At 39.9% G+C, this 60948-nt stretch overlaps 6 protein-coding genes across 6 annotated transcripts; 5 read left to right on the top strand and 1 right to left on the bottom strand.

The window, feature by feature from the left end:
- Positions 1-295: 295 nt before the first annotated feature.
- LOC147331548 (proteasome inhibitor PI31 subunit-like) lies at positions 296-13655 on the bottom strand. The gene is made up of 7 exons (XM_086293961.1): positions 13399-13655; positions 12047-12199; positions 11045-11127; positions 10450-10647; positions 4955-5011; positions 2817-2978; positions 296-1086 (listed from the first exon to the last, which is right to left on the bottom strand). Exons 1-7 carry the CDS (start codon positions 13525-13527, stop codon positions 1035-1037), a joined length of 834 nt encoding a protein of 277 aa, XP_086150087.1. The 5' UTR covers positions 13528-13655; the 3' UTR covers positions 296-1034.
- A 1506-nt stretch (positions 13656-15161) lies between these two features.
- Positions 15162-25515, top strand: LOC147331547 (GPI-anchor transamidase component PIGU-like). The gene is made up of 12 exons (XM_086293959.1): positions 15162-15414; positions 16836-16900; positions 17770-17829; positions 18684-18746; positions 18943-19052; positions 19894-19994; positions 20203-20300; positions 20460-20614; positions 21930-22073; positions 22191-22315; positions 22698-22840; positions 23095-25515. Exons 1-12 carry the CDS (start codon positions 15285-15287, stop codon positions 23206-23208), a joined length of 1308 nt encoding a protein of 435 aa, XP_086150085.1. The 5' UTR covers positions 15162-15284; the 3' UTR covers positions 23209-25515.
- A 1495-nt stretch (positions 25516-27010) lies between these two features.
- LOC147331546 (E3 ubiquitin-protein ligase TRIM35-like) lies at positions 27011-28786 on the top strand. Its single transcript, XM_086294371.1, has one exon. The coding sequence runs from the start codon at positions 27011-27013 to the stop codon at positions 28556-28558; it is 1548 nt and encodes a 515-aa protein (XP_086150497.1). The 3' UTR covers positions 28559-28786.
- A 3133-nt stretch (positions 28787-31919) lies between these two features.
- Positions 31920-35287, top strand: LOC147331545 (zinc-binding protein A33-like). Its single transcript, XM_086294370.1, has 2 exons — positions 31920-31966; positions 33688-35287. Exon 2 carries the CDS (start codon positions 33693-33695, stop codon positions 35118-35120), a length of 1428 nt encoding a protein of 475 aa, XP_086150496.1. The 5' UTR covers positions 31920-31966; positions 33688-33692; the 3' UTR covers positions 35121-35287.
- Positions 35288-40292: 5005 nt separating this feature from the next.
- On the top strand, positions 40293-43716 carry LOC147331544 (E3 ubiquitin-protein ligase TRIM35-like). The gene has a single exon (XM_086294369.1). It carries the CDS (start codon positions 40482-40484, stop codon positions 41916-41918), a length of 1437 nt encoding a protein of 478 aa, XP_086150495.1. The 5' UTR covers positions 40293-40481; the 3' UTR covers positions 41919-43716.
- Positions 43717-52387: 8671 nt separating this feature from the next.
- On the top strand, positions 52388-55100 carry LOC147331543 (L-selectin-like). Its single transcript, XM_086294368.1, has 5 exons — positions 52388-52496; positions 52605-52964; positions 53073-53453; positions 54662-54741; positions 54969-55100. Exons 1-5 carry the CDS (start codon positions 52388-52390, stop codon positions 55098-55100), a joined length of 1062 nt encoding a protein of 353 aa, XP_086150494.1.
- The last annotated feature ends 5848 nt before the right edge of the window (positions 55101-60948 follow it).

Genomic DNA, 60948 nt, shown 5'->3' with positions numbered 1-60948 from the left:
TTGTGTTAGTTGTACTACAGCCTGTCCAAGGTACCTGTGATCCAGTTTTGGTGAGTAATTTTACACTATGAGTCAGATTGTGTTTCTCTGTGAACGCACCTGTACAGTTTTAGCTGGCCAAGCTAGCTCGCACTAATTGGTAAGTTAAAAAAAAAAAATATGACGAAAACCCAAATTCCTGATTACTGTCAGGTACCAACACAGTAGCTACTGTAGAGGATGCAACAGTGGGTATGTCCATCTCTGATGTGCAGTTTATAGAAAAAAAAAAAGTTCAGTAACAAAAACCAGAGCATCTCGTCAAAGGGTTTTTATTCAGTATATATTACTGAGATCATTAAATAGACTTGTTCAATTGACAACAATCTAAACACAAATAAAGAACCATGTTTCAGTGTTCTTTAATATTTTCACATCAAAAATGAAAAAGAAGAAGCACTCTTTTATTAATAAACTGGTAGATGGAGTTTGATGGGATCTATTATTTAGGAAGCAAAGGGCAGAGACAGGGGTTTTCACTCGTACATGTTTTTAGATTTAAGCATCTCGGTGGTTCTGTTGATCAAAGGTGAGATTTTTCATTTATGCAGTAATCTCCAGACTCGCAGATCTCGCCCTGCAGCCAAATGTCACCTCATTACTTCACAAAATAATACTGCTCAGCAATGTTCAGATGTCAGTATAAAAGACAAAATATGAGTTTATTATGCGCGACCTTCATCTGTATGGCATTGTTCTTTTAGGGGCTCTTTTACATTGGAGCAACTTTTTCATTTCAAAGTCACGGATATTTGAGACAGCAGTAACTGGGTTTTTGTTATGTCAGTTTGCATCCTAAAGATTTAATTCATATGAAATGAGCAATCAGAAAACAAACCCTCCTTCTCAAAAAGAGAAAAATGAAAATCTTCAGGCCACAAACACGGATGAAACCAAACCCTCAGAGAGGAGAAGGCGGCTGCTATCGGCTGGAGGAAAAGATGCTGATGTAAATAGCAAACAGGAAGTAGAAAATCGGGAAACAATCCAGGGTACTACATGAACATGTCATCGTAGCCAGGAGGGGGCATGTGGTCTGGATCCGGCCTAAAAAACAAAAACAAGAGAAACACACAGAGCTGTTGTTACTGTAGCCAGTGGAAGGTGGGTGGTTCGATCCCCGACTCCTGCTGTGCACACGTCTTAAGTCTACTTGGGCAAGGATCGAGTGTGAGTGCACAGATTGGACATAGATAAAAGTGCTGTATGAATGTGTGTGTGATTTGGTGAATGAGGAGTAACCAAGTGCTCAGCTGAATAAGAAGGTGCTGGCCCATTCACCATCGTCATATTTTATATACTGTCATTTTTTCATATTTTGTCTTATTTTTATTTTGACTCCTGGTGTTCAGGCTGAGGCCTGCAGGGCAGGGTTAGGTAATGGAGCAAATACACCGCCTGCCAATGATTAGTGTTAGTGGAGTCCACTGCCTGCTGTTGGACTGATTTTTGCTATTTTATTTGGAAAAGTTTTCGGTGTGTCTCCTTTATAATTCAAGATAATGCACAGTCAACCTGGAAAGCACAAAAGTTCTTGTTGCAGTGATTTCAGTTGTTCACAACACAAAGCAGAGGCTCTAACAATTAAACCCTCTTTAGTGCTTTCTGTCCTTTATTTTGGGCTGAAAAGCTTCATAACAGAAGCAGATTGAAAAACTGTGTATGCATTTCTGCACACTCACAGCACTTAAGGCTGCAAACAGAGGCATCCTTCATCTAATTATTTTCCTTATGGTTGTCTCAGTTGTGAGTTTCATCTATATCAGTTTGGAGCTAGATAAATGCCAAGCAGGCGATTTTGCTTTGCTTTATTGCATTTGCTGAAAATGCTGCTGGGGACTCCTCTGCCTCTCCAGCAGGAACTTGAGCTGGACGGTCGCGGCTGTTGGACTGACACCGAGCGACTGGAACTTTAAACACACAATCTTACTACAGAACTAAGACGGGTTTTTTTTCCAGGACAACAGGCAACCTTTACTTGTTTATTAAATCTGGTTTATTAGTCTATTTAGCTATAGAGTCACTAAAATCTGTGTCTATAAATGAGGCTGGAAGGTGACTAATATACTTTTTTTTCTGTCATTATCTTCACGTTTATATCAAAAACAACAACTTTAAGGCAACTTTGCATGATTATCTAATAATCATGCAAAGTTTTATTTTACAATGAATCTTGAAAATGGCACCAAATGTTTCTGTAATACATAAGAAATTACACAACTGTTGTATTTAATTTGCTTCAAAGCTGCTTTCAATTTTCTTATTTGTTCTGTGAAGAATGTATCTTTCAGTGGAGTAAATCATACAAATCTAAGATGTTGTAACCATTATAAGCCTTTATTTGGATTGACACAGAGTCAAGAGCTGCCTCCATTATGTAAGGTGGCTCCTCAAAACTCTTTAAATTGCTAAAATGGAGAGGCCATCTGGTATTACTGAGATTAAAATGGGTGCAGCTTTGTTGTGTTTCATTTCTGCTGAATTAAATCTGGTGAAGCTGCAGCTGAGAAGTAAAAAAAAAAAAAAATCTTTAATAAGACCACTGACTGATTTAACGCTGCTCTTGGATTTGGATTTTTGATCAAGTCGAAAGATAAGATCTTTTTTTTTGAGAATTTATTTTATGTCGAAATTCAAAGTGTCTTTGACCCTTTGAGAGGTTCAGTGGAGCCTCACAGCTGAGGAGCTGTTACAGCCTGAATTAGTGCAGACAGATGGAGGCGTGTGTGTGCGTGTGTGTGTGTGTGTGTGTGTGTGTGTGTGTGTGTGTGTCTCACCCTGGTCTGTGACGTCCGACGGGTCCAAACGGATCGAAGCGAGCTCCTGGGGGAACGGCTCCAGGAGGCAGAATGTCTGGTATCCCACTAGACGGGTCAAAGCCAGAGCGAGGATAACCTGACCTCAAGGGGTCGACTATCATCCCACCACCACCACGAGAACTGAGGAGGGGAGGCGGAGTTCAGAGATTCAAGAGAAGGACACGTGTCAGCTGGTTTTGTTGACTTTGTCAAAGATAAACAGGCTACAGGTTTTATCTGAAAGTGTTTAAAAATAAATCACTAGTTAAGTAACAATGTTATTATAACATAAAAAAAAATCCTAAACAAGTTGTACTTTCATGATTGTAATGGATGACGACGGAACTAAAAACAACCCACCGCGGAGCGGCGGTTTCAAAAGTATTATCCAGCTTACACCACGCTCGACATCCAAACAAGACTGTTTCAAAAACAGACGTCGTAAAGAGCTCCCCAGTACAGAAATCAAACCAAAGAACAAAACGCTAATACACACTAAACACAACAAATAAAGTCCACCTTGAGTTGGTTTTTAAACACGCCCACTTTATCAGTGTACTTGAAGCACAGGTTAGGGGGGATAACATCTTGCAACACAACCCAAAAACATATACAAATGGATGCCCTCTGCCCTTTTTACATTGTGTACATGTGCTGTGGGTCATACTGGATCACTTGGCTGCCATTAAAAACCTCTCATGGGCCTTATTGGCTCTTCTGCAGGGCTCGGCCAAAAGCTCACCTTGTAAGTGAACCAGAAAAATCTTAAGGTGGGGTTGAGTTTAGCAATTATTAAAAACTGTAAGAAAACTAGTTACATAATAGCTGCGACTCAGTTTGGAGATGTTTGCTTCGTTCGAGTCTGAAAAGGGAAGTTGATGTTAAGCAAACTTTATTTCTAATGGCCAGAAGGAGACGACTCCTGGTGGTTATAAAGAAGTCTGTAGGAAAACGGCACTCTCTGAGACCTCATTAAACACTTTCCTGGAGATTTCATGGGCTGAGTCGCCTGTTTCAGGTCATACTGAATAAAACGGGGAGATCATTTTGTAAATTATGGCCACTTTTAAAGAAAAATAAGAGGACTGTCCAGTGTTCGCCCATTACCTTCAGATTTGTCTGTTACTCTCATTAACCTTGCTAGTCTCATCTGGTTACACAACACTAAGTGCTGACAGCAAAAATAATTAGGGCGAGGTTTTAAGAGTGGGTGATGTCACAGTAACTATGTCCATCTTTTATAACATCTATACTGTAAAAAACAATGTGCCATCAGCCGCCTTCTGGACGGGCTAAATTTAGTCTCTAAAAACCATAAAGCACAAACATACCAACATTACAAACGTGACGAAAGCGCAACAAAGCAAGACAAGCATTGAGCAACTATGACCACAGGTGTGTTTTAACCAGGTTTTCATGTTTACATAGAAGCGAAGAGTCCCTGAATCATATATAGTGCGACTTGTAGAGATCTTTTAAAATGTTAATATCTTTTTCTGACTAAAATATGTTTGATTTTGAACCCTGTATGCCAAGCAATAGCTCTCTTTATGAAATTTATACTGGTGCCACTACCTGGACTAATTGTAGAAGAGTAATGCCTGCATACTCCTGGGGTAAAAATATCAATCAGTTATTAAAGGGCAGCTTTCAACAAAAACTTGGGTTTGATTAATTTGCTTTACTTCCACATTACAGTGAGGTATTTTGACAAGCTGATACTTAAAGCTACATATGGGGAAACAAGGAGATCAGATTAACCTTCAGTGATTTAAAAAGTGTCCTGGTGGAAGGTACTTCAATACAAAGCTTGTGTTAGCACAATAGAAAAGCTCGAGCTGATAAAAAATTAATGTTAAAACTAAACTTAGATTCTGAGTCTGCAGCTGCTTTTGTTTGTCATCTTTTCTGCGACTCTCTGACATCTGAGCTTAAAGCTTCGCTTTCAGCTGGACACGCGCCAGTAATCCAGAGCTGTCCGCTGCTGTGAGGGCCGACTATTCATCCTCAAATCCCAGATTAGGGAAAACCCAGGAGAATGCTTAAATGCATGTCTGAGATTGAATTCCATAAACAGATTTAAAGGATTTAAACATGACAGGAAGAGACAGACTCACCCAAAGGGATCCAGATCTGCTCCTCCAGCTGCAAACGGAGGAACCATGGGGTCGGGCCTGAAACAAACAAACAAACAAACAAACAAACAAACACACACACACACACACACACACACACACACACACACACACACACACACACACACGTAAACATCAAAACCAGTTAAATACAGGATCAGTCTAACATCATTTTACAATGGAAAACAAACTACAACAGCTAGCAACGTGTCAAATACGTGAAACACAACCGACGATCTTCTTCACCAACATCTAATAAAAATAAATACTTTATTTATGCTCAAAATTCACCACTGCAAGAGCGAAAACAATAAAAACACCTTACAATAAAAGTAAAATTATAAAAATGTAAAAATCTTATATCATACAATGAGCAGCTTAAACGTAAAACGAATGTGTTATGAGGTGGTAAAGACTTTCTGTATGTGTCCATGTTTCTGAGGAGATAAAAGAGTGAGAAAAATGAGTTCGGCTGCATGTCCGCTAAGTGGTGCAGAGGATGGTCTGGGTCCATTAATTATCCATAGCCATTTACCACACACAGCCACGGTCATTTGGAGGACCTTCGTCAGTTGAGGAAGACATCCCAAGTGCGGTGATTCAAACTGAATTCAATGATATGACGAACTCTCTCAGGCATGTTAATGCATTCAGCATGCGCTTTAATATTCACGCCACTGAAACGCTCCTTCGCAGCAGCGTGTTCGAGAGGAGACTACTTTTCAATCACAAGCCTTCCACATTTCTGGTTGCTGCCATGACAACGTCTGCAAGGAGCACATCAAACTCCACTAACGGTGTTCCCTCTGAGTCTTAATCAGCTCACCGAGCTCGTCCATATCACTGACTAAGCGCCTCACATTCCCCATGATAATCAGTGGGACAGTTCCAGCACTGAAACCCCGGCATTTCCTCCTTTGGTCCTCTGGGATAATAGTAGGACTTACTTCAGGCAGTCAAATTGTCAGGACAACCAGAAGGTGAAGATTCTCAGAGCGAAACGTAAAGAAAAATCTCTGGTGAAAAACACACTTGATGGATGCTCAATCATCCAGGGAAGAAAATCCCCAAAAGCTGATTCTGTTCATCTGGACGCAACGTTTTCAGTGGGAGAAACTTTTCGTCACTCATCCAGGTGACTTCTTCAGTCTCAGCTGACTGCAGGTTTCCCCAATCTTATAAAGTGTACATTTGCATAATGACTTAAACTAGCATAACTGAAGGAACAATGGGCTGGGAGGTCAGTTCCTTGATCATTAATATGTAAATTCTCAAGGAGGGGGCCTAAGGGTACATCTCTCACCATCATACAGTGATCGCAGCCATTCCCCAACTCTCTGTGAATGGTACTCATGGACATTGATCAGTGGCCATTGATCACGGGCTTTGATCAGTGGTTGTTGATCAATGGTCATGTGAATTTGCATATCAATGATCAATTAACTGATCTGCCAGCCCATTGTTGGAAACAAAAGGTTTCTGCCACTGAAAACGTTACATCCAGATGAACAGAATCAACTTTTGTGGATTTCCAAAAAGAGCTGTGCCAGACGACCATATTAGGGAAATCCTCTCTTAGTGACATCATTTAGAGCCAAGAGTAGAAAAAATAGATCAGTTGTCATTTAGAGTGGTCTGAAAGCTGTACGTAATTGTACATACATGGACCTCATATAATTTGAACATTCCCTTTCCAGGCTTGTTTGAGACGACTGAATCTGGTTCTTTTTAGACATTAAAAATGCTCAACTTTGGGACGATAGTTGATGTAGAAAATTTAGTTTTATTGCATTTTGAATGCAGAATATTGATGTCCATTTGACAATCGCTAGCTGGTTCATTATTTTACATACATAGTTACCTTATTGATTATTAAAGTATTCTGATTCTGGTATATTTAAAAGAATGCAAAAATTTAAAAAAAATTACTTTTTAAAAGGCTTCCCAAATGTGAAAACTTTTGGGAAGTCAGCTTTTGGGAGACTGAAGGACTGAGGAGACACAGTAAAGGAGTTGTTAGCACTGTCACCTCACAACAGAAAGGTTCCTGGTTCAAATCCCAGCTGGACTTTTCTGATTGTAGTCTAAAGGACTTTAAGTGGTCAGCAAAAAGCAACACGTTTTAAGAATCTGCGAGTTTGACTTTTGAAAACTAATTCTGATTCTCTAACATTTCCTAGATGTTTGGGGGGTAACAGTTTCCATCTTAACAAAAACATGTTATCTATTTATTTTATAATTCTCATTTATTTATTGATCCTACAATCATTATTTCACTTTAACTGGATCCTGCAGCTTAGAATCATCAATGACTAATGTCATTTATAAAAGACAGTTGCTCTAAGAGTAACTTTAAAAATGGAAACACACAGGCATGCTTGATTCAGCTTCTAGTAAGACTGGTGGAGAGTCCCACATCTGATTCATCCAACCTTCAGGTCTTCAGGTTCTGCCCCCTCCCTTGTCTTGTCTTTGCTTTTGCCATCACTCTGCTTGTTTCTCTGAATTGTTACTCCCGAATCGTCTCTTAAGGATTCAGGAGTGCTTTCTTACTTTCTCTCCATTATCTTGGTCTGTTCTCCTCTTAACTTTTACTTTCTCCCATCTGTCACCGTTTCTCATCCTCATCTCCCTCCCCCTCTGTCTGCACCTCTCTCGGGACAAGGAGGTGACAGCAGGAGGTCGATAAAGTGCTGACATCATCTCGCATCTCATCTGAGCGGGTCATGGCTAAGAGGACGGGGGAGGAAGAGGAGGAGGGAGATGAGATGAGGAGTGAAAGTCAGAGTGATTCTGTCTCGCAGCTCTCGCTCACACATGTGCTCATGTTTCCATCACTTCAGATGACGTTACACTGACTTCATTTCCAGGATAACCACATTTAACATCACCAAACAAAATGCGCATTTTTATCAGAAAATGCTGCCATAAGTTAAATTTAAAGTCACTTTTAGTGGATGTTAAAGATTTTCACGTTTACTATAAATAAACAATGAACGAATTAAAAAAAACAAAAAAACAACAACCCTGCTCTCTTCAGCTTTTGTTCTATCAAACATCACCCATTAAAACACCAGTATGTGCCAATGCACTGGTGTTTCTTAAAGTTAACTAGTTAAGCTTAGCCAGGTAGTGAACCACGTCTGCAGAGATGGACTAGAGTGAAATTAATCTAAAGGACTGTTTGGTTTATTCTTACTTTATTCTGACTAATGATTTCCTGCTAACATGGATAAATTGCACTCCATCTTATTTCACAAAATAAAATGTAAAAAAAGGACAGCTAATTTATCCAAGCTAACTTATTTGCTACATCTACCTGCCATTTTTCTATGACTACACTATAACATCTACTGTGACACACTAAGCAGATTTTTGCAGATGAGCTAAATTTAGCTCATCTGTTAGCACCATCCAACCACCCTGTGTTGGCTTTGCTTTGTGTCACTATGAATGACTAAAATACATACTGTTCTAGACAGAAAGAAAGCTGTTGCCAAAACATTCTTTTCCACCAAAGAAAAATATGTTTAAACATTTTTAAATGGAGCTTAATTCATATCGTAAGTAGTTTTTAGTTTTTCAAATGTGTAGAATCATCAGGAAAATGCCAAGACATCTGTTACAAAAGGTAGCCCAGACTCCCTGCCTTAACTATATGCTGAGCAATCGTGCTTACTTACAGTCAGCCGCCCAAAGGTCCATTTTCAGTAAGGAAAAAAAACTCCTTAGTTAATATCAAAGACAAAAAAGTTAGGCGTGGTCACAGCCCTGACCTCAGCAAACGCTTTCTGATGCCTTTATCGGCTCAATCAGGTCAAACTGATTAAAACATGAATGTATTTGGTAAATTGTGGAAATTCTAATTTTCAGAAATGATGATTATCCAGGGTACGTTCACTAGGTAATGACAAGTTGTTAACCTGTGAGACGACAATATCCTCAGCTTGTAAGTCAGATGCACTCCGGTCTTATCACGTCTGTTTCAAAAGAGACTTAACACACCAGAGAGTGGCTCCATCCATCTTTGGTACTGTCTATAGCTACGACCATGGATCATGTTATTTAATGTAATTTGGCAAGCTACATAAAATAGTGCAGTGTAATAGTGCAGGACAGGTGCAGTATATCATCCCTGTTTTGGCTAATGGCCGCTTGCTTGCGGACTGTGAACAAATATGAGAAGGAGAGTGATGACTAGTGTTTCACTAAGAGCCTTCAGACCTCTTTTCTTTACAACACTGTGTCTGTACTTACTGCTCTCTGACTCGCCTCACCCTAACCTTACTCAAACCTTCTGCTTAGCCCACAGGGTTTTTATCTTTTTTTTAAATTGATTTTATCGTTAACTCTGTTTCCCTGGGTCTTTTCCTGTGTGTTATGAATAAATCTTCCTTTTTTGGTACCGGTAGTGGTTTCATTTTGTTGTATTTATCCGCAACACCTTAAAGGCCGATCCGTGAAAATACTGTCGGACATAAACCGGTCCGCGGCGCAAAAAAGGTTGGGGACCGCTGATATAGAGGATGTTACAAAGACACACACACTTATTACACTCACATTCATTCTCTGGACACTTACCAGAACGTTAAACTAAGTCTTTCCTTGTAATAATTAATTTATGGGAACTTGCTTTGTGTCCCCAGAAGGGAATGTATAAACAGATTTAGGTCCCTGAACATGAGTAAAACACACACACACACACACACACACACACACACACACACACACACACACACACACACACACAGCCTGAGCTCTGTCCTCATTTGCCAACAGATGCTCCGTCTAGACGTATTACAAGCCACAATCTCAGCACATCCAGGGGTGTGTGTGTGTGTGTGTGTGTGTGTATCAAATGCCAAAATGTCAGTCATAAATATTAATAACACGAGGCTCTGATGCCATGAAAATGTTAAGGATTACAACTTGTTGGTTGTTCATTGATTTTCCGTCATGTAGTTCTTTCCAAGTCTGCAAAGTGCAAACAAATCTAAAATCGTTCAAGGTTAAACTGGACTTTTAGACTGTTCGAATTTATTAAGTGAGTGAGTAATGCACATTAATGCACACAAAACCGGAAAACCTGAACAGGCCAGACTGCCAATGAATAGACTAAACTATATTCAGCCTGAGTAAAACTAGAAATACCACAAATATAAGGTTAAAACTTCATGAATGTACATTAGATTAATTACTTGATCCTATGCTGGTGGGAGAACCTCATTAATGAGCAAAAGTAGGTGGATATAGAAAAATTAGTAAGCAAGGCATTCGTTATTATCTCTATTTGACTCATAGTTTCAGGCAGTATCCTCTTTTTTCCACAAATGCAAAAGAGAGAGAAACCAGGAACATTACAAATATGTGCCAACCATAACTGTGTGTCACACATGACAGTAAAATGTACATATTTAACGATCAGTTCATGAGTTTTGTTGTAAAGTTTTGCATGCACAGTTTGTATCATCACCAACCAGTGAGGGTGTGTCCCCTGGCGAGGATTCCTGCTGGGAATACGGAGGGGGTCACTGTCCTCTCCTCTTCTTCTCTGCGCCTCCTCTTCCTCATCCCGCTGACTCTTCCTCTCTGCTCTCTGTCCGGTCGGTCTGTCCAGGGGGGGCAGCAGCTGAGTCTTCACCTTCTCTGACAAACTGTCTGCATCTTTGAACACACTGCAGAGAAGAGAGATGACTTCATTTATTTTTCAGCTCTATATGTTTATTTTCTGACTATACCAGAGTTGCTAAGCATGACTCACAATTCAAAATAATCTTTAGTTATCAAACAAACTGCCCTTCAAGGCCACCCTCCCTATCAGACAACCTTTTTATAATAGGCTTTTTCCAACAAATAAAAGATTTCAACAACAAGTGGGTATCAATCTGAGATGACCTTAAAAGGCAGGCTGAGTACGAGGCATACTTTATTACTATTTATACATTTCTTCCTAAAGTTGGAAAGTTTGTCCCTTACAGGATCCAAAAGTCTAACACAACAATTATAATAATCAGAACAACATAAGACAACAGAATAAAAGCTTAATAAAGTAGAGCAGCTCAAAAAAATAACCTGTCAAATGTGTGAAGCTGGTCAGTGTTCACGTGGTCGTTGATGTTCACCGTTAAGTCCGACACCTGCTGTGTGCTGGAGTTCTACACACACACACACACACACACACACGCGCACACACACACACGCGCACACACACACACGCGCACACACACACACGCGCGCACACACACACGCGCGCACACACACACACACACGATCCATTAAAAAGATAGATTAACATGGAGAATAATATCTCAACAAACTAGAAAATAATAAACTGAACCTAAATCATATTTTCTTATTTTACGCAACTGTGTGTCAGATCTTTGCATAGATCTACATTTCTCCAGTCTTACAGTGCAGTAATACGACCCGTATATGAATGACAAAAACTAAAACTCACTGAACTAAACACTAAACTAATCGAAACATTTTAATCGATACAAACTCGAATGACCGAAAAAAACACAAATTTAAAAGTAAAGTGTTTGCGACCTCACCCCTGGCTGCAGTGATGTCTGCTCTGAACATCAAGATTCAAACTTAGAAAATCTGACTTGATCCCTTTTAAGGCTTTTTATGGATCCTTACATCAGGACTGAAATGCAGGATAAACTGGTCGGTCTATATCAGTGCTCCAATGAAAAATAATCCAGAGGAAAAAATCTTCTTCTTAACCTCCTAAGACCTGAACTCTTTCATGGCATTTTAAATTTCTCTTTGCTATTTGGGCTGATTGGAACCTGATGAATTTAAAAACTAAGACTTACCAGATTTCTTTTTTTTTTTACATAATTTTTGTTTCTGAGAAAAACGAGATCCACATATGAGGACATTCGTTTTAAACTTTGATAGAACAGTGGCAGTATAACGTCCTCGTAATTATGCAAAATTTCAGGTTTCTGCTGTCATTAATAGAGGGAAAAAACCCACAAACTACCATAATTTTTAAAGCACTATTTTAAATTGCCATTGTCTAGAAAACTAATTAAGATTCAAATCAAATGTTTATGTGCTTACCATCAGATTGAAGATCAAGGTGGAATCAACAGTGATTGCCTTGAGGAGCATTTGGGTGTCACTGTTGTTGGCTTTGTATCGCAGACTGTACAGCTCTTTGTTGTTACTCCAGTCAGCAGGCAGCAGCTCGGACTTCTTATCACTGCTGCGGGCCTGGAGCAGGAAGGTCACAGAGGCCGTGAAGACAGATAAAAACAAAGGGGGTCAATTCAATCAGAAACCTGCTTTTTCTTTTCACAATATTTGTTATCAGAATTTGGCCAGTTCACTGCAAATAACAAAACAATACATAAGAACTACAGCAAGAAATATGTGTTATTATTAGATATAACATATACTAATCTCATCACTAAGGTTGTAAGATTGTTGTAAAAAATTGTAAACATATTGCAGATTCTTGTGTTGCTGCAGTAAAACAGACTAAAACTAGCTAACATAAACAAGACTAACCCTATAATTAAAATGTGACAAAACAACATTGGTCAATAACGTAAAAATTCCACATAATAAAATAAAAAACGAACGTGGAAAAAATAAATATAATAATGATAATGATACACATAAAAATCCGGTAGAGTGAATTCATTTTTAGGTGCATAAAAATTTCTCATTATTTATATCTAAAGAAAAAAAAACTTTTCAACATGTCATCATGTTCAAAATAAAGAGAAATGTCTCATTTGGAACTGGGTCACTTTACTAAATGGTAGGTGTCATTCCAGAGTGTTTTTATGTAAAACAATCACACAGAGATGCCAAACGTTTCCCTTTTCACGTTAAATCTCATTATAAATGCTTCATTTTAAAAATAATACTGATTACCTGTTGATTTCTGTAAAATGAACAATGGGAGAGGGTGGAGGATAGCAAGGCTGCACACTAACACGAATCTGTGTCATAAACTCCCGTGGTGTTTCAGGATGACTGCCCCCAGTGGGTTAGCCAGCTAAAGATGACATGACAGTTTTGGTAAACTGTCCCTCTTAAAACAGATGCCGTCAAGCTGAATATCAGCCATGACAGTTGGATTAAAGAAACCTAAAACGCATTTCTCACACTTTTAAATTCTTCGCGTTAACGTCAGCTTCACACGGGAGGTGATGCTTGTTTATGAAGCTATAGCTAATGTACATTGAGAATTACATACAGAACTCCCTTGGAAAAACCGACATTTTAAGAATTATTGGAATTACGGTCTGAAAAACATCGAAAACCACATACACAGAATCTTTTTGCTAATATTTAATTTGCATTCCCCAATTTGGCGTAAGAATGATGTAAAAAGAAAATATTATCTTTGCCATAATGTGGGATAATTTAACACAAGATTTAGCTAAACTAAGCGAACTCACCTCGTCTCCTGAGCCGATGCACCTGTATCCGTTCTTTATCAACTCCCAGTGAACAAAACACACAACGGCGTCCTGCGGGCAGGTGATGTTACCTGCGACACAGGTGTACAACACCTCCAAGCCAGCCATGTTTTCCTTCAATCTGCCAACATCGGTACAGTTTCAGGCAAAAGAAATGAAAACGAAAGTCTGTGTAGCAGCTTCACTGAGTCAAGCTGCAGTTCGGTGCCAAGCAACAGGAACCATTTCCGCTTCCCGGCTTTTCAGTTTAAAAGCACCAGAGAGCTGACCGAACGGTACATATCTGCAAATATCCAGTGATATTATGTGACGTAATGACCTTTTTTCATTAAGCTTTATTTCTATTTCATTTAGTATTTTTAGCTTCAATTAAGTTTCATTTTGATTCACTCTCAGATTAGGTTTTCTTATTTCAGTTCAGTTTTTCTTAGTTTCTTGGTTACTTTTACTATAATGTGAGTGTATTTGTAAGGGGGAAATTTAGACGAAGTATTAAAATACAAACTCAACTCTTCATGTCATGTAGGCATGAAGTGTTGCGTTTTTCATCCTTACAAAACATGTGCACCAATGCACCAAACTAAAATATTTTTCTCATACCTGGGTTTTATTTTGTTTGGGTTAAATATAATAATGTTGAAATCGGCCCTACTTCAATTCATTGCATCTTAAAAGAGCTCATATCTCTGTATAACTGTTAATTTAAAACAGGGGCCTCAAACTCGCAGGCCGGGGGCCACTTGCAGCCCACGTCACCCCTACTTGGGGCGTGTATATTGACATGAAGAAATATAGTACAATTTGACCCTTGAAGTTATTTATTTATTTATTTATTTATTTATTTATTTATTTATTTATTGTTAGGGTGCAATAAGTGCAATGTTAAAATAAGTTCCTTAAAAAGCAAAAAATGATTTTATATGAAAGCAATATGAGCAGAGAGTACAAACATGTTGAGGGATTGGCTGTGTTAGTTCAGTGAGAGTTATTTGTAAAGAAAACAGTTTTCACTAGCAGTCAAAAATCACTTATTTCTGCATTTTTATGTTGTTAAATAAATATAACAGAAATGCTGCCACGTGTCTGGCCAGAAAGAGAGTACCAATTTGTTTATTTGGCAGTTCAATGAAAGGCTTCAGTTAGTTAATAGTGAGGGAAGAAATGCGTTCACCTTTGCAATTTTATCTTGTTATACAATATTTGAAATTCAAAAACAAACTAAACACTACATTTTCTAAGATATTTGTGTGTTTTCTTGTTTGTTTGTTTTTGTACTCCTAGAACACTAAAGTGCTCTCCAATAAGATGACAATGCCAGCAGTGGCCTACAGCTTTAAGACCCCTGATCTAAAGAATAAAGATATGTACGCATCAAAAACACAAGCGATAATTTAAAAAAATCTAAAATGTCAGTTGATTAATTTTCAGACGGCATTTTATGCTTGTTATTGTATTATTTGTGTGAACCTATTTTAATGATCCCAACTTGATCAGGAAAAAAGTAAATTTATATTTTTAAACCGAGTCAATTTTGTTTTGATAAAACAAACGCAGGGTTAGCGGAAGCGCAGTGGTTCACTGTGTACGGCTTTTTGTTTTGATCCCATTCAAATAGCCTCCGGATGAAAACAACTATAGGACAATAAATGTTCCGCTTTGTGTGCTTACTCTGTTTGTGAGAGTGTGTTTCAAATGTAAAATGAATCATCAGTTGACATCAAGCAAGCGTGTAAAAAGATATCACATGCACCAAAAATTATCTATCTATCTATCTGGACTTTTGGTTCCCTCCCACCTTCCTTCACGTTTGGAGACTTGATTTCCCGTCGTGCACCTCGCAGGGCGGACAGCGCTTCCTTGTCAAGATGGCGGCTCCCTTGACTCTGCTGTTGATTGTGGCCGTTACGATCCGTGCCGCTTTGTTCCGGTCCAGTTTGGCGGAGCTGATTGCAGAGAGGGTGGAGGTGGTGTCGCCGATAACCGCCTGGAAGAGAGGTAAGCGCGGGTTCAGCGGTTTAGAGCCGCTGCGTTCCGTTCACGTCCGGGTCCCCTCACCTCTCTCTCATCCGCGCTGTTATCCGGTAACTCGGTCAAACCGGTTCAGCTGCAAAAATCAGCAGCTGAGACTCAAATTCAGAAAGTTCGGTGATGTTTTACTGACATTAAGCTAACAACGGACACGTTTTACTTTCTGTAGGGGAAGTGTTTCTTTGCTATTTCCAATGAATGGAGCTCAGTGGTTGTTTCTCTGTCAAACATCCATCGACCACCAATAATAATGACGACCAGAGTCTCTGCCAGCGGCTGAACAAAGATCTGCACAGTCTCTAGTATTTGTGGACCCCCTGTAAATGACCCCCCTCCTATGAGCCACATTCGTTTCCACGGGGTTATTTGCGCATAGTAAAGTAGACGTTACACCTGTAAAACATCTGGCTGACGTGTATAGTGTGTGTATAATGTTACATCAGCAAGTGTTTAAAAATTAATTTCCACAGCTACAGCCAATTTAAAATCACTACTTAGCCTAACAGGCACATGTCCCCCTGCCTTCAGGACCTGCTTGCTGTGAGGTGATGGTGCTAACAATTGCACCACCGTGCAGACACCCTAATTTGGACAAAAGTATACAAACAGACTGAAATATGTACACCCCCATGAATATTTGTTTAATTGCCCCTTAGCAACTGACTACCTCTTCTGTAATCATTGATTTATGAGGGCTCAAAAGTGATGGAGAAAATGCACATACCCCTGCCCCATGTGCTTCGATGGCCAGTAAATATCTGAGAATAATTAATGTACAAAAAAAATCTACTGGTTCACAGTGGGAGGCACTCACTGATTTGACTTTATTATTTGACAAATTTGTATCAGCTTTCCATTAGTTACCACAGACAAAGATTTTGTTTTAGATGAATTTGTGAAATATTAGTGGACTGTGTTTAAGTTTCCATTTAGCATATTATGACACGGTACCTGACAGGAGCCTGAGGTGCAGGTTTGCAGTCAATCTGAGGTTTTTCTGTAAAACACAAAACATGACCAACGTGCTGTGAGACTCGCACAGAAACACTTTGTGCATTTTTCATTACTCAGTTGTAACTGGAAGCTCTGGAACTGTTACTGTCAAGAGGAGGCATTCAAAGACAACAGCCCAGTGCTAATAAAAAATATTAAAAGTTGGAGATTTTAACAGAATTTATGATTTTGGCTTCTAACAATAGTGGAATAGAGAAAAATTAGTTTACAATGTCACTTCACTCTCGAAATTTCAGACCAAATTCACCAAGTTGAAGTTCCATAAATGCAAAAATAAACATTTTCCACAGTGACCAAAATAATTGTGGTTGTGATTTTTATTGTAATATAGCAGTCTTAATAAAACTGTTTCTCTGTTTGCTGTTTCTTTGCAGTTGTTGAAGGTTTGGCTCTGCTTGATTTGGGGGTTTCACCATATTCTGGAGATGTTTTCCACGAGGTGAATCTCTCTCTAACACAAACACCTTTTACAAAGTCTGAGTGAACACTGAATGTATATTTGTACATTAACCTGAAAATAATCGGAAAATATGAAGGAGATGGTCTGGAAAACAAAGATGAAACATTCTAGATTCTCCTTATTTCTTGGTGAACCATCACAGTGGAGGGGATTAGAGACACAGGCAACATTTCTAGAAACTTCTTTCAACAAAAGGTCAGATTTCCACTGAAGCAGCATTCAGATAACACCCAGGTGAAAACTTTGCTTACTAAGCAGCTGTGTAATAGCAAGAACTTCATCATCAGAACAAAGTGAGAGTGTCAGAGTCAGATCTTCTGAGTGAGGAGGGGCCTCCTTAGAGTCGGGCCATGGCTGGACCAAAGGTTTCTAAGAGATTAAATAGATACTCTAAAACATCCAGAGCAGGGTAGGGTGAGCACATCAAACTTTGTTCACAGATAATCAACAAACACAAAATGTATTATATCAAGATCACAAGAATCAATCAGCTGCCTGTTTGTAGACTCAAAGGATGAGTAGCATCTGTAAACCACCTCTCGAATGTCACATTCACACCAACAAAGTGCTGGTGCTCAGTCTAAAACCAGTTCCATGCATTTCCAGGTGCCGTGTTGGTGGAAAACGGACAATAAATGTCTTATTTAATTATATAGACGTGCTGGGATGTTTCATTTGTTCCTGGTTCTTGATTTTTCCATGACATGCTTGCACCTCATAGGTGGTGTATTTCTACAACTGAGATCTGAGTCAGCAGAAAATTATTTAATGTGTCTGAAATCCACAAATGAGGCATGTTGATGTTTAGATGTTCATGTTGAATTCTCCTTCTGCTCTGATCCTTTCAGACTCCTCTCATCATCTACATGTTTCACTTTTTGGTGGACTACGCAGAGATCACATTTATGGTGAGTCTGAATACAAAACATCATTTTGAAGCATTTTTTTCTTTGGGGGCAGTCTCATTACTGGAGAGGGATGGCTGAGGTGGAGCGGACTTGTGCAGAGGATGGATAGGGAATATGGGTCTTGGCCAAGAGCTGCCAGGTGGGAGGAAAAGAGGAAGGCCACAGAGAAGATTCAGAGATGTAGTGAGGGAGGATGTTAGTGATCGAGTGACATGGAGGCAGATGATTGTGACAACCCCTAAAGAAGAAGGAGATTAAACTCTGAAGTGTGATCAAATTGATTGTAAAGCCACACACAAACCTCAAACCTTTTTGAGGCTGATGTTGATGAGAGCTGGTTCTCTGAGCACAACCCAGAACCTGAACGGCAGGTTTCAGTGTCAATCCACAGTTTTAAAGTCCAAAGGCATCAGCAGAGACACCAGGAGCGTGCTCGATGTTCGATGCCCACAGCATTATACATGAATTCATAAACCAGGATTCATCGTTAATGCAAAGGTTTAATGTGATTCCCAGTAACATCTGAGAGACCAGATTCAGCCCTGAAGTAGAGTGTCTCCACTCTCACCAAGAAAACAAGAGCTTCTTGGCCACACTAATACGATCTTCACTTATCATGAGCCGTGTTCACCACATTAACCTCCTCGCTACTTTCCATAAAATAGAGATTTTGGGGTGGAGGGCACAGTGGAGGACACCCAGCTCTTATCACAGAGGACCAGGCACAAGGGTCAGAACAGATTTCCCTCAGAGCTTCTTGAAAATAGCAGACATCAGAGTGAGATGACCTTGAAGTGGAAATGCAGCAAATGTTAAATCAGGCATACTTCATTTTACCGTTTCTGTCTCCTCAGCTGGCCGACGTGATCACCGCTGTGGCTCTTTACATGGCAGTGAAGGAGTACAACAAACAAGTGGTGAGAACACATCAAAATACACAGTTTAAATACTTATGTGTAGAGAAGTAGGGTTGGCCTAAACTCCCAAACCCCGTCTCTAATAATGAACAGGAGTAACTTCAGCTCACGTGTTCTGTGTGAGACCTTTGTGTTTGGGGCTCTGTGTGTCTGCATCTGTTTCTTTTTCATATATTTGTCTTTGATGCCATTTCAGTTCAGAAAGCAGAAGTTTGCTTTGGAGGCCGACCGATACCCCATGGACTCTCTGGAGCTCATCAGAAGCCCCAAAGAAATGTACTACGTCCCTCTGAAAGTAGCCATGTTGTAAGTACCATCACTCATACTGCACACAAGTCGCACCTATAGAAATTCTCTCCTGCCAGATTCAGCTTCTTAAATTTCATCTTCTTACCCAGAATAACAAAGGTGTCACCACTCGGGCTCTTCCAGCTGCGAAGTTTATTATTTATTCTTGAGGCGACTGTTGTTGTGATTCGATGCTGTATAAATAAAACTGAATTGAATTCGGGGTCTAAAATGAATTCATATAAACTTGCTCAATTACAGTGAACACCATCACTCACCCACAAAACACAAAAATTCAGTCTCCACAAAAATGTCCAAACGATCCCGGATGAGCCCCCACTTATGTCCCAACTCAAAAGCCAAAACATAAATAAGGAGACGAACACCAGAATGTCAGTGAGAAAGAGGTTTATCTTGGCTAAAGTGGCTGCTACCACCCAGGCAAAGACTAGTGAGCCTCCCTAAAAGCCTGCTGCAGGTATGCTTTCATCCACACCGGACTAAGTGTGGTCAGTTAGCACCAGCTGAACACACTGAGGAGATTAGGGGCTGCAGAGGGACGTAACAATGACTAGATTATAAAATAATGATCATTTCCAGTTGATAAGAATCACGTTTTAGCCTCTCAAGTTGTGAATGTTGTAAATAGCTGTGAGGAAAAGCTTCATCCAGACGATTGATAAAATTTCAGTATCACCTTGTGGAGGAGAACGCTTCACCTTCTCCGCTCTGAGGTTAAATTTGAGAAAATCCAGGGAAAACGGACAACGCACTGTATCTCCTGAAAATTCTCCTGTTTGTTTTCAGTTTATTTACTTATTTAGTTACTAATAATTGTTCTTTGCTTCTTTTCGCACAGTTACCTGCTGAACCCGTTCACCATCTTATCCTGTGTCGCCAAGTCGACTTGTGGCCTGAACAACGCCGTGCTCGCCCTCTTCTTCCTCTCCACAATAAAAGGTACACTTCAGATCTTCGTCTCGTGTTTGTGTCCGAGCAGGAAGTGACTGTTTCCTGCTGATCCCATTCGTTGGCTCTGCTGAAGCTTTTTTTTTTAATTACATCAGAGGAACGTGAATCACTTTGCTTTTATTTAAATGTCGTTTTTTAGAAGTTTGCTGTGGTTTTATCAGGTTCTAAAAAATTTGCCTTCTCTTTGTTTTTTCAGGAAATGTCTTACTGAGTGCCATATTCCTCTGCTTGGCCACTTATCAGTCCATCTATCCCATCACCCTGTGCGCTCCTGCCATGCTGTATTTTATGCAGGTTTGTCATCTATGAATGGAAGCAGATATTTCATTGTTTTAAATGTTTTATTTTCTCTCTGCTCTCACTTTTCTTTTGTCTTTTCCTTTGCTTGTTTGTTTCCGTTCCTTCGAGCATCATTGCTGGGATTTATCCACCTCCCTGTCTCTGCTCTTCCAGCGTCAGTACATCCCAGTGAATTTCCGTCGGGTCAGCTTCTGGTGGTTCATCGTGCAGTATCTCTTCATGTACCTCGGCAGCTTGTTTGTCCTCATCTGTCTCTCCTTTTTCCTGCTCGGCTCCTGGGACTACCTGCCCTCCGTCTACGGCTTCATGTGAGTAAAGAAAAGAAACGGCGGGGCTGAGGAGCTTTGTCTTCATGTAGTTTCTCTCAGGCACGCGTTCCTGAGTTTGTGGCAAAAGTGCTGAAGACAAGAAAGATAAAAATGAGTGAATTTGGCCTCACTCGGGATTATTCATGTCTCAGACAGCCAGTCGTAGACTGTGCTAAAATCCAAACCTCACCAGCTCTTAAAGCCATCCGAGAGTCGACAAAATCCAAGCTGCTCCTCAAAGTCGAGCACCTTGACCTAAAGCAGCAGTTAGAACCACCCAAGAGAGCAGGAGAGGAGCTGGAAGCCATGAATTGGCATAAAATAAAAGCACCGATGTCTCTGTTGTGTTGAAGTAAATTCTCATGTGAGGTTTTAAGATTTGATCAGTTCATTGGTTTGTTGATTTGAGGATTTTTGGCTTTTGTCAGAAAAAATTTAGATGAATGAGGTTATTATCTTTTCTACAGTAAATTAGAAATGGCAACCGTGGAAAACCCCAGATATACTCTAGAGCAGCCATGCAGAAACACAAGAGTGCCGCGGCCCACAGAGCTCATCTTAAATCTTCACTCTAAACAAATTGTTAGAGAAAGTCATGTTTACGTAAAAATTTTCTCCAAAAACATAAAGCACACAGGCTGTTGGCTTTAAATTGTTAATGCTACACAGTCATGTGCAAAGTGTTAAGGACAGTGTGTGACCCACCTGTCACACACTTCAGCAATACATTTAGGTCAGAGTAACGAGTAATATCACAAACTAACCACTTGATTCCCCTTTTATATAAATATCTTTTTATAAATATATAGATGACATGCATACTTGTACATACAAACTGAATTTCTGTTACTGTGGTCCAGCTGCAGGACCTTAGTGGCCCACAAGGGGTACCCAGCCCACACTTTAGGAACCACTCTTCTAAAGTATATCTAGCTTAATTTACTAGATAAACCCTCTCCAGCTGCCTGGATAGACTGCAGGAGGCAGCACAGGATAATCACTGTTAGCAATGCGATGTAATGAACTGCACTGCTTACACATCAGCGTTGCATCAGACACACACCTCTGTCAGCACCTCTGAGCTGCCATGCATAAGAGAAAATATCTCATGGTGTTGCATCAGCAGGAGGAAGAAACTGTCCATATTTGCGCAAAACGTCCAACTTTTTTATTGCATAATTACTCCACCAGAGGGCGCTGTGAAGCTTATTTATTTTCACTGTTCAGTTCCAATGAGTGCGTGTGATGTTTGAAGACAGAATAAACTCTGTAAGTGTGTCTGCATCTCTAATGGGACTGTTTTCTCTCCCTCCAGTCTCTCGGTTCCTGACCTCACTCCGAACATCGGCCTCTTCTGGTATTTCTTTGCCGAGATGTTTGAACATTTCCGCCTCTTCTTCCTCTGCGTCTTCCAGATTAATGTTTTCTTCTACACCATCCCTCTGTCCATCAAACTAAAGTAAGTCCAGCACCTCATTCTCACGTTAAAGGTCCTTCCAAGTTTTCCTGTTTAATAACCTAAACCTGAGTAAAACCACAACATGATGTATCATCTGTGTTCGTGTGTGTGCTGCAGGGAGCATCCCGTCTTCCTGATCTTCATGCAGTTAGCTGTGATCTCCATCTTTAAGTCGTACCCCACTGTGGGAGACGTTGCACTCTATCTGGCCTTCCTTCCTGTCTGGAGTCACCTGCACAGATGTGCGTGGGGGGGGGGGGACCTGACAACATTTCCACTCAGAGTCTGTGCTCTTACAGATCCTGGTTAAAGTATCATCACATAAAAAAAATGTTTTGAATATTTACCTTAAATTTATGTTGTCTGGGGTCAGAAGCACTGCCGATCAGTGAGAGTAAAAAAACATAGAAACAAAGTCTCTGAAACACTGTAGAATAAATATGAAATAATAATACAGGATGAAATTAAAAAGATCTTTAACACTGATTGGTCAGAGATTTTTCATCAGCTCCAAACTGTCCTCAAATGAAAGTCCTGATTTTTCTCTTGTAGCATCTTAAAGCCTCATTAATTCATGTTTTTGATTTGATTTATCAGTAATTATATGTCTTTGTTCCTGTTCAGTCCTGAGGAACATCTTCCTGGTGTCCTGTGTCTTGCTGGCCTGTTCGGCTCTGTTCCCGGTTCTCTGGCACCTCTGGATCTACGCCGGCAGCGCCAACTCCAACTTCTACTACGCCATAACTCTGCTCTTCAACGTGGCGCAGGTAGGATGGTGTGCATGTGAGCCAGGGGGGCAGAGTTAATGCTGTTTATTTATTTAGTTAAAGATAAATGCAATAACGCTGTTAAATGAAGTTTCATCCATTTTTAGATTTGGGATTTTTTTTTTTGTTTCAATATCACGTCTTCTTTCAAAGTGGCAGTAAAGAAAATCTTATTTACAAGAGGCAGTCTGTAAGAAGAATCCCCCCCGATAGTGCAGTCTCGGTGTCCTGATATAAATATATGTCCCCTTCAGATCCTGCTGGTGTCAGATTATTTCTACGCCTTCTTGAGAAGAGAGCACCACCTCACCAACGGGCTGTACCTGAAGAGGAAGGACGGCTCTGAGGCGACGCTGATTCTCAAATAAAACGCACCCGTGTTTGCACTCAAGGGAGGAATAAACTCGTCTTCTTTTTATCCTCAGAGGGAACAAACAAAAACTGAAGGAGGGTAAAAGACTTTCAGACCTCCTGTGGTCCTCAAACAGATCAAAACGGCACACGCAGAACGTGCGCACGGTACAGCGTCACATGCAAACAATAGCACTGCAACATACAACATGACAGACGTGTGGGATGTCGACACGTGGCTTACTCTGAAGCCTCACCTCCACCTGTAACCTCCACCTGTGGTTACTTCCTGTAAGCCACTCTGGGAAAGTTTATTTTTTGATGCTTTGTTGTTCTTGCAGCTCCAGGTTTTATTTTAAAGCACCAGCTGTCGCGCTGAAGGAAAAACCTCTTTTATTTGATCATTCTCGCCCACGTGCACACGTTTGTGTTTCCCTAATTGCCTTTTTGTTAAAAGTGGCATCTGTCGTGGTCAGAGGAGAAAGAAAAAGCTGTTTTTAAGAGCTTAGAAACCTTTAGTTTCTCACCAGTTTAACAGTGTTTGCCTTTTACAGTCTGCTCTTCAGTTCTCGTTTACCTAAAGTCATCTAAAGTAAAAACCAGTTCAACCTCATTGTGTTGCAGAACACTACTTGAGATTTTGATCAGAAACTGGAAAGTTTTTCTGGCGAGAAGCTGCGTTTGTCAAACATCAGATAATAACAACTACCGAGCAGGAAACGAAGACTGCAGTGAATGTGTTGACAACTGAGTTGCTCGAGTTTGGCATGTTTGGAGAGCAGAAACAGATAATCATCATTAAGCTTCGGTGGAGGGTTGGAGACTGGTCCCAGGAAGAACACACATAATAATGGATCCAAATATTTATGATGGTTTTGGTTGTAGATTTAAATATCACAGAGGAGCGGAGTCTGAAATGTAAAGGGCCTTTCTTCTTCTTCTTCTTCTTCTTCTTCTTCTTGTTTTGGACCAAGTTAAAGCCGCCGTGAGCTCGTGTTTTCCACTTTCATATAATTCACCAAATGAATGCCTGCTTTACTCGTATTTCTGCATGTCATCAAGGTTATTTATTTAGATCAAATTTGTAATTAACATTAAAATATGAACTCTGATGTCTGTTTGGTGAATATTAAGGTACCAACAGGCAAAAAAGTGTCAAATGGTTAATTAGTTATATTTAAAAAGTAAATTAAAACCAGCTGTTTTATTTTCCATCTTTATGTCCTTTATATTTACCATATTGACGTATGAGTGGAGTCAATCTGAACATCTTCGCAGATGAAAGGACGACTACATGCATGTTTATAAGACAGTGTCTCAAATCCACTCTACACACTCGTTCTGTAACAGTTCCTCTAATGTCCACTAGAGTCTGGCGGTAATGAGTCAGTCCCCATAGGCTCCCATGTTAAAATGTCCAGCTTTACAGCACAAATAAAAATGCTTACAGACAAGTGCATACATGGTTTTGGCTAACTAGTTTCCTCCTTCATAAGGTGTTTGTATTTTTAATGACTCGTCTGTTTAATTTTTATTTGGCTTAAAGTTTGATGCTGTTGCTGCTTTCACTCTCAGGCAGGTAGAGTTACAGGCGTCACCTCGGCTAACTGAGTCTGAACCGGACCTTTCGACTGTGTTTGTGCTGTTGGTGCCTTGTGGAGCAAGGAGCAAGTGTGCTTCAGCGTTGGTGAATGAAATACTAATATCTGCCTGTACTAAGCACTAATTAGCAGGTACGAGTGTCTGAGAAACTGCACTCGGTTTCTGAATGAAGTTGTTCTTTTTGTTCAAAGGTTTTTGTCAAACTGAACACTGATTCAGTCACTTTGCTGGTGTGACTTCACTACAAACTCGGACTCAGCTCAGAAACCGTGTATGGTGGAATTGGGACATGAAATCAAAGTTTTGTTTTCTGTTCATTGATGATTTCTCGTTGTAACATGAAATAATTTTATCGGCACCTGTGAACAACCATGTTTGCTTTCAGTAGATGTTGGGAAACATGCAGTTACATTAAAAATGAAAAACACATCCTGTGTTTGTGTCTGTAAACTGCACCCACTCACTGCCCAGTAACATGACAACAGTCTGTTTGTTTTGGGCAAATAGCAACTGTTTTAATGCCAATGATTCATTTTTGGTGTATTTATTTGCTGCACTGAAACATTTGCTCAGATTTTGTTTCGTGAAAAAGGATCTCTGTGTTGTTTTGATACTGCGTGTATGTACGAGTTTGATTAAAGTTCAGGGTTTACAAGGGCCGACGTTACGTTTGATCCGTGATTGTCATAAATGTTGATTAATAAACTCCGGGTGCTGGTTTAGACTCGTCTATTCTATTTCTCCATGCTGGTGTTTTCACACTGATTTGGTGCCAGATTACTAAATTTGAAAAACAAAAGTCTGCACATGCAGGGGGCAGGTGGAGGCCCAAAACTCACGTTGGGCTAAAATAAATACTGACAGCTGATATTCAAAGTTCAGCCAATAAACCAGTTAAGGAATCTACAATGAGACTTTGGGTTTCCACAAAGCAGAGAGAACTCTTCAGGTGACTCCAGTGTAAGTTCTACAATAATCTGTGGATTCTTGGTACCCAGCAGAAAGCTGCAGCCACTTTATCCGGGGCTTTCTAATCTTTTGGCTTCAGTTCAGAATTCTGACCTCATGCGGCTCTAGAGATAAATGAGCAGGTGCTTGAGAAACACTTGGAACCTTGGAGAGCAGAGTCCTTAGATTTGATTTAGGATTAGTTAGGATCTTTCTGATAGAAATCAAAAATCCCACAGAAAAACATCCACACCACATGATTGTGCAGCCGTGTCTGACTGTAGCTATGTTACGAAAGAGATTATCTTTGGTGTGTGAACTGTGGTTCAGTCATGTTTTTCCTTCTTATAATCTTTGGTCTAACCTTTTAACTCATGCATATTTTTTTCAACCCAGTGACCATTGAAATTATAGTTGGGGATGTATTCATTTAGATATGAAGACAGGAGTTCCAAAATAACTGAGTGGTGAGATCTTGTTTCTCAGTGAAAGCTATTAGACCAAGTGGACTTCCGATATATCCTAAGGAGCATAGATATTTTTATTTTTATCACCCCAAACACTTACCTTTGCATTGCTATTGTGGTCTACTTATGAAAGTTAATGAAAAAAATAATAATACCAGGGCCTCACAAAAAGAAGCAGGCAACTGGGGATGCTGAAGATCTGAAAGAGGAAGAGCGTTTTTCCCAGGTGGACCAAAGAGTGGAGAGAATAAAGCAAACACAAAGGGAAATGTAACATCATCTTATATCTGAGTTGGGATTGTGGAGGGGCAGGAACCATCACTGCTGATATAAACACACAGTCTCACATCCACACCTACATCCTGTTTAGAATCACCAGTTAAACCAAGAAGAACATCAGTGAGGAGGAGAGAGCCGGAGTACTCAGGAGGAACCCTGACATATAACAGTGCAAACAAATAATTAGCTCACTGTTTGTGCATGCTCTCTTTCAATATACCTGCCTATATCAAAAATGTTGATCAGTTTGAAACAAAGGCTGGCTCTGTAGCAATCGTCAGATGCAGATAACCCAGTAATGTGGGGAATGCTCTGCATGAGACAAGCAACCTTGTGAAATGTATTTTCCTCGTTCTTTGACCATATAGGCATCAGATAACATACCTCATAAGTCAAAGTTGGACTTGATTTCTGTTCAGTTTGCTTAGGACGAGTAACCGGAGGAGACGTGAGTTTTCCAACTACAGCAGAAAGATCACCGGGGACACTGGAGTGCTGCTAAACCTGCTGCTAGTTCATTGCCATGGAAGCGAATTTAAAAAAAAAACCAAATGTGAAGCGCAGTTTTTCTTTTTTACAGCCATCTGCGGGTTTGCTTCCATTCCAGGGCAAACTGGCTGCACAATCTGAGTCTGAAAAGGAACTCACCTGTTCGATCTGCCATGAAATCTTCAGAGATCCGGTCATCCTCTCATGCAGCCACAGCTTCTGCAAAGAATGTCTGCAGTTGTGGTGGAAGGAGAAGGACACCCAAACCTGCCCACTCTGCATGAAGATACCCTCATCAACTGACCCACCTGTTAGTTTAGTGCTAAGGAACCTGTGTAAGACTGCTGTAGAGGAGAGAGCTGAGAGAGCAGAGACACCACTAGCAGCATCTGAGGCTCTCTGCAATCTGCACGCTGAGAAACTCAAACTCTTCTGTTTGGACCACGAGGAGCCCGTGTGTCTCGTATGTCGAGACTCAAAAGCACACAACAACCACAGATTCAGACCCATCGAAGAAGCTGCACAGGATCAAAGAGTGAAGCTCCAGGTGTTTCTCAAGTGTTTACAAGATAAACTGAAGCTCTTTGAATACGTGAAAGCAAACAGTGACCTCACTGTAGAACACAACGTAGTGCAGACTCGGTACACAGAGAGCCAGATTAGGGAGCAGTTTAAGAAGCTTCATCACTTTCTGTTTGAGGAGGAAGAGGCAAGGATCACCGCTCTGAAGACAGAAGAGCAGCAGAAGAGTCGGATGATGCAGGAGAAGATTGAGGCTCTGACCAAAAAGATAGCAGCTCTTTCTGAAACCATCAGTGCCACACAGGAGGAACTGAGAGCTGATGACTCTTTGTTTCTCTATAACTACAAGGCTGCAGCAGAAAGAGTCCAGCAGCGCCCCCTGCTGGAGGATCCTGAGGTGGTCTCTGGAGCTCTGATCGATGTGGCCAAACACCTGGGCAACCTGGCCTACGACATCTGGAACAAAATGAAGGAGACAGTTTCCTACACTCCTGTGATTCTGAATCCAAACACCGCTGAAGGACACCTCATCATCTCTTCAGATCTTACTAGTGTGAGACAAGGACGCAAACAGAAGCTTCCTGAAAACCCAGAAAGGTTTGACAGCTATTCGATCATCATGGGCTCTGAGGGCTACGACTCGGGGAGTCACAGCTGGGACGTTGAGGTTAGAAATGATGGAGTCTGGTGTCTCGGTGTGCTACAGGAGTCAATTAAGAGAAAGGGACAATTAAAGACTGGATTCTGGGAATTAAGTCGCCACGATGGGAAATACACAGCAGTTGCTCCAACACTTTCACGCAAAGTCCTCGCAGTGAAGACGCTCCAGAGGATCAGAGTTCGCCTGCACTGCGACAAAGGGAAGCTCTCATTCTTTGATATTGATACCAACACACTCATACACACCTTCAAACTCACTATCACTGAGAAGTTGTTTCCTTACATTGAGACCAAGACTCTTCCACTGACCATACTACCATCAGCCATCTGTGTAACACTGGAAGAGCAGCCACGTTTAAAGGGATGTAAAGAGTATTTGGTCCATATCCAATGTAGTTAAGCATGTTTAGATGCTGGTCGAAGAAGTCTGCTTAGAAATAATCACAGACTTGTAATCAAACATTTCTATCATATGAAAGAAATGTGGGTGTCAGAGTATCCATCCACAGATGGCCAGTAACAGGTGTGTCCTACAAGGAAATGCATGGCATTGGTGATGGATACTCCCATGGTACCCATCACCATCGGATACGAACAATAACAGGAACAATGGTGGAATATAACTTATCTGCATACTTCGGAATTAATAGTAAAGCACAGAAATATCTCTGTTATGCAACTTTGTTACTTCACTCCACTTGTAGATGGAAATATATATATTCCATTTATTTTTAGCTTTATTATGCTAGAAATTTTAAATTGCAAAGGCATAATAAATATTATGCTATATTCCAATACCCTGCAGTATATTAATAATAAAAATAATATCTAGCTGCAACATTAAAGTGAATAAGTGACATTAAAATCTTTATGGCATTTTTTTTTTTACATGGTTTCCAGTGTTTGTGTGTAAAAGTTTAGCTATGAACAGAACGCCACCACTGAGACTCCTGCTGTGATTAACGTGTCCTGGTCTGTGTTCCTGTTCAGGGTCGTTGTTCAAATGTTGCACTACCAGTATATGTGTGGTGTACTGGGGACAAAACTCATATCTCAGTATCTTTACACAAAAATATAAATATGTTCTGACCAAATACTATTAAAATTTTAAAAAGCAGTTCTTTCACCTTGGTCTAAAATATTATATTGTTAAATGTTACTTTTTTAAAACTTAAAGTTTAAGCCAAAATCACTGGAACAGTGTCTGGTTTAAATGCAAAACTCACAGTTTTATGTTCATTTAACTTCATGTCAGTCACGATGGATCAGTCTCTGAGCGTTGCTGACTGTGACCAGGCCGGCACGCTGATTCATAAAAGGAGTTTTCTCCTGCTGAATTTGTTGTAAAACTGTTAAATCTTCTTTATATTCATTTTTGTTCACTTAAGTGTCAAATGTGACACCAAAATTATATAGCAAAGGGGAAAAACAAGTTTTTTGTGGTTTTTTCAAACTGGTAAGTATTTAAATAGATTTTTACTAAACCACTGAAGTGGTTCCAATATTTTAATATTTCATGTTTGAAAACAACAAACAAACAAAAAACACATTCACATTTTGCCTCCAACAGTCCTTTAATTTATTTGAATATGATAAATTATCTCAGTATTTTGCAAGTTTAAGTAATTAAATCTATGAAAGTGAATGTTTCTGGGCTTCCCTGGTTACTTACTTTTATTTTTTTGTATGTTTCCTGTTTTAGTTTGACAGTGCATCGCCTTGTCTTGTTACTTAGATTGTCTTCACCTGTCTCTCCTTCCCCACCTGTTTCCCCAGGACTTGCTTTATTTTTGTATTAAGTTTGTAAGTTTAATAAAACTGCTTTTATTTTTTTATTTTTTTTTAACTTTATTTAAAGTAAACAAGTTTACATATAAAATGCTTCACCCCTCATGTTTTTGAGTCCTCAGTTTGGGTCCTGCCTGCTACATAGCTTGACATGACATACTTGGGCAATCTGAGCTAAAACATCTGGAACAACATGAAGGAGGTGGGCTCCTGCACTCCTGTGATTCTTCATCCAAACTCTATTCATCTACACCTGAAGATCAAAACACGCGATCATCGAAAAACTGTTTTCATGTATTTGCACAAAGAAAGAACCACAGATGATATTACCAGTGACTGTGAGAGTGGAACAGCATGTGGACCCTTTATCCACATGTTTCATCTCCTGTTGTTTTGGTCCGTACCTGAGTGTGATTACTGTGTTCACACTGCACAAACAAACCACACCAAGGGGGAAAACAAATCAGAGTTCAATTTAAACCGACTAAACACTGCAGGTGTGAAAACACCCTTAACCCTTTACTGCATGAATTATGACAACCTCAGGCAGGAATGTTAAGTATTTTTATTCATCTTTAGGCAAGAAAAAAAGATTTGTGAACTTCATTTTTTAAAAATGTACTTTTCAAAGAGTCTTTTGAAAAGTACATGTTTGCCACCCACTGGTGGCAGGGCATGGTGTGACACATCAGTGTCCAATGTAGTGGTTTATGCGCAACTATACCATCAACACTGACACAAATACAAGAAAACAGCCTTTGAATAGCTGTAACTGTGGTGACCATTATGCATGAAAGGGTTAATCCAGAGTCAGCACATTATCAGACTGCACAGATGTAATAAATATGGGAATTAAAGGAAAGAACACTTTTAACTTGCAATTAGAAAATTCAATTAGAAATTGGCTGTGTTCAGACTGACAGATGATTCATAAAGAAGTTTGTCCAGCTCAATTCTACATATGACATTTGAAAGGGGACAGAAGTGTTTTTTGTAATACTAGTGGGCTCAAGTAATTTAATAGTCTGGAAAACCTCATTCACAAATTACCTCCAAAACATTAAATTAATTTAAACTGCAATTAATTTGTTTTTATTTTTATCCCTGAAGTAAAAAAAAAGCTGTAAAAATTATTAGGTTTTGAGCTTAATTATTTTATCTACTTTTGCTATTATATTTTTCATAATCTTCACAGATCAGTATTGTCCCATTCACTTGGTAATATCTTTGACTGAAGTAGGTGGTTCTCTGGTGCTCTGGTACATATGTTCAGTTATGTGTAGAAGAAGAGTCCACTGGTGTTTCAAACACCCTTCTTTGTGTGTTGTTTCTAATCAAGATTTTAGGTTTTGTTGAACCAGCTCACACAAAGAGAACTTGTTTAACTTAAACCTGATTCACCTCTGAGTGCACTTTCTGCTAGACTGTCATCATCTAAATCCTCTGAAGCCACATCAGTGTTCACTTTCTTGCCTTCATATAGAGTGTGCTTTGATGTTGTGGGGAGAGCTGGGAGTCTGTCAAAGGAAGTGATTAGTGGACTGCACTTCTGAGTCATTATTACTCAACTTTCACCCATAAGTAACCACCGGCATCACATCGGTTAGATTTTGGCAAAAAAATAACCTCCCTTACATGGGAGCTTCCTCACAGGCTGTTAGAGGCAACAACAGAATCAGGGAAGCTCTCATTTTATATGATATGTTAGAATCTGTAGTAAAATCCTTAATAACACATGAAAATGGGTCTTTTCAATCACAATGTTTGTTCAGAATGAATTGCTGAAGTGGAACATCTTTGAATGGCAGAAATGTACACATATAGGGAAATGTTACTTGCTATTTGTCTTCCTCTTTCGATGTGGACATAAATCACATGACAGCTTCATTTTGTCACCAATGCATTAAAACTGACCATCAGCAGCAGACACAACCAGAGGAATTACAGCTGCTGGGGGAAGAAAGCTGGGAACACTGAAACGGAGGAAGGCTGGGGTACATCTGAACCTGCTAATCAGGAAGTAAGTTTCAGGAAGCTTCCTCATTATACAATGCAAATCTAAACACTCTGAATAGATCGCTGTCACTGTAGTTCTAAATATTTAACTTTTACCTTTGATTAAAAAAAGAAATTACTTGACTTGAACTTTTTTGCAGATTTGTGTGCTGCAGTTAAAAGTTTTATGTTTTCATTAAATAAATATTTCTCTTTTGTGCATCTACTTTAATTCATGGACACTGAGTGAAATGGTCTACAGTACTGTCTCTTTACTCAGTACCATCCTGTGTCTGGTGTGCTTAGGTTAACTATGAAGCAAGATTAATGGGTTAGCCGGCTCTACTGAGCCAGAGATTTTAGTGTTGATGGCTGTTCTCGATTTATAAATAAATAATAAATAGATAAAATTTTATTTATATAGCACCTTTCAGAATCACAAAGTGCTGCACATAAGATAACAAATAATAAAAAGGTAAAACAGACAATTTAACCAAAAACAGTTTTAAAAAGGTGAGTTTTGAGTTGTTTTTTTTAAAAACAACTACCGAGTCCACAGTTCTTAATGTATGAGGGAGAAATTCCACAGTCTCGGGGCCAAAGGTGGCAAAAGCTCTGTCACCCTTAGTTCTCATATTAGTCTGTTTTATAGCAAGTAAGCCCTGATCAGATGACCTAAGGGACCTGCTAGGGACATAGGGCTGTAGCAGATCGTAGATGTAGGGCGGCGCCAGTCCATGCAAGGCTCTAAATGTCAAGACCAGCATCTTAAAATGGACTCTAAATTCAACAGGAAGCCAGTGTAGTTGAAATAGCAATGGTGTCACATGTGAGTACTTGGAGGATTTTGTCAACAGCCTATAGCTGCAGCGTTTTGCACAACCTGCAGACGAGAGAACCTTTGCTTAGACACATAAACAAAGAGTTACAATAGTCCAAGCATGAGGAAATAAATGCATGTATAGCTATCTCTAGTTCAGGGCGAGATAAAATAGGGCTTAACTTAGCCACATTTCTTAAATGATAAAAACAAGACTTTTCACATGCCCATCCAATGTGAGAGTCGAGTCAAAAGTGAAACTTAAATTCCTGATAGAGGATTTAACATACACTGAAAGAGGACCAAGGGCTTTCACTATCTGGGATAAAAATGTATTCGATTTGCCTGGTTAGATCACCAAAGTGGTTTAAAGTTGTTGGGAAGTAGCACATCTTCACTGATTCCAGTATGCTGTGTGATAAAGAGTCTCTGCTGAAGGAATAGGACATTTTTAAGCAGGATCTTACTAACATCAGTAAATTAATTTGAGGCAGATCTAATTGTGCGTTGCATTGAATACATCATCTGGATGGGAGCATTTGTTCGATATGCCTTTCTGCAGATGGGGCCTTTCCAGATTTGCAAGTCCATATAGGCACTAATGCACCCCCATAGATCAGAAAGCATTGATTACAAGCTGGATGGTCTCTCTCCTTGTCAGTCCAGAAGATGCAGTGCTTTTCTGAATCATAATCAGTTATGGCTGCTTTGACTGAACTTTAACTTGCGTTTGCAGATGGCTCAGCAAACTGTGCTCGCAGACAATGATTTCTGGGAGTATTCCTGAGTCCATGCAGTGATCTCCACGACACAATTGTTCCTGTTTTTAATGCAATGCTGCCTGAGGGCAGGAGATTTTTTAAGTCCTGCCAACTTTTGGGATTCACATTTAAACTGAGTTCTTTTTTCTTTCTTTTTTTTTGTAGGCAAAATGACTGAAAAAGATCTCTCCTGTCCTATCTGCTACGACATCTATAGAGACCCTGTCGTCCTCTCATGCAGCCACAGCTTTTGTAAAGACTGTCTGCAGCTGTGGTGGAGAGAGATAAAAATAAAATCCTGCCCAATATGCAAGACGATTCCTTTACTGAACGATCCGCCCTGTAACTTGGTGTTAAAGAACCTCTGTGAGGCCTTCTTAATGAAGAGAGTTCAAAAACCTTCACAGTCGGAGTCTCTCTGCAGTCTGCACTCTGAGAAACTCAAACTCTTCTGCCTGCACGATCAACAGCCAGCATGTCTCATCTGTCGAGATTCAAAAGTGCACAACAGTCACGGATTCAGACCCATTGATGAAGCAGCACAGGATTACAGGAAGGAGCTCCAGGAATTATTGAAGCCCTTACAGAAGAAACTGGAACTATTTGAACAGGTTAAAGAAAATTACAGTCAGACAGCACTCCAAAGTAAGATCCAGGCTTTTTACACAGAATGGCAGATTAAAAAGCAGTTTAAGAAACTTCACACGTTTCTAAAAAAGGAAGAGGAGGCCAGGCTGGCTGCTCTGAGGGCCGAGAAGAAGCAGAAATGCAAGATAATAAAGGAAAAGATTGGGGCCCTGAGCAGAGAGATAGAAACTCTTTCAGAAACAATCAGAGCCACAGAGGAGGAACTGAGAGCTGAAGATGTCTCATTTCTGCACAACTACAATGCTGCACTGAAAAGAATCCAGCAGCTCCCCCTGCTGGAGGATCCACAGCTGGTCTCTGGAGCTCTGATAGATGTGGCCAAACACCTGGGCAACCTGACCTACAACATCTGGAACAGAATGGGGGAGATGGTCTCCTACACTCCGGTGATTCTGGATCCAAACTCAGCTCATCCACAACTCATCCTGTCTGAAGATCTGACCAGTGTGAGTGTGGGACTGAGAAAGCAGCTTCCTGACAACCCAGAGAGGATAGAAAACTATTTTGTCATCCTGGGCTCTGAGGGCTTCGACTCGGGGATTAACAGCTGGGACGTTGAGGTTAGAAATGATGGAGTCTGGTGTCTCGGTGTACTAAAGGAGTCTGTTCAAAGAAAGGGACATATACACACTGGATACTGGGAACTCTGTCACCAGGATGGAAAATACACAGCATCCGCTCCACCGCTTCCAGATAAAGTTCTCTCAGTGAAGAAGCTCCAAAGACTCCGAGTTCAGCTGGACTGGGACAGGAGGAAGCTCTCGTTTTTTGATCTGGACACCAACTCACACATACACACCTTCAAACACACTTTCACTGAGAAGCTTTTTCCATACATTGGCACCAAGACTCTGCCGGTGAAAATATTACCAGTGATGGTCAGTGTAGAAAAACACAGGGTTCCATTATCAGTGAAGTTTTCGCCTCTTTCTAAACTCGGTCTGATTTAATCAAAGCAACTGAGAAATAAACGTTCTTATAATGAAACAAAGCAATCTTGTATTCAGTCTCCTGGAAGTCTTCAGTGTTACTGTAATAATTTGTATTATCACAAAGTCTTTACTTTACAATGTTTCTCAGGTGACTGTGTTTGTGATTTGGTGCTGTATAAATAAAAATGAACTGAAGTGAATATAATCGAATGTTTTTCTTTGAAGAGAGATGTTTGTGTATCTATCAGACGTTCAGAGCTGCAGTTCTGCTTAAGTTCTTATTACTTTCAACATCCAACAGATCAGGTCATCTAGGACAAAAAAAGACACACACACAAAAAAGACAAAAAAAGTGAATTAGAGCACATGAATAAGCTCTTCTTAATTCTCTCCAGCAGGGAGAAAGTATGTAAACTCCTAGGCTGATAAACATGAAAGTCACCAAGGGGAAATCAACAAACTGCCGCATTTGATTCCCAAAGAGCTATGAGCTGAAAATGTGATATGTCTTAGCATGGTGTGTCATGGGCTGTACAAAGTGTCCAACCCGAGGACAAAACAAGCCAAAGACCAAAGACTCCATCTCCAGATTAACCGGACATGAAAGTCTTGTTATTAAGAAAGACAAAGTAATATAGCAAAAACCAGACATAGGAAATGTGAAGCGCACCCAGCAGATCAATTAATCCCTATTACAATAAACTGTAAAACTTACCAAATATGCATCTGCACAGCGCTGTCTCTTTAAATGCCCTTTTTTGCTCTGTCTGGTCCTTGGTTTTTTTCCCTGCCCAGCTGAGTACCGAGGCCAGCTCATTTGGCGGTGCGGCGGACCGTCCAATCAAGGCAAAGCGTCTCACCTATAGACACATTTTAAGAGATGGAATTAGTGTGTCTCATGTCTTAAATGTGTACGCAAGTGCTTGTGTGTTTAATCAACAGGCCGTTGTTATGTATTTTAATCACATCTGACAGCTATTACACTACAATAGTTACAAAGTGAACATAACCTTTATATACTTACCATTGCCTTATTTGCCTCTTGTGATTGAAGAGCTGCCTCTGCATTGTTTAGCTCCTCCATGTTGTGCAAGGGCAAATCCAGAGGCAGTACCCCAGCATCTACCGATTCATTGCAGCAGGGATGGCAGTTGGTTCTGACCTCCTCACGGAGTTCGTTAACTGCTCTCGTCAGGTCTGACAGCATCGTTAACATCTTTTGTGAGGTCACATCTGTTTCAAAGAACAATTCTAGAAAGATTAATGGTTTAAGCAGTGAGAGGCGAAAAACTAATATATCCATAAGTGATGGTGTAACATTCTGCATTCAAGTATAAGTTGTTGTAACTGCTAAAAGTGTTTACTAGTTTTTTCCTGTCACATATATTTGATATTTGTATATGTAGCTGCCATCACCAGTGTGTGAATGTGTGTGTGAATGGGTGGATGACTGAATGTGTAAAGCGCTTTGGGGTCCTTAGAGACTAGTAAGTGCTATACAAATACAGGCCATTTACCATTTATACCATGTAAACTCTGAAATTCCAAGATTTTCAAACTTGCCTTGTAATAGTGGCCTCACAGAGTCTCTGGAATCTACAGAAAAAATAAATCACAAAAAGATGACATTCAGGAGTATAAACTGGTGTTCTGAAGATAAGAGCACAATGACATTGTGATGCAGCTTTAAAACAATTTTAAAAGCATACCCTTTATAGGGAAGACATCGACATCAGACTCTGCAGGCTGGGGAGATCGCAAAGCTGTGTTGGCGAAAGGTGCTGCAAGCTGGGCGGGGCATTATGATGGTTGCTATCAGTGGGCTGGGGGGCAGACTGCGGAGTGGTGAGGGCTGTTTAGAAATTTATTTAAGAATACAGACAACTTGTCAAAAAAGTATCTAACTGCTAACTAAAAGCAAAGGATCCAGAATTTGTTGCTGGCTGCTGGGCTCTGTGGGTTTTTGCAGCAGCTCTACCTGTACTAGATGCACCTGCTCCTTGTCTTTTCTATCTCTGACTTTATGTCCTCTACAAGAGTTTCTGTTTTTCTTGCTAGTTCTTCAAATGTTCAATAAAAACGTGTATGATAATTCATAATGAAGAAAGCTTTGTAATGAAGACTGTCATTTCCAAAACACTGCCCCCCTGCGTCCGCAGCGCTGTTGAAAAGGCTGTGGAAGTCCCTGTATTAAACACGTAGACCTGTGACACAAAAATCACCAAACTCGGACGACCACAGACTGTTTTCCTTCGTGGTGATGAAGGAAAACGCTGGGTTGGCATGTAAAAGGGCATTTATTCCCTTCAAAGACCTGCAGTTCAAAAAAGCGCCCCTCGTCAGCCAAACCCATCTGTTCTCTGATTGGATTGTTACATTTGTGATTGACATGACATTGACCAATCAGATGAAAGGAAGAAAAATAGGGTCAAAATTCGTACTTGTAACTTGCAGGGTTTTTTTTGGCTAAGTCCACACACAAATCTTTTTTACACATACAAAACTGATTTACAAGTACAAAATATTTATGACCACATTTTGAGCCCATAAAGTACTGCATCAAATGCAAGCATTTGCGGACTGCAAAACGTTCATTCTCCGGTTCCAAAACCTTCTTGCTTTTTCTTTGCCCCCCAAAAAGTTATGTACAAAATGAAGGAGAACAATGCCGGTCCGTACAAAGACAGACTCGACGAAAAGGCAAAGAAAAGACACGAGGAAAAAATCAAAGGAGTGAAAGGGTCAGAACCTTACGAGCACAAAGAGTGGACAAAATACGTTAGCGTGCTGCCCAACTTTCACCACGCTCATATTTATAATTATACGGTTCTTGGAGTGAGTGCATACACTTGTGAAGTTTAGTAACTTCAGGTCACTGCAACAAGCCCAGGTACAGTTTACCCACGGATGGGTACAGGACCATTTCAATTGAATTGGTACTGAGTTCAATTGAAAGCCTGTGTGCGCTAGTACCTCTTGCCACGAGTTCCCAGAATCCTTTGCGGTTTTGCCCCTGAATGACGTCACATTTTCAATCGCTATTTTCTTGATGTGAGCTTCTACTTAGGGTTTTTTCTTCCAGTTAAGAGCAGAATTTCTTTAGTTAAGATACTGGATGTTGTGTTTTTCTCCACAATTTTAATTATAAGCTAGATACATTGCTGCTAACAGCAACAGGGATGAGTCAGTGAGTCAGTTGGGCTTGTGAATCATGATTCATGAGTCAGTAAAGTGATTCTCGAGTATTGAACGATTCGTTCATGATTCACGCATCACTAGTCTAAAGTTTTCGTGTGCGAATAGATTATGATTGTGTCCCAATTCAGGGTCTGCACGCTAGGTTTCTTTGAAAAATACTTTTTTATATCCAGGTTTTTCCTTTTTTCTGTCATCCTCCTCTCCTCGTCGCAGCGCAGGCTTGCCGCTGCTAAAACTAAACAGAGCTCCCTGAAAGGCACAGCCAATCACATTGGCCATATTTTTGTCACATGCGGTAGGACTCCAGTAGAGAACGTAATTTAACTCTTTCTGCACCGCTGGGTGAATGAGACGTTGACAGATCGTTTTTTTTCTTTCTATCATGTTTGTTTTTCTTTACTCGAAGAGATCAAATTATTGGTGGGGACAATTCAATAATCGCTGGATATTGGTGGGGACATGTCCCTTCCGTCCATGCCAAATCTAACCTTTGGGCAAAAAGGCCTACAAACAAACAGCAACTGACAGCTGCTGCAGTAAAGGCCTGGCAGAGCATTAGAAAGGAGGAAACCAAGCATCTGGTGATTTCCATGAATTCAAGACTGGGGCTCCCGGAAGACTGTGGAATTAGGAAGGGCAGGTTTTCGAACAAGAGCGACAGGATTAACCCGTCCTGTGTGCCAGAGAGGACTCGGATCTACTATGACAAATGTAACTTGCCACTGTTCAGTACAGAGGCTAGGTTGATTGAAAATAACATTAAGTTATTTGAACTCCTCGTAGATGTCACATACATACTTAAAAGTACGACTGCTGAGCCAGACAGAACTGCTCTCAAGTGTTGCAATAAAACTGGCACCAAACAAAAAAAAAAAGTAAGAAAGAAAACTTCAGGCTGCCACTGCAGTGAAGGCATGGCAGCCTGAACCAAGTAACGAAGCGGACATTTTATTTTCAGGTATTTAATTTGTTCAATTACTTTTGAGCCCCTGAAATAAAGGGATTGTGTTAAAAATGCTTCAGTTCCTCACATTTTATGCAATATTTTGTTCAACCCACTGAATTAAAGCTGGAAGCTGCACTTTAACTGCATCTAACTTGTTTAATTTAAAATTCATTGTGATAATGTACAGAAACAAAATTAGAAAAAAAAATGTCTCTGTCCAAATATTAATGGACCTAACTGTATGCTTGAATGATTCACGGGTGGTCTACAGTTACGTATATCAAAAAGCAAAACAAAGCATTTTTCCTTTTACAAAAATCTCCTTTTATTGGATTTTCTCAAACCTGAACACAGAATGGCAGGAGGCTGCTTTTTCTATTCTTTTATGATGCAAAAACATGTTGCAGCAGCAGTAACCACTAATCTGTCTCCTTTTCTCTTCAAGTTACAGAGTTACTTAAGCACATTGACCTTTTTATGTTGGTCATTGTTTTTGGTGTTTCTTTTTTAAAAACACAACTGTTAGGCCTTATTTATGCTTTAGTGTTTGAAATTATTTTTTAATGCTATAATTTCTTGTCAGCATTGTTAGCCTGTGTGTATTCTTTGTTTGCACCCTTTGTAACAGGAGACTTCTTCTGTTTGTCAGGCTATTGCTGAATGAAATGCTTCATGTTAACATATTCTGTGCTCATGTAATCCTTCAGATGTTGACATATCAGTTACCTTTTATTACTCAGTGTTCTAATGGCATCCTGTGACTTTGGTAGATAACTTTACCAAAAACATGCAAAGTGTTGCCATAATCTGTACTGTTCTTTGAACCTCTTACAAAATTAAATAAAAGTAATAAAGACAACCTGGTTTCATGCACCACCATTTATTTGACATTTCTACAACACCTCTCTCCACCCCATATAGAAATGAATCACGCACCCTTTTAAGTATGCATCTTCCTCATTCATTGCTCATACTGGTGTCAAATTCCATTCACCGTGACACTTTCACTTTCTGGACTATATATTTAGATTCTTTGTTAGAAAAGAGAGGACGTTCAACGACAGCAAGAAGGATACGGGAACACTGAAATACAGGGAATATCAGGATACTGACACTTCAACACGATGCTGCTGATTCCATGTTACAAAAAGAAGTTTTACAGAAGGGAAAGTAAGTTTGAAGAAACTTCTTGAGTGGACGTCTCATTGTTTTCATTGTTGTCACTCCAGGACAAAATGTCTTCTCAGTCGGAAAAGGATCTCTCCTGTCCCGTCTGCCGCGACATCTATAGAGATCCTGTCATCCTGTCATGCAGCCACAGCTTCTGTCGATTCTGTCTGCAGACGTGGTGGAGAAAGAAACACAACTGCCCACTTTGTAAGAAGATAAACCTGTCAAATGATCCGCCCCGTAACTTGGCGTTAAAGAACCTGTGTGAAGCTTTCTTACTGCAGAGAGATAAAAAACCTTCTGCAGTGTCTGAGCCTCTCTGCCGTCTGCACCATGAGACACTCAGACTTTTCTGTTTGGATCATCAGCAGCTGGTGTGTGTCGTCTGTCGAGATTCAAAAGCGCACCAAGACCACAGATTCAACCCAACTGAAGAAGCCGCCCAGGATCACAGAGAGGAGCTTCAGAAACGCCTGAAGCCCTTACAAGATAAAATGAAGGTGTTTGAACAAGTCAAAGGAAAGTTTGATCAAACAGCAAAACATATAAAGGTCCAGGCACAACAGACGGAGAAGCAGATAAAGGAGGAGTTTAAAAAGCTTCTGCAGTTTCTACAAAATGAAGAGAAGGCCAGGCTGGCTGCTCTGAGGCTGGAAGAAAAGCAGAAGTTAAGAAAAATGGAGGAGAAGATTAAGTCTCTGAGTAGAGAGATAAAAACTCTTTCAGAAACAATCAGAGCCACAGAGGAGCAACTGAGAGCTGAAGACGTCTCATTCCTCCACAACTACAAGGCTGCAGTCAACAGAGTCAAGCAGCGCCCCCTGTTGGATGCTCCACAGCTGGACTCAGGAGCCCTGATGGATGTGGCCAAACACCTGGGCAACCTGACCTACAACATCTGGAATAAGATGAAGGAGATGGTCTCCTACACTCCTGTGATTCTGGATCCAAACACAGCTCATCCACAACTCATCCTATCTGACGATCTGACCAGTGTAAGTCTTGGAGGGAGACAGAAGGTTCCTGATAATCCAGAGAGGTGTCACTATTGTAAAGTTGTTCTGGGCTCTGAGGGCTTCGACTCAGGGACTCACATTTGGGATGTTGAGGTTGGAGAAGAGGGATTTTGGGCCTTTGGTGTTGTAAATGAGTCTTATGAGAGAAAGGTACAAGCACTGTCAGGTGTCTGGCAATTATGTTTCGAGGATGAAAAGTACATAGTAATAACAGTACCAGGTACAAGTACATTGTTGTCGGCGAAGAAGCTGCAGAGGGTCAGAGTTCAGCTGGAGTATGACAGTGGGACGCTCTCATTCTTTGATCTGGATGCCAACACACTCATACACACCTTCGAACACAATTTCACTGAGAAGCTGTTTCCTTATCTTTTGACTGAGAAGAAACCACTGAAGATATTACCAGTGATCTTGAAAGTGGACGAGCATATAACTCCTCTATCAACAGGTTTTTGGCCTTATTTTGATACCAGTAAAAAGTCCTAGCATTAATAGTTCCAAGATACTAAGAAAGAGCAAAAAAAGAATCCACACACATCCTCCTCATCCTGTATATATTTGTTTCCAGGCTTTAACAACATGAAGATACAGTTACAGAAATATTCAGCTACGGTATTTGCTGCTGAGATTTTAACAATATAATATAAAATACACCCAACAAACTCACATACACAACTTTATCTGGGAATAAGAAAAAAAAAAACATGTAGGTGGTTCCACCTACATGTTTATGCCTAACAAGCACTGAGTTTAAAGCCTCCACAATTATTTTAAAAAGTGATTTTGCCAAACTGGGAAATTGAAAAAACAAATGTCAGTTTTATTCAACTACTAAACTGTCTTCAATAATCTGTTGTGTGTAAAGACTTTTATTTTTGGCCTCTTCAGCTCAACTTCAGCTTTTTGTTTTCCTTTCCAAGAAGTAAGTAAGTAAGTAAAATTTATTTATATAGCACATTTCACAGATAAAAATCACAAAGTGCTTTACAATAAGATCAGACATACAAGTTAAAATTAATTAAAAGCCCGTTTGTATAAAAGAAAATGTCTTCAGCTGCTTTTTAAAGGAGTCAGTAGAGTCTAGACAGCGTAAAGACAACGGCAGAGAGTTCCACAGCCTAGGTGCCTGAAAAGCTCGATCCCCACGTGTTTTAAACCTAGTACGTGGGACCACCAGTAGCCTCTGACCTGAAGACCTAAGTGCTCGGGATGAAGCATGAGGTTTCAACAGGTCAGAGATATACTGGGGAGCTTCACCGTGCAGAGCTCTAAAAGTTACAACTAAAATTTTAAAATGAACCCTAAAATTTACAGGCAACCAATGAAGAGAAGCCAAAACTGGAGTAATGTGTGACCTCTTCTTTGTACCAGTTAAAAGTCTTGCCGCTGCATTCTGTACAGACTGAAGGTGAACCAGAGCTGATTTGTTGAGACACGACACAGACTGTCAGCTGTTCACTTGTGCTGGGCTCTGAGGGCTTTGACTCAGAGATTGTGATCTTGAAGTCAGAAATGATGAGGACTGAACCCTTGGGCTGGTGACGGGGTCTTTTCTAAGAAAGGGACAAACACAGACTGGATTCTGGGAAATATATTTGTTTGAAGGAACTAACGCGGCAGCCTCTTCATCACTTCCATGTAAAGTTGTTTCAGTGAAGAAGGTCCCGAGGGTGGGAGGTTAGCTGGTCTGTAATAGAGAGATGCTCTCATTCTTTGATGTGAACATTAACACACACCTAGTTGTTTCCACACTGTTGTGATTGAAAATGTTTGATTTATTTTACTAAATTAGGTGGTTATAATCATTTTCATACATTTACTGCAAATGTGCTCATAATGAGTTGGCGCTCAGTCTTCTGAAGGTCAGAAGCTTTGTTCGGCTTTACTGTCCGGACTGATATATTGTAGGAAATGACTTAGAGTGCAGAGGGGTAACTGCAAACACGCTTACACACATAGATTATGTTTAGAATAAGTCTTTGGATCAGAGAGTTCTGAATATGATATTCTAAACCAACTTTGAATCACTAGAAGAACAATGGATAATAGCATTAGATTATCAAGGATAGGCAGAGAGGTGTTTCGCTTTTCTGTCTCTTACAGAGGAGGGAGCAGATACCAGACGAGGTCATGGAGATATGAGGATGCTTCGGAGCAGACACCAAGACTGCGTCCATGCGGGAGGAAGTTAGCTGTTATAATCTATGTTTTTGTCTCACTATATAATGTACAGCCTGTTTGGGGGTAATCCTTTTTGTCAAACATGCTGTTGGTTCACATAGAAGTCCGCAGCACTGTGTAAACTTTCAACTGCAAAAAGCAAAATAAATCCTTTTTAAAGAGACATACCTTTTTTCTGAGATTCCTTCCAAAATTATGAACACAACAATACACAGAAACCAAAGCATGAACCACAGAAGAAATCACCCCTCACTCAGAGTCTCATGACCCCTTTATCATCAGGTTTTGGGTTTAGTTTCAAAACCAGCAAAACGTTGCTTCATTCTTCTCAGGAGAAAACAGAAATATAACATGTTCCATGTTTAAAAAAGTGCCCGAAGATACAATTTATTTATACTATGTTGTCTGTTATGTGCAAACACACCTCTGGGCAATCCCTTGAGTTAGGGGACTTGTTATGCTTGAATAAATAATTTACGATTTGTCACAATGAGGAACATTTTGGATTTTATGTCTTTCATCTATTTTTTATTCAAAAAAGAAAAGAAAAAAAGAAAACTGAGGTCAGAGCAGTGAAAAAAATGCTGATTGACTACATTAAGGAAAACATAACATGAGACAGCTGCACAATAAAAGCATAAAAACCCCACAGTGCTTGGGTTGTGTTACTTTGCTTAACAAAGAACAAAGTACATTATCAGATATATCCAATAAAAGCTGATTTTTACAAAACAGCTAAATTAAGCTGCAGTGTTTTTTTAAACTGACCAATAACACAATACAAATAGTCTAATGTTACAACAATGTTAAACAGCTGACTTCAGACAACAAGAAAAAAAAATCATTTTGTCTCATTCCCTTATTGACCCTAGAACTGAAGCTTTGAGTCTCCAAGCGACATAAAGAGATCCAGACGCTTTTTTCTTTCCAAGCTCCTTAGATAATTTTGTCTTATTCCGTTTTTTATTGGACTTTAGATCCCTGGTTAAGTCTCAGGAGACAGGTGGAGTTACTCACTGTAGCGACCTCTTTTTACATTAACAATCAGTCAAAATATGTTTTCATGCTGTGGTAAACAAAGTACAAAAACAATACAATTATTATAAAAAGAAGAAATGAAAACTGTACAATAGGGAAGCTTTAAAATGAAATTTAAAAATAGAGACAAACAGTTTAACTAATCCAAACATATTTACCAGCGTATTTCATTCTTGTGCAGGTTCATTTACAGAGGAACTGCAGGCATCATGAAAAGCAAATTAAACATCAGGAGAAAAGTGTAACAAGCACAAGCAGAAATTATTTGTTTTGACTAAACAATTCATCCACATTTGAGAAAACTTTAAAACAATGCAAAAATCCCGTCCTGCTGATATTAAGCTGCACAGAAAACAAAAGCTGTAAAAATAACATAATTTTATCCATCTGTGGGATTTAGAGCATAAATGCACCAAAATAATTGTTATTTTGTATAATCTTTGAGGTGTTGCTTACAGTCACAAAAATTCTGTCATGTTCATAAAGATGAAAAGTTCCACTCAGAAAACTGTTTGATCCGCTTTCTTTGGGGTATTTTCTCGATTGCATGAGTGTTACGTTTTTTAAATACTTTTTTCTGGAAAGTGTAACAGAGTGCTGAAACACACCACTGTCACTGAAGGAAACTTGGGAGTAAACAAAGTAATTTCCCTCCTTCGGAATGGTAAGCCCTCCATCTTTGTCGATCATTCCATGTAGAGGGTCAGATACATCCCTGCGCATCACTGCCTTTTCATGAACTGCAGCTGATCCAGCTGTAGAGATTAAGAAAAAAAACCACACATAAATAGACAGTTTGTCACTGTACTGGGTCGTGTGACCCAGTGTGTGGGTTTTAATGTATTCGTTCAATTTTATTTATGTAGCGCCAAATCACAAAAACAGTCACCTCAAGGCGCTTTATATTGTACAGTAGATCGTACAATAACAGATACAGAGAAAAACCCATCAATCATATGACCCCCTATGAGCAAGCACTTTGGCGACAGTGGGAAGGAAAAACTCCCTTTTAACAGGAAGAAACCTCCAGCAGAATCAGGCTCAGGGAGGGGCGGGGCCATCTGCTGCGACCGGTTGGGGTGAGAGAAGGAAGACAGGATAAAGACATGCTGTGGAAGAGAGACAGAGGTTAATAACAGATATGATTCGATGCAGAGAGGTCTATTAGTCTCATAGTAAGTGAGAAAGGTGACTGGAAAGGAAAAACTCAATGCATCATGGGAATCCCCCAGCAGCCTACGTCTATTGCAGCATAACTAAGGGAGGATTCAGGGCCACCTGGTCCAGCCCTAACTATATGCTTTAGCAAAAAGGAAAGTTTGAAGCCTAATCTTGAAAGTAGAGATAGTGTCTGTCTCCCGAATCCAAACTGGAAGCTGGTTCCACAGAAGAGGGGCCTGAAAACTGAAGGCTCTCCCTCCCATTCTACTTTTAAATACTCTAGGAACAACAAGTAGGCCTGCAGAGCGAGAGCGAAGTGCTCTGATAGGGTGATATGGTACTACAAGGTCATTAAGATAAGATGGGGCCTGATTATTTAAGACCTTGTATGTGAGGAGCAGGATTTTGAATTCAATTCTGGATTTAACAGGAAGCCAATGAAGGGAAGCCAAAACAGGAGAAATCTGCTCTCTCTTTCTAGTCCCTGTCAGGACTCTTGCTGCAGCATTTTGGATTAGCTGAAGGCTTTTCAGTGAGTTTTTTGGACATCCTGATAATAATGAATTACAGTCGTCCAGCCTGGAAGTAATAAATGCATGAACTAGTTTTTCAGCATCACTCTGAGACAGGATATTTCTAATTTTAGAGATGTTGCGCAAATGGAAGAAAGCAGTCTTACATATTTGTTTAATATGTGCTTTGAAGGACATGTCCTGGTCAAAAATGACTCCAAGGTTCCTCACAGCGTTACTGGAGGCCAAGGTAATGCCATCCAGAGTAAGAATCTGGTTAGATACCATATTTCTAAGCTTTTCAGGGCCGAGTACAATAACCTCAGTTTGATCTGAATTAAGAAGCAGAAAGTTAGCGGCCATCCAGGTCTTTATGTCTTTAAGACATTCCTGCAGTTTAAGTAATTGATGTGTGTTATCTGGCTTCATGGACAGATAGAGCTGGGTGTCATCTGCATATGCTATGTCTTCTAATGATGCTGCCTAGGGCAGGGATCGCATGTGGCTCTTTAGTCCTTAAAGTGCGGCGCCGCGTGGTTTGAGAAAATAAATTAGTAATAAACAAGTATTTAGCTGAAGTATATTTTATTTATGTTAGTTCTTTTTTTTAACTTGTAGTTCTAAATTGGAAGATTATTGTGATATTGAAATATAAAAATTAAATTATATTCTATTATTTTTTCATCGCTCAAAATAAGCGTCACACTTGCGGAAGCCGGTGTACCCGCCGAAACGCTGTATATTTATCGAGACTTTCAACCCCAGGTAGGCCAATTATGGATCTTCGGATCCACGTTATGTCAGCAGCTCCACTGTGAACTATGTTAAAAACAAACACCGCTCACGCCTCACAGATGACAGCTTACAGACCTGCTGTTCAAAGGTTCAGGAGCAGAAGTCCCATTGTAAACATATCACGGCAGACCCGACGATGTTTGCATGAAGATGCTTTTCAGCATCTCTTTATTGACCACTTTTCACACACGGTTGCTGTACGCATACAGCCGGCTGTAGCTTTTCAGCTCACAGCCCGACATATACCAACAACAACACAACAGCATAGATGGCACAGACGTTAAGGCGGCGAGGCGTGATTGCGGGTGCCGCTCAAGTGTGTCCGCCTTCCCTGCAGCGGCGCAGCAGACCACACCCCGCCACACACATTAACCAGGTTAGATACATATTTAGGAAGAAATTTCAAATATCTATTTTTCTTTTTTCAGCAGCATAGTGCTTTTCTTTTAAATTATTTTTTAAAAGTCAGGTCAAGGCTCCAAAAGCCCAAAGGCGATATGAGGGTGGCGGCTCACAACAGTTTTTGTGTGCTACATGGACCATTTTAGTTCAGCTGGGTGTCTTTGCTTTTGTTATATTTCTTTAACAGTTCAAAATGTGTTAATTACATAAATAAAATGTAATTTTCTCTGTAGCACTTCATGGATTTCATAAGCAACACACCTTAGTTGTTCCCACAAAGCATAAAGGTAAAAAACAATACATACAGTGTTATCTTCATTTTAGATGTTAAAAAGTATTTGCGGCTCCCAGTGTTTTCTTTTTCGTGGGAACCGGGTCCAAATGGCTCTTTGGGTCCTAAAGGTTGCAGACCCCTGGCCTAGGGGAAGCATGTATAATGTAAACAGAATCGGTCCTAGCACTGAACCCTGTGGAACTCCATAATTGACCTCAGTGTGTGAAGAGGACTCTCCATTTACATGCACAAATTGGAGTCTATTAGATAGATATGATACAAACCACTGCAGTGCAGTACCTGTAATACCTACAGCATGTTCTAATCGCTCTAATAGGATATTATGGTCAACAGTATCGAACGCTGCACTGAGGTCTAGCAGGACAAGCACAGAGATGAGTCCACTGTCAGAGGCCATAAGAAGATCATTTGTAACCTTCACTAAAGCTGTTTCTGTGCTGTGATGAGCTCTGAAACCTGACTGAAACTCTTCAAATAAACCATTCCTCTGCAGATGATCTGTTAGCTGTTTGACAACTACTCTTTCAAGGATGTTTGATATGAAAGGAAGGTTGGAGATTGGCCTATAATTAGCTAAGACTGCTGGGTCTAGAGATGCTTTTTGAGTAAAGGTTTAACTACAGCCAGCTTGAAGGCCTGTGGTACATAGCTGATTATTAGAGATAGGTTGATCATATTTAAGATTGAAGCATTAATTAATGGCAGGACTTCTTTGAGCATTTTCACCGGAGCTACAGCTACAGAGTCGTACATAGTGAGGAGGTAAAATTATTAACAAGATAATCGACCTCTGTTGGGGTAGCGTTCAGGTAGCTTCTCTGCTCTATGTTGGTACAGGGCATTGAAGATGATAACAGTGGGTGGATTATATTCTTAAACTTAGTTACAGCGCTTTCAGAAAGACATCTACTTTGATAAAGTCTACTCCCCACTGCTGTGTAATCAATTATTGTAAATGTTATCAGGAAATGATCAGACAGGAGAGGGTTTTCAGGAAACACTGTTAAATGTTCAGTTTCTATGCCATATGTTAAAACAAGATCTAGAGTGTGATTAAAGTGGTGGGTGGGTTCTTTTACATTTTGAGAGAAGCCAATTGAGTCTAATAACAGATTAAATGCCATGTTGAGGCTGTCATTTTTAGCATCTACATGGATGTTAAAATCACCCACAATAATTATTTTATCTGAGCTCAGAACTAAATCAGACAAACTCTGTAAGGCCCAGGTGGACGATAAATGATAACAAGTAAGACTGGTTTCTGAGTTTTACAGCTGGGGTGGACGAGGCTAAGCATCAGGCTTTCAAATGAATTAAAAGTCTGTCTTGGTCTTTCATTAATTAATAGGCTGGTGTGAAAAATTGCTGCCACACCGCCCCCTCGGCCTGTGCTTCGAGGTTTCTGGTAGTTAGAATGACTCGGGGGTGTTGATTCATTTAAACTAACATAATCATCCTGCTGCAACCAGGTTTCTGTAAGACAGAGTAAATCGATTTGTTGATCAATTATTAAGTCATGTACTAACAGAGACTTGGAGGAGAGAGACCTAATATTTAATAATCCACATTTCACTGTTTTACTCTTTGGTTCAGATGTGGATACTGTATTGCTCTTTCTTTGTGATTGTTTATGTTTAAGTTGTTTGTTGCTGGTTTTTAGTTTGTTTTTTGTCTGTTCGGGAGCTGACACAGTCTGTGTGGAGATTTTTTTTTTTTTTGGGGGGGGTAGCAGGAGGAGAGAAGCCGCACAGAGGCGTGTAAGACTGCAACTCTGCTTCCTGGTCCCAACTCTGGATAGTCATATTTTGGGGGGGGGCTTAATAAATTTGTCTATATTTCCAGAAATGAGAGCTGCTCCATCCAAAGTGGGATGGATGCGGTCTCTCCTAACAAGACCAGGTTTCCTCCAGAAGGTTTGCCAATTATCTACGAAGCCCACATCGTTTCTGGGACACCACTCACACAGCCAGCAATTTAAGAAGAATATCCGTCTAACATGTCACTCCTGGTCTGATTGAGGAGGGGATTAGAGAAAACTACAGAGTCCAACATCGTTTTGGCAAAGTTACACACCGATTCAATACTGATTGTGTCATTACTGCTGACGTGAATTTTGATTTTAATGAATTTATGTTTACCCTTAGCCAGCAGTTTTAAATTTCCTTCAATGTCGCCTGCTCTGGCCCCTGGAAGACAATTGACTATGGTTGCTGGTGTCTCTAGCTTCACGTCTGAGAACAGAATCACCAATTACCAGAGTTTGACCCCCGGCGGGTGTGTCGCCGAGTGGGGAAAAACGGTTAGACACATGAACAGGTTGGTGGTGTACCTGGGGCTTCTGTTTAGGACTATGCTTCCTCCTCACCGTTACCCTGCCACCCTCTTTCACCAACTGCTTGGGGTCTGCCGGGGAACAGCTAGCGGGGCCTACGCCATATTCGGCTGCACCAACTACAGGGGCCTGGCTAGCTACGGGTGAATGAAGGGTGCGAAGCAGAGTCTCCAATTCAGTAATCCTGGCCTCCAGAGCTGCAAATATACTACATTTGTTACAAGTATCAATACTGCTAAAAGAGACCAAGGAGTAACTAAACATCTGACACAATGCGCAGGAAAGTGCAGGAGGGACAGGTGAAGTAGCCATGGTGCTAACGAGTCGGCTACGAGCTAAGCTAAGCTAGCAAAACAGTAAAGAGTGAGTGAATACTTTGGCTATAAATTAGGTAGTGGGTACACAGAAAGTGTGCTTCGGATGAAGCACGTGAAGATTATATTATGAAAAAGAATGTAAAAGTTTTTAATTAATTTGCTAAGCAGATAAGCTACTCAAAAACACCACTGTGTTTGAACAGGAAGTAATACTCTACCGCAGAGAGAGCAAACACCAAGTGACAGCACCACCAAAACACCTCTCAGTAATTGCCATGGCATCATTTTGTATTCACTGGTGTTCTAGTTTCAGTTTAGCTAGTGATGTGTCCTGTATGTCGAAGCTGCGAAGCGTGCGTCGGGTAATCTCGGGGGAGGCTTGCGTTGATTACGTATGCAGTGACGTTAGAGGCCTCGCGGGCAGTCCGTACCATGTGACTGATTCAGGAAGTGGCTCGCCGGTTCGCGCCAGATGCAAAATAAAATGGGCAGCAAAACACAGCTGATTTCCCCCATCACATTGTGTCGTGGAATTGGATTGCGTACGTGCTACATAGTTACTTGAGCATTTCTTCTTCGATGGAACCAGCAAGGAAGATTTTTTTTAAATCTCATCTCTCCTAATAAAGTATGCACACAGTAATAAATGTCACAAATGATAAGTACCATAATATAAATAAACAACACTGCAGATCCTATAATCTGATTTCTGTCTTTTAGTTTATTAAAAAGTGAAGCACCACACACTAGTTTGTGTTATTTCCCAGATGTACATAAGCATGATTACACAGTTACACAATCATACCAAAACTCTGTCCTGATAGTTTCCACTTTCTCTTTTGTATCAGACATACTGAGACAATATTCGGGATAAATAAACATGAAAATTTTTATTTATTCAGTTTAGAGGTTTTTACATCACATCATTATAATCAAAGGGCCTGTTTCACTTGAATCATCCACTTGATGGCGCAGTACAGCAAATGAATCATCACAATGCTTCACACCATGAGTCGACGAGTTGGATGGAAAGCTTCAGTTCATCATGAGGCTTCATCTCACCATCAATAGGTTTAGCTCATTTAGTTAATTTCCAGGTTTCTGTTTAGGCCTTTGTTTCTTAATTTCTTTTGTCAACTCCCCTGTACTCAGTCTCCCTGGTTCATGCACTTACCTGACATGTGTCATGTCTGTGTGGTCTTTGGCCGTACCTGTTGTCTCTGTGGTGAGATGACCTTTGCCTTAGTAGAAAGGATTTGTGTTTGGAAGTGGACAGAAAAGCCAACTGAAGGTCATTCACCTGACGACTTTGTCATACTTCCTAAATCATCACTATTCATCTGTTTTTAATCAATAAATTTTAACTTTTATTCTTTGCCTGTCTTGATTCTTCTTTATTCTTCCTGACTATAGTTTTCCATCCCCCCCTGCATGCATGTTGTGGGTTTTTATCTTATTTACACCCAACTACTATTCTGTCTTTATTTTTTGCTCTCAATAAACATGCTACTTCTTGCTATTTTCACTCACAAGCTCAAAATCTATTAGTTGTCCTTTATGTAAGACTGAAGACAAAAGGGGACCTATCCTTTCAGCCTGGGGCACTAAGGCTCTGGAACAGTAATAAAATCAAGCAGATTAGCTCTGCAGCAGTATTATTACAACAGGTACTGAAATGCATTCAATTATTTTAAATTTAAAGACAAATTACTGTACTGTTGGAAATAAACACAGTATAATTAAAAACATCAAGCACTCTACTCGAAAATCTTTTATTTACTTTAAGCTTCATATATGAACTTTGAACATTTTTCAACAAACCAAGTTGACTAAATATTTGGTTAAGTAAATATTTCAATAAAGGAATTCCTGTAACACATTTTGCATAGACAAACAGAAAAAATGCATTTCGTAGAAAGAGGATGATAACAATGTACCTACATTTTGGTTACATAGCCAGACTTTCCTCTTCCAGTCCACAGAGCAGCAGGATGATTGTGAAGATCCTGCTGGGTGTCTTGTATCTCTCAGGTCAGTTATTTATTTTGTCTCCCTTTGCTAGTCCTTATTGCTGTGATATGTTGTAATACAGCCAGCTTACATGTTGAGAGATGTTTATGATTTATATTTTCCTCACAGGGTGGCTCGTCCTCTCCAAATGCCGTCGGTACCACTTTGTTAATAAGTCTTTTACTTGGTATGAGGCTCAGAGCTACTGCAGAAAGAACTATGTAGGCCTGGCCTGCATTGAAAACAGTGAAGAAATGAACCAGTTTATCAATACAGTTTCATCTGCTGGTTACAACTCTGAGGTCTGGATTGGTGTTTACATTCATTTACAACGGCGTTCTGCATCTCAGAATGATGATGATTCCTGGAACTGGAAAAAACAAATTCAAAGTGAACCTTTCTTAGTTTCCTATTTTTGTAAAAGCATTTCAGTGAGTGGACAGTGGTATTCCAACTGCTCAGTGGAACATCCATTCATCTGTTACAATGGTGAGAAAATAGCAAAGCGCTGTCTTTTCCAATAAAGACTGTTTTGATTCATTTTCATTTACCCAGAAAACTCAACATGACCTGTTCCTCTACCATTTCTAATTGCAGGAACTTCGCAGAGTCCTCAATATGTTCTTGTTAATGAAAGCATAGACTGGTTCCGAGCTCTGAGGTACTGCAGAGAGAACTTCACAGACATAGCCAGTTATTCGATATCTGACAGTCAGTTGCAAATACTGCTGCCAAATGGGGATCGAGCGTGGATAGGCGTCATTTCACATCCTGAAATTCGCCAGAGAGATTGTGGCAACTCCTCATTCAGATACTGGGATGACTCTGGAATCATTCCCAGCATTTTTCGCTCATTGTTTGGTGTTGCAGATTTGCAGAGGTCAGGAAAATGGAGGTTCATTGAGTATTTCACAAAAATCCCATTTGTCTGCTTTGACAACCTGCCAGCTCCTGGAAAGGAAAATGTTCAGAAAAAAGGTACGTACATATTAAGAAAATTTTGCTTTAGTTTTAGTGATAATTTAGTTATTTTTTTGTCATAATTTAAGCATCAATATTATTTTGTTAGTCTAGATTTAACTGAGTAAATATCATAAGATTACAGTAGACTAAATCAAAAGTTGTTTTAGTTCTCTAACATATAAAGTGTTAAAGCTTGCTGTGTTTTTACTGTTGAGAGTTGCTTCACAGGGTTTACAAAGAATCTCATTTTTTTTTACATGAGATGCAAAATGTGTCCATATGTCTGCTCTTCTCTTCCTCCAAACATTAGCATTTTATCATATCTTTTTGAGAAACTGTGAGCAGGGGAGTTAGTGGTACTGCTTACAGTGGGCAATCAAATGTACTCCTCGATGTCATGGTCCCAGGACTTCTACTTGGTATTTTGTGTTTCATTTGATGTTATTATGTTTTAGGTCCACCGTTTATTCTAAGGGTCCCTAGGTTGTTCTGTTAAGGTTATTCGATTTCCCCACGTATCTGTGAGTCCCCGTGCCACGTTTCTCCTCCTTGTGTTTTATTCCACGTTTTCCCCAGCCCGTTATGTCTGTGCTCTCCCCGTGTTCTCTCCTCCCCTCCTGTCGGCGCCTCTGTGTACTTCCTGTTTAACTTTCACAGTCTCCCGTCAGTATGAGTCATGTTGTGTTTGCTCCTGGCCTGTCTCGTTATGATTATCTGTGTCAGCTGTGTGTTCCCATGTCCCTCGTTATCCTTCTGTGTATTTATGTCCACGTCTCCCTCCATTCCGTGTCGCATCCTCCCTCATGACTGTGAGCCCCGCCGTGTGATTCCTCATGAGTCAGTTCCTTTAGAATCTCCCAGTTTAGTTTTATATTATTTTGTCTCGCCTTAGTCTTCTGTTAGCAATGAAGCTGTATTTAGAGTTCAGTCCTGTTTCCTGTGAGTTTGCGTTTGGGTCCAATTCCTGCCTGCACACGGCCTGATCGTGACACTCGAAACTTATTGCAGATTATTTCTGATTGGATCACTTCCAAACTTTACGTGTCATTATAATTTTGTCCTTGCGCATTCGTTTTTTGTTTTGTTTTGGTAATGTTTTCTTTTTGTCAGAAAAAATGTTATTGATTAAAAACTATTTTGAAAATTATTGGTCAACAAACATTTTGAGACCCAAAAATAAAACTGAAAACTCGTCATGATTTCTTTTGTCTTCTCTTTCTCAGTAATAAAAATGAGCTTGAATCTGGAGGACTTGTCTGTGGATCTGAATGACAGAGCTGTCAAAGCAAACCTCCTAACAAAGGCAAGTCTCTGCAAGTTCTATAAGTGACAAAAATATTGTTAGGACTTCGCTGTAATAATGCAATATGATTTTGTGCCTTATCTAAATGCTGAGAGCTGATAATTTTGATAAATCCTTCAGTCTTTAGGACCTTTGCTGTCAGAAGCAGCCTTTGTGTGAGGTAAAAGCCTTTTTTGTGTGTTTTTAGTCACCTGGAGGCTTTAAATTGTTTACTGTTTGTGTTTCAGCTGCAGGACAAACTGGAGGAAAAAGGAGTGAATGGAGTCAATCTGAAGTGGAGAAAGCTGCCTGATGGAGCAGTCTTCCATAAAGAGGAGAAAAATACTAAGAAGGAAGAAAAGAAGAAAACTGAGCTGTGAAATTTAAAACCAACTTTACTGCCACTTACAGCTTAACAAATTTATCAGAGCCCCATCCAGTGTAAGGTTGCTGATTCTCATTCCCACTGCTTCTCGACAGGGCCATTTACCAAGAGCTACGTCAGAAAACATTCTGTAAAGAAAAACATTTACTGATGTTACTGAACGACGAGGACCCAGTGTTGAGAAAACTGACGGTCGATATCATTAAAAATCACCTGATCGACACTATGCAGAATCCAGCCGTGTGTAGCTGAAGAGGCTGAAAATTACAGGTTATCTGTGGAAACCTCTATCAAGAAGGTGGTGACGCGTGTCATTAAAAATGCCAGTTCACCTTGCTGTACTGAAAAAGTTGATGCCATCACCCAACGGCTGTTCATAAAACTCTGGCCTAGACTTAAAAAAATCAAAATCGACAATGTGATATTCCTCAGTGATATGGTTTACAGCTCTTTAATACAGAAATGGAAAGAGCCAGATGTCATACTGACATTCATGGAATTAGGCCACAAACATACAGATGATGTAATTGTAAAGGTTTTCAAGGAGCATGCCATCACTGTATTGGAAAGAGAACATTTCATCACAAGCTTCTTTCTCTCTGCGGGTCATGCTGTATGGATCGCAGGCAGAAAATACTTGGTTAGTGTTTTGTAAGTCCCTAAAAGTAGATTCTGTTCATCTGGACGTAGCATTTTCAGTTTCAATTTATTTAACATCTAATCGATTCAGGGTTTTAGAGTGCTTTGTAATGATGTGCGTCCTGTGACGTGACAATATTTAGTCGCTTTGAAGCATGCCTATAGCATAGCCCATCAGTGGTGTCAGTTTATGTGTGGGTATATATAATATTTTTATATTGTTAAAAAAGTACATCAATGTAAAAAATTTAAAATGATAAATGTGTAAACTAAAGTCAAAAGCTGTGCGGTTTATGATGTCAGTGTGGCCCCCCGCTCCTTTTAATATTATCAGTTATAGCCAAAACAACGAATAGGAGCAGTACTATATGGTACTATTTGAGGTGCTAGTACTAGGGCTGGGCGATATGACCCAAAATTCATATCTCGATATTTTTTAGCTGGATGGCGATATAAGATGTATATCTCGATATTTTTTTAAAGCCATAAGGTAAGAACAAAAAGAGAGTTCTTAGTCAAAGCTGTGTCCCAGATGTCACATGTGCACTTGTATTAACATACAGCATAGATGTACATGAAAAAAACTACTCAAAAATAAATTATGAGCATTTATTAAATAATAATGCTCCATAAATAAAACGATGTTGTTTTTGTGCATAACAAAGAGCTCACAATTGTGCAGTCAAAATGTAAACTAAAAGACGCTGAGCATAATAACAAAGACAGATTTCACAGCTGCTCTCTTTCCAAGTTCGTGACTGACAGCCTGGAGTTTGAAATCCGCTTCATAACCGTGTCTCTTAACAGGTGCCATTTATGGTCCTTATACACACACAATACGGTAATATTACGTTGAAGCACAGTAATGTATCACTCCGCGAGGCTCCTCGGTCGGTAGCCGTAATGCTCCGACAATCCATCAAGCCGGTGCAGCTCCATAGCTTACCAAAGTCGTACTAAAACATTTTTTGACAGATTGCTGAGCGCCGTGTACCACATAAAATCGGTTCGCGGTCATCAAGCACAACCAGAATTCATACATAAGGCGCACTGTCGATTTTTGAGAAAATGAAAGGATTTCAGGCCATGCATGGCGTTAGCGTGGTTAGCTCGTTAACACGTTGACGCCGTCCAGCCCCACGCACGGGGCGATGCGCAGTAACTCGTTAATGGAGATTTGCTGTGTAGATCTTGTCGTTGCCTGCAGGTGAAGCGATGGGGGGGGAGGGGGAGTTGTGTTCAGTGAAGGAGAGGTCAGGCCGAGTAACGTTGAGTAAAGACAAAAGTGGACAAAAGAGGCAAACTTGTGGCTCCACAACTATAATTATAACGTAACATAGACTATATCGATATGAACGATATTGTCACATCTTATATCTCATATAAAAATATATCGATATTTAAAAAAAAAAAAACCTCGATATATCGCCCAGCCCTAGCTAGTACCCTTTCCCCCCCCCCAGAAGACAGTGCAACAGATCTTTGGCTGATCAGTTTTTGAGACAGTGCCAGATACCAATAAAATCCTAGATGCCAATACCCATCTTTGAAAGATACGTTCAACTTTCTAATATTTATTCTTTTCTCAGAGCCTGGTCAAATATTGACTTTATGTTTGATGTCAAACATTTTACGATGCTGTATTTAAACCAAACTAGATAGCTGGCAGAGTTCCCTTTGTAAACGTAATGAAACTTTGGTATACTCAAATGTGCACATGCCAGATATTTAACGGATACGTTAAACATGGCAGAAATAATCGTGTTTGTGTACAACATTGTAAAATTGCAGTTCTTTTCAGCTAAAATGTCAAAAACTAACCGTAACCAAAACGATGAAGGTGATGATGTGACTTTTTAGATTTTTAAATAAAACACTGTAAAAAATTCCTTTGTTTAATTCTGAAGCCCTTTATAATAGTGATGGGATTTCCGGCTCTTTTTAGAGAACCGACTCTTTAGGATCGCCTCACTAAAAAGACCCGGCTCTTTCGGCTCCGAACCGGCTCTTCAAGTTGTTTTGTTGCTTTAATTAATTTATTATTAACAATAATATAAAATTATGCACAAAAGGAATTACTAACGTAAAAAAAAAGTGGTTTTATTTATATATGTTTATATACAAATATATGCGGTGGCCCCTAGAGACAAAACACGTACAAACTCCAAAAAGCACATACAAACTCCAAAACACATTTCTAGCATGAACTGAACTTCCAAAATAGCTACCTAGATCACTTAAATTACACAATTCAAAGCATGAAAGCATATGTGTATTGTTTGTGTATTTATACACAAGCATTCATATATAGTGAAATAATAAAAAAAAAAAAAGAAAAGTTCATTACCTGTTATTACCACACACCAAATCCGGTCGTTGGTACTTGCTGGCTTGTGTAGCCACTAGGTAACAAAAGCTCAACACTGTGCCTAGCATCCTGGAGCACTTCTGTTGTGTTTTGTACGTGTTTTGAGTTTTTATGTGCTTCTGAGTTTGCACGTGTTTTGGAGCTTGCATGTGTTTTGGAGCTTGCATGTGCTTTGGAGTTTGTACGTGTTTTTACCTGTTTTGGAGTTTGTACGCGTTTTTGCTTGCTTTGGAGTTTTTACCTGTTTTGGAGTTTTTACCTGTTTTTACTTGTTTTTACCTGTTTTGGAGTTTGTACGTGTTTTGCAGTTTGTACGTGTTTTGGAGTTTTTACGTGTTTTGGAGTTTTTACCTGTTTTTACCTGTTTTGGAGTTTGTACGTGTTTTGGAGTTTGTACCTGTTTTGGAGTTTTTACCTGTTTTTACGTGTTTTGGAGTTTTTACCTGTTTTGGAGTTTGTACGTGTTTTGGAGTTTGTACCTGTTTTGGAGTTTTTACCTGTTTTTACGTGTTTTGGAGTTTTTACCTGTTTTGGAGTTTTTACCTGTTTTTACGTGTTTTGGAGTTTGTACGTACTTGAGAGTTTGTACGTGCTTCAGAGTTTGTACGTGGTTTGAAGTTTGTATGTGCTTTGTCTGTAGGGGCCACCGTAAATATACTTTTATTTATTCACTCCACATAAAATGTAATAAATAAATCATATAATACAAAAACCAACTATTCACATTTCAACTTTTAACTATTTAAATTTTCAGCTTTTTCCTTTTACAAATTTAAAGTGAAACAACACAAAACACTGCAAACCACAACACAATTAAATACAAATTATAATATGAAAACAAAAAGAACATGCATATACTGTCATATGGGCCTGCATGACTAAACTTTCTGAATCCTTTATCATCCACAACTGAAAATAGTTGTGGATGATTACTATACCTTTCTAATGTGACGTTTTGTCCCTGGCTCTCTTTCTCTCTCTCTCCCTCCCGCTTTGTTCCTGTGCTACTGAGTGCAACTACCGCCCCTTCCCAGCGTAAAGTAAAAAGGCTCGCATGCGGAGTGAAGCGGAAAAAAAGTGCGAGAGAGAGGGTGAGAGAAAGAGAAAAAAAAACCCCAACGGCTCACGATAAGGAGCCGGCTCGCGTCGTTCACGTCAAAGACCTGGCTCTTAGTTCGCGACCGACCCGTCACTACTTTATACCTTTATTAGTTTTATTATATCAACCTCTAAAAAAAAATCCTAATTTGTTTAATTTATAAATAAAATAATGGTTTTATGTGTGTTGATTTTTGTTCTAGTAGGAAGTCTAATACCCAGATAAATTAAATAAAAATAACCCCCCACACAAATAGCCACCATAAAGGAAGCCAGTACTGAAATGCCAGTTTTAATGACACAGCAAATTTTGTTACTCGATGGTTTTACCACAGAAACGTATTTTCTTTTAAACTACTGCCACAAAACTTTAATGGAATTAAGAACAACAAAAAAAATTTCCTCTCTGATTCTAAGACATGTTGGGTTCACTTCAATGGACTAGAAGTCTACTTTAGATACCATCTAAATCATCGATTGGTGGATTTGTTTTTTGGTTTTCTGTTTATTTATTTTTTTATTTGCTTTGTTTAGAGGAAAAGGGGCCATAAGTCCTATTAACCTGTAACAACTGTGATACTTGCTTCTAATAAAAGATATTTGAAAAAAATAAATAAATAAATTATATATATATAATGTGTGTGCCCAGATTTTCTTCAACAAACGTTTCTTAATTTCATAAACTGTGTCATCTGTATACAGAACACGTGCCTTTTTAAAAGCACGCCTGACAAGTTCTTCCACACAGACTTCAACTGAAAGCTGCTTCTGAGCTTTGATTTCAGAAGACTCTGGCTCAAGTTTCTGTGTGGACACTACAAAGTGTTTCTTGAAGATGGAGATGAAAAGTTTGTCAACTGTTGGCTCTCCTAATTTCAATAGAGTTAAGGTGTGTTTTGAGAGCGCTTCCTTGCAAAAGTCTTTGAAAATGACCTTTGCAAGATCTTGTAGGGCCTTTGGTGATAAAGTCAAATCTGCTGTTTTTACTTCAGAGCAGATTTGATCTAAAAGGCCACGCTTATGAGCCCTTTTCTCTCTGCTTCACCTCGAGGTGACGCAGAGGGTTTCTGCTCCTCAGAAGCCACGGCTGCTTTTTCAGCCTCTGAGGCTTCTGTGTTTGCCATTTGTGAAGGTTCCACAGACAGCGAGGACTCCAGATTTTTCTCTGGTTGTTCTGTCTGTGGGACCTGCTGATTGTCCTGCTGGCTGTCTCACTGGGTGCACGTGCAGTGTGCAAATCTCCCTAACAACACCTGGATCAGTTCTTTTATGAAGCCTTCTCTGGCTCCGTGATCTGACTCCGGGGTGAGAGAGGAAGCAATCGAGCTGATGCGCCCCTCCAGTTCTCTGAAGAGGCTGTGGATGCATCGCTCTTGTGGGATACAGTTTTTCAGCAGTACTGCTGTGGCAGAGTCCGCGCAGAGCTGCACCATCTGAGCAGCCATGTGACACATTAGCTGGACAGTGCAGTCATCTGGGCGACCAGCCAGCATGGATCGCACCCGCGACATGTTTAGTTGATCAAAAAAGCCATCTATGAGGGGACCCACAGTGGCTGCGTTAATATTGTCCGAATACATTTTAATGTTTTAAGCTGCAGCAGAGTGAACGACTGTGTCTGTTCTTGTGCTTTCTCCAAACTTGAGGTGACACAGAAGGTTTCTGTTCCTCGGCGGTCACAGCTTCTTCAGACTGTGTGTGATGTTTTCTCTTTTCGGGGATTTCTTGTTCCACAGAC

This window comes from Aulonocara sp. 'chitande type north' Nkhata Bay, linkage group LG5 (genome assembly GCF_057382095.1).
Source record: "Aulonocara sp. 'chitande type north' Nkhata Bay isolate Kocher_YH1m ecotype deep benthic linkage group LG5, A_spYH_male_GT1.1, whole genome shotgun sequence".
NCBI classification, from domain to species: domain Eukaryota; kingdom Metazoa; phylum Chordata; class Actinopteri; order Cichliformes; family Cichlidae; genus Aulonocara; species Aulonocara sp. 'chitande type north' Nkhata Bay.
Note: the sequence above shows the minus strand (reverse complement) of the source record. Positions and strands in the feature narration are given on the sequence as shown.

Bases quoted from the DNA above. Each gene is read 5' to 3' on its own strand.
- LOC147331548 (XM_086293961.1), bottom strand. From the start codon at position 13,527: ATGGCTGGCTTGGAGGTGTTGTACACCTGTGTCGCAGGTAACATCACC. The intron at 10,648-11,044 runs GTTATTTTTTTG...TCTTCTCTGCAG, and splicing joins CAGCTTCACACATTTGACAG to TGTGTTCAAAGATGCAGACA. The intron at 2,979-4,954 runs GTGAGTCTGTCT...TCCCCTCCTCAG, and splicing joins GCAGATCTGGATCCCTTTGG to TTCTCGTGGTGGTGGTGGGA.
- LOC147331547 (XM_086293959.1), top strand. From the start codon at position 15,285: ATGGCGGCTCCCTTGACTCTGCTGTTGATTGTGGCCGTTACGATCCGT. The intron at 19,995-20,202 runs GTACACTTCAGA...TTGTTTTTTCAG, and splicing joins CTTCCTCTCCACAATAAAAG to GAAATGTCTTACTGAGTGCC. The intron at 22,316-22,697 runs GTGCGTGGGGGG...GTTCCTGTTCAG, and splicing joins CTGGAGTCACCTGCACAGAT to TCCTGAGGAACATCTTCCTG.
- LOC147331546 (XM_086294371.1), top strand. From the start codon at position 27,011: ATGGAAGCGAATTTAAAAAAAAAACCAAATGTGAAGCGCAGTTTTTCT.
- LOC147331545 (XM_086294370.1), top strand. From the start codon at position 33,693: ATGACTGAAAAAGATCTCTCCTGTCCTATCTGCTACGACATCTATAGA.
- LOC147331544 (XM_086294369.1), top strand. From the start codon at position 40,482: ATGTCTTCTCAGTCGGAAAAGGATCTCTCCTGTCCCGTCTGCCGCGAC.
- LOC147331543 (XM_086294368.1), top strand. From the start codon at position 52,388: ATGATAACAATGTACCTACATTTTGGTTACATAGCCAGACTTTCCTCT. The intron at 52,497-52,604 runs GTCAGTTATTTA...TTTTCCTCACAG, and splicing joins GGGTGTCTTGTATCTCTCAG to GGTGGCTCGTCCTCTCCAAA. The intron at 54,742-54,968 runs GCAAGTCTCTGC...TTTGTGTTTCAG, and splicing joins AAGCAAACCTCCTAACAAAG to CTGCAGGACAAACTGGAGGA.